The 70,662-nt window shown below is 47.3% G+C and overlaps 2 protein-coding genes, 1 non-coding gene and 1 pseudogene across 5 annotated transcripts in view; 3 read left to right on the top strand and 1 right to left on the bottom strand.

The window, feature by feature from the left end:
- SH2B2 (SH2B adaptor protein 2) overlaps window positions 1-9,887 on the top strand; it is a 23,014-nt gene extending 13,127 nt beyond the window's left edge. For 2 of the 3 annotated variants that reach the window (XM_060033156.1, XM_060033155.1), the window contains exons 3-9: window positions 1,393-1,494; window positions 3,169-3,260; window positions 4,545-4,636; window positions 4,744-4,908; window positions 6,034-6,242; window positions 8,705-8,876; window positions 9,377-9,887. In XM_060033156.1, coding sequence (XP_059889139.1) covers window positions 1,393-1,494; window positions 3,169-3,260; window positions 4,545-4,636; window positions 4,744-4,908; window positions 6,034-6,242; window positions 8,705-8,876; window positions 9,377-9,720 — 1,176 coding nt within the window. In that variant the 3' untranslated portion in view covers window positions 9,721-9,887. The remainder of the gene's footprint in view (window positions 1-1,392; window positions 1,495-3,168; window positions 3,261-4,544; window positions 4,637-4,743; window positions 4,909-6,033; window positions 6,243-8,704; window positions 8,877-9,376) is intronic. The other variant, XM_069541456.1, reaches the window with a different exon arrangement.
- A 4,959-nt stretch (window positions 9,888-14,846) lies between these two features.
- LOC132439065 (U6 spliceosomal RNA) lies at window positions 14,847-14,953 on the top strand. The gene has a single exon (XR_009522296.1). It is a non-coding gene; the product is annotated as a U6 spliceosomal RNA (small nuclear RNA).
- Window positions 14,954-32,949: 17,996 nt separating this feature from the next.
- PRKRIP1 (PRKR interacting protein 1) lies at window positions 32,950-57,094 on the top strand. The gene is made up of 6 exons (XM_060032292.1): window positions 32,950-33,104; window positions 33,732-33,810; window positions 34,612-34,712; window positions 38,184-38,269; window positions 39,606-39,673; window positions 55,810-57,094. Exons 1-6 carry the CDS (start codon window positions 32,979-32,981, stop codon window positions 55,902-55,904), a joined length of 555 nt encoding a protein of 184 aa, XP_059888275.1. The 5' UTR covers window positions 32,950-32,978; the 3' UTR covers window positions 55,905-57,094.
- LOC132438863 (small nuclear ribonucleoprotein G pseudogene) lies at window positions 51,702-53,173 on the bottom strand (annotated as a pseudogene).
- Window positions 57,095-70,662: the final 13,568 nt, after the last annotated feature.

Below are 70,662 nucleotides of genomic sequence, written 5' to 3'. Positions count from 1 at the left end.
CCTCTCACTCACCCTGCAGGAAAAGTCTCCTGGACCCCAGGTGCCCTCATAGCCCTAGGCCGGCCAGCCCTGGGGCCCAGGGAGCAATGACGCTGGCCCCCTGCCATTAGGGAACCACCAGACAAGTGATATTTGCTGGACTGGATGGTAAAATAAACCTCAGTGGGGTGAGCACAGGATGCTCTGGGGGCCACAAGGAGGGGAAGCTTCATGAGTGCTCACCAGGTGGCAGGGCCCCAGGACAGGCATTTCTGGAGACTCAAGCTGAGTGAGCCAAGGTCTGGGGTCGTGAAACAGCCTGATGGCTCCGTCCAGGGAAGTGGTAACAGTGAGCTGGAGCCGGGTGAGAGGCAGCTAGGCCAGGACAGACGGGCCTCAAGTGCAAGGCAGAGGAATCACCGCCTGTGGCCAGCGGGAGCCCAGCGGTAGTTCCCAGACCAGCCTTCACTGCAGACCTGTCCGCTCCACCCGCTCCAGGACCGCGGCCCCTGCCCCGCCGGCTGGCTTGATGGCTTGCCATGGTCAGCCGAGCCTCGCAGTCACCGACCCAAGCGCAGCCCTGCTCTGCTGGATGGCAGCCAGTGCTGCCAGGAATTCCCATCCGCCTGCCCATCCAACGTGTGGCCCTTCCCTTTCCTCCTAAGAAAGCCCCTGTCCCAAAGCCCAAGGCCTGCCAGGAATCTCAGTCTCAAGGCAGCCCCGGGGGGCCTTCAGGCCAGGGCCAGGAGCTTTGGGGCAGAGGGCCGTCCCCAGGAGTCCTGCCAGCTCACCTTGGTTAAATCCCACACTGGTCCCTTTGCCTCCACCTAGAGACACGGCCTGCCCGGCTCCAGGAGTCCTGTTCTGAGTTGAGGCTCCAGACCTGTGCTGTGGAAAATCTAGTCTGAAGGGGGAGATGAGCATTTTTTTTTAAATGAACTAGAATAGAATAGAAAATCTCACACTCCATCACACAGTCAGGGTAAATATTGTCTGGTGAAACATGTGTTTCAGAGATATTTTTACCTGTGTGTGTGTACTGGGTCACAACATCAAATGTATTTCTTACTATGGGTCAAGGTGAAAAATGTGAAAACCACAGATCCGGTAGGTGCGCTGGGCGGAAGGGCAGCTGGGGCAGAGTTCACCCCCTCAGGGCTCAGAGGTGGGAGACTTATGTCAGTCCCAGCTCTGTCCCTGACTTGCTGTGTGACTATATGGGGAGGTCCCTCTGTTTCCCAGGAACTCCCTCAACTTACCCATCTGTGAAATGGGGATTGGGACACCTCTGTGCCAGGGCTGCCTGACATCCTAAGCTGAGGGCTGCTCTGACCTCTGGGAGTGGGGACGGGGGAGAGGGCTTCAGGAGGCCCTGGGGCCGCTGTCTCACTGCCCTTTCCTCTGGCCTCCCAGGCCTCCAGGCCCAAAGTCAGCATCCCTCTGTCGGCCATCATTGAGGTCCGCACCACCATGCCCCTGGAGATGCCGGAGAAGGACAACACGTTCGTGCTCAAGGTGAGCCCCACCCCGGGCCCCACAGATCCCTCATGGGTGGCAGAGCTTGAGGGCAGTGTCGGGGGAGGTGAGGGTAAAGGACCAGCAGCAGGGCAGGGGGAGGGAGCCCTGGTTGGGGGTCCCAGGATCCTACGCAGATGTCAAGCACATGGCTAGGATGTGAATCCTGGCCTGGGCTCCAAAGCCAAATGCCCCAGGTGTCGTCCAAGTCCGCCGTGTGCGGCCCCGTTCCCATTTCCTCCTGCGCCTGGGTGAAGGTCCTGAGTTTCACTTCCTCCCCTCCCTTCCCCCACTGGAGTCAGCGAGCACCCACCCCACAAGACAGGAACTGGTAGCCAGCCTGCAGCAGTTATGCAAATGCTCCTGTTGCCAGCACTGGAGTGTGGGAACCTGCCTGGTCCCACAGAGGGCACAAAGGCCCTGAGGGTGGGCAGGGGGGCACCCCAGTGAGTCTGGGGGCCGCTCCTCTTTTTCCCAGGCTCCACATCGCCGGGGTGGCCTGCTTGGGTTGCTGAGGACACGGCTCCGGGCTGCCAGGGCTGTGGCCCTGTGCCTCCTTGGAGGATTAGAGCGTGTTTGTGAGGCCAAGTCCCCAAGGAGGCCTGGTTCTACCCACCCGAAGCTGCACGGAGGCCCCCCGCACCTCCTCCCCAGGCTCCCGGTTGGGTTTATGTTTTTACTGTCCCTGTTTGTTTAGTCATGAACTCTCTTATTCATTTAGCAAACGTTTGCCAACCCCATACCCTGAGCCACCCCAGGCGGGGGACTGAGGACACGGCCCCTCCCTGCCTGGCACTCTCATCTGCTGGATGAGACAGGTCAGAGCCTCGCCCCCGACAGCTGGGTGGCCTCTGTGTCTCTGATTATGCTCAGGAGCCCTGAGGCCAACGGGCTCACCTGCCGGCCCGCTGTGGGCCTCAGTTTCCCCATCCATTCAGAGAGGGGATGAAGGAAGTTCCGAGGACCGTCCCAGCTCTGAGATGCTGGGAGTCCAACTGCTCTTTACTGAGACACGCGACAAGAAGCTCAGAGCCCAGGCCTTGGCCTTAGAGACCTGGGTTCAGGTCCCAACACCTCCACCGAGCGCTAGTGTGACTTTGAGCGAGTTACCTGAACCTCTGAACGTCAGTCTTCTCATCTGTACGACGGGGAAAGCATCACCCCCCTCACGGGGCTGTTGGGAAGAGTTCATCAGACAATGTATGTGCAGGATCACACTCTGGGCCCGGCTTTCTCCTCCTTGTTTCCCTTCTGGAGGCTTCTTATCCCAGGGGTGTGGCCACAGAGGTGGAGTTCCAGGCGCAAAGGCGTGTGGGCCCTCAACTCGCTGCTGGGCCAGCCGGCCCCTCACAGACTTGAGGGTTGTGATGCCCTTCCACCCCACCTCCCCATCCCTTACCCAGCCAGCATGGGCTCCTCCAGGGCTGCATCTCCAGGGCCTGAGGACCTGAGCTCAGCAGGGCTGGACATCATCTCCATGATCCCCAGTGGGGGGCCCAGGAGGAAGGGGCTGCTGAGAGTGTGGGCTCCACCCAGGGCCCCCATTGTCTTTCCTGCTGCCCTCACCAGTGAGCCCCCAGGGAGGAGGGGTGGGATGAGCCATTTGTCCCGGGCTCCGGAGCCTCCTGCCGAGGGTGCTGACTGTGATCTGGACTCTCGCCACCCCCTCCCCAGGTGGAGAACGGAGCAGAGTACATCCTGGAGACCATCGACTCCCTGCAGAAGCACTCGTGGGTAGCTGACATCCAGGGCTGTGTGGACCCTGGGTGAGTGCCCAAGTGCTCCTAGGATGGGAAGACGGGGTGGGGGGCGCCTAGCTCGGCTGTGCCCTTGGTCCAGCCTCCACGGGGAGGGCAGGAGCTGAGCTTGACACATGGGCTTTTCCCATTGCAGTCCAATTCAGGTGGGTGCTGGCCAGAACGCCCACACTCCCATTCCCAGCAGGCCCTGTAGGTTCAGGGTCTGGGGACCTGGAGGGAAGTTAAATCAAGTCTTGTTCTCACTCCAGGGGAGGCTGAAACCACTAGGACAGGGGTAGTGATGGGGTGAGCCCAAAGTGCCAGGGGTGGGGGACCAACCGGGAGGCCCCTAACCCAGTCCTGGGGCTCCGAGAAGCTGTAGTGGTAGAGGTGCCCCCCTTCTCTGCGGCTTAAACAAAGGGCGGGCCTGAGCCTGGCAGAGGGGGCTGGGGGCGGCAGGGAGGAAGAAGAGAGAGAACAGCCCAGCAAAGGCTGTGGAGGTGTGCGAGGACCTGGGACTCGCAGGGAATGTCAGGCCCTCGGGTGACTGGAATTAGAGCCCGTGAGGAGGAGACTTCCGTGAGGGCGCCGGAAGCTGGTAGGTCGGGGCAGTGGGGAGCCATGGCTGGTAATAAGGGCAGCTGTGGTCAGCCGTGTGCAGGAGGAACAGCAGGGAGGCTGGCGGCGCCGCGCGGGAGAGGCCCGAGGCCGGGAGGAGGAGGGGCAGGCAGGCCAGCAGGCTGAGCACTTGGCAGGAGCTCCGGCTACTGGGGTGAGCCAGGCCCCGGGGGAGGGGCTGCTGCCTCCTGATTAAGAGCTTCATTTAAGGAAGCACAATTAAAGTCCTGAGCGCCTCCAGGGCCCCCCCCACCCCGCCACCCCCATCTCCAAAGTGGCCGTTATCCCTCCCCTGCCGCCCTCCCAGCCATCGGCTCCGCAGCCCCCGTGAAGGTGAAAATCACTTTGTGGCACAGATGGGGAGACAAAGGCCCAGGGCAGGGAAGGGAGCTGGCCCCGGCCCCGCCCCCCACCACGCCCTGCCCCTGTATGAGGGCCTCCGTGGGATCCTAGGAGGAGGGCAGCCTGTCGAGGGTTAGGGGGCAGGGGTCATGTGACCTCCAGGAGAGCTGCACCCACCAGGAGACATCTCCATATGGCCCAGTCACTCACATGGCGGCCACAGAGCAAGCTGAGGGTGTGGCAGAGGGACAGGGCTGATGCTGGCCGCGGGACTGTCTGCCACTCCCGGCTCCATGAGCCTGCGGTCCGAGTCCCATGGCAGGACGTGGTTGCGCTTTCTTGCCTTCGCAGGGACAGCGAGGAAGATGCCGATCTCCCCTGTGCCCGGGGAAGCTGTCTGGCCAGCCGTGTGGCCTCTTGCAGCTGTGAGCTCCTGACGGATGGTAGGTGGGGACAGAGCTGGCTGGAGTAGTGGAGGCAGGGTCGGAGGGGACGGTCGCTCAAAGATGGTCAGACAGACAGACGTGCTTCTCACCTGCCATTTCTCCAGCAGCGGACCTGCCCCGGCCCCTAGAGACAACGGCAGCCGTGGTGACAGCCCCACACAGCCGAGCTCGAGATGCCGTCGGGGAGTCCCTGGTCCATGTCCCACTGGAGACCTTCCTGGAGACCCTGGAGTCCCCAGGTGGCAGCGGCAGTGACAGCAATAACACAGGTGCAGTGGGGCTGCACTCTTCCTGCTGCCCCTCCCTGCGCCCCCGCCCGAGGCCACAGGCACCCCCAGGCCTCTCCCAAGCCCTTCCTGAGCCTCAGAAGCAGTGACATTTCATCCCACTGGGTCCTTTGCACAGCTACTCGGTTGTTCCGGCTTTTGCAGGCTAGTCCGGGAATGTGACCCCTCCCACGGGCCCTGGTTTCAGTAGAAAACGCTCACAGAAAGGGGTGCAAAGGGTTGTAACGAGGGCTTGGGGACACAGACACTTGATCTGTTCCCAGGTTTGTTGCCGACTTAGAGAGTGACCCCAGGAAACTAAGTGATCCCACCAAACCAGAGAAAACCGGACGATGACTATGAAATAAGCATGTTCTGATGTTATACATACAAGCAGACACAGCTGGGGTACTGAGGAGTTTTGTTACTGGTTCAGGAGGTGCAAGAACATTTAATGTGTGTTATGTGAGAACAGAAACCATTTGCCAGTTGTTTTTTTTTTTATTAATTTATTTATTTTTGCCTGTGTTGGGTCTTTGTTGCTGCGTGCAGGCTTTCTTTAGTTGCAGCAAGCGGGGGCTACTCTTCGTTGCAGTGGCTTCTCTTGTTGCAGAGCATGGGCTCTAGATGCGTGGGCTTCCGTAGTTGTGGCACGCGGGCTCAGTAGTTGTGGTTCGCGGGCTCTAGAGCGCAGGCTCGGTAGTTGTGGCGCACGGGCTTAGTTGCTCCGCGGCACATGGGATATTCCCGGACCAGGGCTCGAACCTGTGTCTCCTGCATTGGCAGGCGGATTCTTAACCACTGCGCCACCAGGGAAATCCCACCAATTGCTATTAATGGTCTTTCCTTGAGACAAAAGGCACCCATTCCATCATGTGATACATTCTTATCATTAAACTATTTGCTAAACCAGTCTGTAGCTTAAATCTACATTCTCTTATTCTATCATTTTCTCCTCTCCGTGCCTCAGTTTACCTCATATGTTTAGTGGGTGGGTCAGCTCCCTGCCTCGTTCTAAATTACTCAGCAGCATCTTACATGCAAAAACCCAACAAGATGATGCATCCCTTTTCTCGTTTACGTGCCCCCTCTCTCCCCCACGCCTCTCACACTGTCATCCCTCTGCAGTGGAGGACGGAGCAGAGCCGGAGCCCGAGGCTGAGCCCGAGCTGGAGCTCTCTGACTACCCCTGGTTCCACGGGACACTGTCACGGGTCAAGGCAGCTCAGCTGGTTCTGGCAGGCGGGCCCCGGAGCCACGGCCTCTTTGTGATCCGCCAGAGTGAGACTCGGCCTGGCGAGTACGTGCTGACCTTCAACTTCCAGGGCAAGGCCAAGGTAAGTCAGGGAAGGCGGGTGGGGGGCACAGCGGGGAAGTATCCAGCCCAGGGGGAGGCGGGCTGAGGTGGCCCTGGTCCTGAGGCTGCACCTGCGCCCAGGAGGAGGCTCCACGGGTGTAGGGGTGGCATGGCTTCCCACAGGCCAGGCCTACCCCGGCCATGCTCCGAATCACTCGCCTCCCTCCTGCACCTCTCTGCTGGTGGCCGAGCCCCCAGGAGGCTGGGCCCTTCTGAGGGTTTGACTTTGACCCTGTGCATTGGGGATCACGTAGCACTAGGGCTTCTGAGGGTCTCCACCGAGAGCCACCTCCGTACAAGGCTGGGGTCCACCAGTGCTCCAAGCACGCAAGAGCCCCTCTTGTCCCCTGCTCAGCACAGCTCACCAGCCCCTCGTGGTCCCCAGCTGCGGGCCAGGCCTGTGCTCAGACCAGGCCCGGGGTTGTGGAAGGGAACCACATACAGTGGGCCCTAGAGAACCAGGCAGAAGAGGAGGAGCTGGGCCCGGCAGGAGGGCCACAGAGCAGGGGGCGCCAGAGGAGGCTCCTGACCCCACCAGCCAGAGTAGGAGAGGACCTTGACCTGAGACGTGCAATGGACAGAGAATCCTTGAGGTGAAGACAAGTGGAAGGGTGGTCCAGACAGGGCAGGGCAAAGGCGCGGCTGTGAACCCAGAAGGCGGGCTCTCAAGGAAGGGCACTGCGTGCTAATAAAGACCTAAGGCACAAAGGAACAGAAAGTCCAGTGACCGTGGGGGGTTTCAGTGTGACAGAGTGGGGCAGGAACCTCGAACTCCCCTCCCCCATCCCGAGTTTCCGCTAAGGAAACAGACCCAGCCCTGGCTCCGCCCAGGACACAGTTGCCGTCAGTCCTTGCTGGAGGAGGGGGCACCCTAGGACTCCTGCTCCAGGCCTGCACTGGTAGCCAGTGTCCCAGCCCCCGGCTGGCCCCATGGGCAGCGCTTCCCTAGGGACTCCTCCTTGGAAAGCGGCTGCTCTCACCAGCTCCTCTGACAACCAGGCGCTTTACGCTGTCCCCGGCAGCCTGACCCGGAGTTTACTTCACTTCTCAGCCAGCACGGCCCCAGGGCAGCCTCCTCGGAGGGCCCGGGTCTGATGCCTGCCCAAGCCAGAGGCTCGGATGGTGCCCAGCCCACCGTGGGGCATGGGGCAGGCGGGTGGGGTCGGGGGGTGGGGTCAGGATGTTTGGAGGGGAGACAGAGCCGGAGGCTCCACTCTTTCCAGGGCAAAACCCAGCCCTGAGCTTTGTACTCACCACAGCTGGTGCCTCTCAGAGCACGGTGTCTGTCCAGAGTCCCGTGCAGAGCTGGAGAAGTTAGTGGTGGGATAGAGCCGCTTCCTACTCATACACCTCCGGGGAAGGAAGACCTCTGCCTTCCCAGGCCTCACTTTTCACCTTCAGATAAGAAATGTCTGGAATGTTTTTCCAAAGACTGAGAGGCACACGCTCCCTGGGGCCCAGCTCTGCCCCGGGTCTCTGTCCCCAAAGGCCCCACCCCGACTTGAGGCTGTGGTGTGACCCCACTATGCTGGTTTGGGCTGAGCCCCTGCCCTGGGCTGCCATGAGTGCTCCCCGGGTTTGCCCACACTGTTCTGGCAACTTCTGGCCCTGCCGAGTGGCAGAACTCACTCGTGGGAACACTCCCCTCCTCCCCAGGGTTTCTCTCTCCTGTACTAGGAGGCCAGCTCCCCCATCGCATGCACCCTCCTATCATCACCCCTGTTGCCACACACACCCCAGAGACGGCCACTCTTCCCCTTGTGAGATACACATGGAGCAAAAAAGGGCTGAAGCCAGAGACCTGTGGCTCACCACTAGAGACCGCAGGCCTGTGGCTCCTCTCTCCCTGAGGCGCCTGGCCCACGTGGGCACTGTTCCTCCGTGCTGCACGCTCTCCTGCTGCAGCACAGTTGAGCAGCGTCTGCAGCCATTCGTCCCCAGCCACCCTGGGGGTTGTCTGCAGCCTGCTGGGCTTTGCCTGTACGGGGACAGTGGGCAGACCCCTAGCTGCTGGGGTGGGAGGGTCACCCAAACACGAGTTCTCTTCCTAGCTCTGTGCTCTGCGGCTGCGGGCGAGTCTCCCCCTCCCTGGGCCTGGGTTTCCCCATCTCTAATATGGAGGCTGTAATCTCTACCTTCTAGGGCTTTTGGAGACTAGGGATGGAGGGGGTGTGCGAGGGGCCTGATGTGGGTGCTCCCAGCATAGGGACAGATGCATGCTCCCTCCAGTCCCAGCCTGGCTCTGTGGCCCTCATTCCCCATCCCCGCCATAGGCATGACCCCCCCTAAGATGGGCTCGTGTCAGGCGCCCCCACTCTGACACCACCCCTGTGGCCTCTGTGAGACCTGGTCCTCCCCGTGACCTTCCAAGGCACTTGCCAAGCGTGGGGCCAGTCCGAGACCGCCGCACCCCACACTGACCACACCCATCTGTGCCCACAGCACCTGCGCCTGTCCTTGAACGGCCACGGGCAGTGCCACGTGCAGCACCTGTGGTTCCAGTCTGTGCTCGACATGCTCCGCCACTTCCACACCCACCCCATCCCGCTGGAGTCCGGGGGCTCTGCAGACATCACCCTTCGCAGCTATGTGCGGGCCCAGGACCCCCCACCTGGTAAGACGCCCCTACCTGGCCCGTGCAAACAGACAGGTGGGCAGTGGGGGAGGGCGTCACCCTCAGGCTGCCACCCTGCTAGACCCGCGGGATGAGCACCCGGTCTTGGGCGAGTTGTAAGCAACCCGGGCATCAGGACTGGCGGGAGAGTGGCAGCCCTGAGGGAGCCGTGTCCTGAGTAATTCCCGGCAGGTGGAAGGGGGTGGAGTCCCTTAGATCCCTGCACAGGTGGGGCTCAGCGCTGAGCTGTTGAAGGAAGGAAGCCTTGGAGGGGTGAGTGAGGGTGCCTGGCACGCGGGTGTCGCCTATACCCATGACTTTAGTTATCGGGGAGGTGGGCTGGAACTCGGCGCGCTGAATTCGGGTTCCCGGCTCCCTGTGTGATGCCAGGCCATCCCGTTCCTCCGGGGCTCTGGCCCTTGTCTGCACGCCGGGACTGGGGGTCGGGGAGTGGCCAGGGCCCAGGCTTGGCGCTGACGGCCCGCGGTCTCCCGTTGCAGACCCGGGGCCCTCGCCCAGCGCCGCGCCCGGGCCCCCCACCTGCTGGAGCGAGCCGGCCGGCCAGCACTACTTCTCCAGCCTCGCCGCGGCTGCCTGCCCGCCTGCCTCGCCCTCGGAGGCCGGCGGCGCCTCGTCCTCATCCGCCTCGTCGTCCTCGGCAGCGTCTGTGCCCGGCGCCTCGCGCCCGGTCGAGGGCCCGCTGAGCGCGCGCAGCCGCAGCAACAGCGCCGAGCGCCTGCTGGAGGCGGCGGGCGGGGGCGCCGACGAGCCCCCAGAGACCGGGCCGGGAGAGGGCGCCCGGGGCCGCACGCGCGCCGTCGAGAACCAGTACTCCTTCTACTAGGCCGGCGCGGGCGGCGCCAAGGCCCTGGGGCCACCCGGACCCGCCCGGCCGCGGGGCGATGGCCCACGTGGCCGTCCGTCCCACGGACCCTGCCGGCCCCCGCCCGGCGCTGGGTGGGAAAAGCGAAGCTCTTCAGTGAAGACATAATGTTATTAAAGAGCCTGTTTTAGGGACTGCACCTGGCTCTCCGTCGTCCTTTCTCCTGCCTTGGCCTCAGGCACGGCTCCTCCTGGGCCTGCCAGGGAGGAGGGAGAGCCACACACGGGCCCCGTGTAGAGCCCACCGTGGCCTGGCGCCTGCCCGGCCCCCACCCAGGTCTGTCTTAGGGGACCCGGCACCCCGTTGGGCGAGTGAAACCGGGAGACAACCGGCAGTCCTGAAGGAGGTGCAGAGCTAAAGCGCTGGGCCCAAGAGGCCCACAGGGATTGGGGGGGGGCTTTGGCGGAGCTGTGAGAGAGGAAGGGGGGAGGGAGAACTGAGCAGAGGCTTTGGGGGCAAGAATGAGGGGAGGGGAGAGGAAAGCTGAGAAAGGAGGGTTCATTCTGGGACACAGTGAAGGATGGGAGCGAGGCCAGGTATGGGGGGCCTTGAATGCCAGCGTGAGGAGCTGGACTCTGGTGAGGAGAGAATAACTGTGTCCTTGGGCTCGTCATTGAGGTCCTGGCAGTGTGGACAGGATTTTCCCACATGAGCCCACTTGGGGATTGGGCAGTGGAAGAGGCTGGGCTTCTCACCTTTGACCTAGATTCAAACTTGCAAGTGGCCTAGAGGGTCCTCCCACCCCCCACCCCAACCCCTTGCCTCCCTGCAGGTGGAGGTCCAGCTGTGGCTCCTGCCTGGAGACACAGCCTGCTCGAGGTCCCAGCACCCCAGCCCTCAGGCAGTGGTCCTGAGAAGGATCTTGTGCCTGCTGCACCAAGGCACCCTCCCCTCCCCAAGTCCAAACTCTGCCTCGCCGCCTGGGGCCATGGACCCACGGTCCCTCTGCCCAGGAGCGCCCTTGTAGGGCTTGCATCCATGATGTGCATTTCAGAGCCCCAGACAGTTAATCCTCCTGGGACTGCTACTGCAGCACCTGCAAGCCCTTCCCGGTATGAGGGGCACCAGCGCCCCTGGGGGGCTCCCAGAGCTTTTCTGCTTGAGTTACCCAGTCCCGACTCACCAAATGACCAGGAAGTGACCGAGCAGTACTCCTGTTGCCATCACGGTGAGGGAGTACAAGGCTGGTGCTCAGAACAGCCCGTACCTCAGCTTCCGGCATCTCCATCCTTGCGGCTGGAGCTGCTCCATGCCGTTGCCCGTGTGCCGTGGTGGTTTGGGGTCTGTGCCAGGCCAAGTGCAAGCCCCCATCCTCCTCGGGGGTCGTGGGGGTGAGGCTCAGGCTGGGCAGAGGACAGCGGGCTGGTGAGAGCTCTGCTTGGCTGCCTTCTACCTCTCCGGCAGCGGGAGTCTCCCCAGTGGCAAGACGGCCAAGCCCCAGACATCACCCCCAAGCCTGAGGCTTCATCCTTGCTCCCTCAGTGGAAGGGTTCAGTGGCCTCAGGGGTGGCGTTGAGACTCGAACACGGGGTCTGCCGTTCTTCAGCCCTCCTGCCTCTCCCTCCTGACACAGTCAGCCACCTTGGAGGCCGCTTTACCTGCTGAGAGCTCAAGGCAGGAATCGGCCCAGGAGTGAAAGCAAAAGGCACTGAAGGCTGAACCAGGGACCCAGAGCGTGAGAAAGTGGGAAAGGGACTGTGCCCACTCTGAAGATGGCAGTCAGGCACTGTTCCTAAGGTGTTCCCAGGGTAAAGTGGATTCAGGGGAGAATGGTGGAAGAGAGGATGGCCGTCTCCGAGGGCTCTCCAAGGGCTGTGGCACGGAGGCCCGGCCGCAAGGGGTCAAGGGAAAAGAGGCGCTGTCTCCACAGCGTGGCCCCCAGGGTGAGACCCTCAGGGCTGTCACTCAAAGTGGTGCTTCCAGAAAGCCCAGACTTGGCGGGACTCTGGGGAAGCCATAGCAATGGCACAGATGGTGGCGACATTCTCAAGATTTTGCCCCTCAGCAAGCATTTCAGATGCCTGCTTGATGCACGGCCAGGCCCGTGGGGTAGGGGGGTGGGTGGCCAGAGAGAGGAGCCGTGCGCTGGGACCACACAGAGGACGTGCCCTGGTGACTGGGAGGTCATGGCAGCCTTCAGAGGCCGGGGCAGGGAGTGGGAGATGAGACCAGCTGGGTTGAGAGGGCCTTGAGTGCCAGGCCAGAGATGGATGGAGGGTTTGGGGGGACCAGAGCCAGTTTGAAATGGGGGCTGAGATGGGCAGTTTTCTATTTGAGACGGATCACCCTGGGACCCAAGGATGAGGAGAGGATGGATTGGAAGGGGCAAAAATGAGGCCAGGGAGTCTGCAGTGAGGGGTGAGGGGTGATGAGCTGGACCAGGATAGAAGGGAGTGAGGAGGAGACCAGTGATGGAGGAAAGACCATCCCTAGACTGATGGAAGCGGGGAAGGGGGAGGATGGGGGAGGTGCAAGGGAATCTCCGGCTTGAGGCTTCGGAGGACAGTACAGCCCTTACTGGACCCACTTGGATTGCTCCACCTGAAGGGGGCTGTGGAGAACACGAGCTCCAACCCCATGCCTAAAGAGAAGGAAGAGACGTCTGCCGTCTTCACCAAGAAGCTCCAAAGGACTGTCGGTCTCTCTCCAGCCCGGGACTACACCATCCAAACCTTTTCTGTCCTCTCCCAGCTCTCCTTCAGGTAAGAGGTGGGGTTAGATGTCCCCCTACATAAGCCACAGAAGGATGCTTTCAGCTACCCCAAAATCTCCAAGATAAAGCACTCAGAGCCGTGGAGAGGCAAGCCACTACCATCAATGCATTCTTCTGGGAGGGGGCCCTCGACCCAGAGGCAGATCCACACTGAGGCTAGATCTGGGCCCTTGCACTTGACCCAGGGTGACCTGGAAACAGGGTTCCAGGGTAAACCAAGGGTGCAGGGTCTCCCTGGGAGGGCGCCCAGGCCTGACCACATGGGGTGGGTTTTCCCTTCTGCAGCCACCCCCCAGCCAGACCAAGAAGTGGCAAATGCTGTGTCCTGCCTCCAGACATAAGGCTGACCTTGCTCCAAGGAGGTCACTGCCATAGAATTGAGGTATGTATGCTGGGGGAGGACGAGGGTCCACACTTGTGCCTGCCCCATCAAAATGGAAAGCTGGGTATTTTATGGCCCTGAAGGTGTCAGTTTCCTTCGAAATGGAACTGGTGTACCAGTGATGATTCAAATCGTTTTCTTCTGGCAGGCACTTCTAACTCAGCCAAGTGTGAGCCCTTTTGGGGTAGAAGAAGTAAAATTCCTGGCACCAAGAAGTGTTCTTATATGCCTCGTGTTAAGAGACAGCAGCGTAGTGCACTAATGTAAATGTTGAGTAGTGAATCTCAATCATTCCCCCAAAATCCTTTAAAAAGATGCATCTGGGGCTTCCCTGGTGGCGCAGTGGTTGAGAGTCCGCCTGCCAATGCAGGGGACGCGGGTTCGTGCCCCGGTCCGCGGAGGGGCTGGGCCCGTGAGCCATGGCCGCTGAGCCTGTGCGTCCAGAGCCTGTGCTCCGCAATGGGAGAGGCCACAACAGTGAGCAGCCCGCGTACGGCCAAAAAAAAAAAGATGCATCTGGCCCAAACTGCCGTCCTGCAAGTAGGAAGTTTTCTACAGTGACCCCCTCAAAGGCCAGGGGCTGTTAACCTCTTTTGTGCCTCAGACCCCTTGGCAGCCTGGTGAAGCATAGAGACCCCCGCACAGTTTTGAAGCATTTTTTAAAACTCATGAAGTAGGCTTGCAGAGAAAACCAATTATCCTGAAATTCAGTCAAAATACTAAACATAATCAAAAAGTAATCAAAATACATTTTTTTAACTTGTGATGTGATCATATATGTGTTTGTTTACTCACACTTTAAATAGCAAGTTCTGGTGGCGCCTCTATGGATTAAGGTGATTTCAAGGTAGGGTTAGTGTAAATGATACTTCAGAGTTTCTGCAGCAACCAAGATGTACGGCGAAAGTATCGCGGATTTCTATGAGGGCTTCTAAAGTGACAGGTGCTGTTACTACTGCTGTGGTTTCTCCTTAAATGAAGGAAACGTAGTTTTTAGTTAGAGGTTAATTAAAATAAAGATGTCATTTTATTCCCCTTGAAGTAAATGGACTTACTGAATGGTTTATCCACAGAACATCCCAGGACCTCAGGTTAACAGCCCTGCTCTAAAGAATGAAGATACATTGCCTGTATTTGAAATAGAATGTTCAGAAATAGCAGAGAAAAAAACGGTGTGATGAGGAATCAAAAAAGCCCTCAGCTGGTCCCTGATCTAACAGTTGGCTTGGTAGCATAAATTAACCTCCTGGTTCCTACTTTAACATGATCAAGAATCCTGATCTTACAAAACAAATTGGACAAGGAGCCGGTCTTAGAAGGGAGAGGAGGCTTGTGTGTGATCTCGCACTGACCTTGTTCTCCCTGTTTGGGACTGGATGGAGAAAGCTAATCAAAGGGGAAAAAAATTAAAGGTTTTATTTTTAAATTTCTTTATTTATTTTGGTTGTGCCGGGTCTTAGTTGTGGCACGCAGGATCTTTGTTATGGCATGTGGGATCTTCTTTTTTTTCTTTAGTTGCGGCATGCGGGATCTTTTAGTTGTGACATGCAGGCTTCTTAGTTGCGGCATGCATGTGGGATCTAGTTCTCCGACCAGCGATCGAACCCCAGGCCCCCTGCCTTGGGAGCACGGAGTCTTACCCACTGAACCACCAGGGAAGTCCCAAAATTAAAGGTTTTATGCCCATGTCGTTTATGTATTATAATTTTCAACTTGGAGCTTTTTAAGTTGGACAAATGTTTTGGAAACTAATTGAGACTAATATTTGGTGCTCAGGAGCTTTAAAGAACACCATCCAATCCGTAGAGACAGACAGTAGATTAGAGGTTACCAGGGTCTGGGGGAAAGGGAAGCAGAGAGTTATTGCTTAATGGGTACAGAATTTCTGTGTGGGGTGTTGAAAAAGTTCTGAAAATAGCTGTGGTGATGGTTACACAACATTATGAATGTAATTAATGCCACTGAATTGTACACTTAAAAATGGCTAAAATGGTGCTCGCTTCGGAAGCACATATACTAAAATTATAACGATATAGAGAAGATTAGCGTGGCCCCTGCGCAAGGATGACACGCAAATTTGTGAAGCGTTCCATATTTTTTAGTGGGTGAGAGGAAGCATCTCTTTATAAATCTATTCCAGCTAATAAATAAGAAAAAGGGATATAACTTGAATATTATTTTGCAACTCCCAATAAATAAATGAACCTAGGCATTAAGCTTCAACAACTGCTAACATCAAAAAAAAAGAAAGCAATAATCAGACATTGATCTTATATCTAGAAGGGAATGCTGCTCCACTGTTTAAAAAGTTGAAATGTTTTAACCTCACAATAGCAACAATGTACTGCTTTCATTTTGCCTAGTAAGGAGAACCATTTATTAATTTTCATCATGTACTCACAAAAAGGGTTACTTTTTCCAATCTATAAAGAATGGTATCATATACAATTTTTTAAATGGCTTAAAGTGGGAACTTTTATGAGAAATATGTATTCACAATAAAAATAAATAAAATTAAGTAAGATAAGCTGTTTTAAAATGACCAGAGCATCAGTGAAATGTGGGACAACTTCAAGCAGCTAAATATATTGATACATGTAATTGGAGTCCCCAAAGGAGGGAAGAGGAAAGAGATAAGAGGACCCCCCAAAATGAAGAAATAATGGCTAAAATTTTTCAAAAATTGATGCAAACTGGAAACCTACAGATCCAAGAAACTCAACAAATCCTAAGTGTGAGAAACATGAAGAAAATTATATCAAGACATATCATACTCAAATTGCTTAAAGTCAGTGATAAAGAGAAAATCTTAAAAGCAGTCAGAGAAAAAAGACACATTACGTATTAGGATGACAATAGTTTTCTCACTGGAAATAATGCAAGCAGAAAGACAGTAGATTAACATCAGGAACAAGAGAGGTGACATTACTATAGGCTCTACAGATAATTAAAGGATAATAAAGGAATATTGTGAACAACTTTATGCCAATAAATTCGACAGCTTAAATGAAATGGACAAATTCCTTGAAAGATGCAAACTACCAAAGCTCATTCGAGAAAAAATAGATAACAGATACCAGTAGTCCTAATATCTATTAAAGAGTTTGACAGTGTGGCTTAAAACCTCCCCACAAAGAAGACTCCAGACCCAGATGGTTTCACTCCTAAATTCTACCAAACGTTTAATGACACTTCATCCAAGATGTATGGATGGCAAATAAGCACATGCAAGGAGGCTCAACATCATTAGTCCTTAGCGAAATGCAAATTGAAGCACCCATTATAATGTCTAAAATTAAAAAGACTGACATACTCAGTGTTGGTGAGGACTGGAACAACTGGAATTCTCATCATCAGCTGGTGGGAATGTAAAATGTTTAAAATGCTTTGGAAAACAGTTCAGTAGCTTCTTAAAATGTTAAAACTATAAGTACCATACGACCCAGCCATTCCACTCCAAAGTAGTCAACCAAAATAAATGAAAGCATTTGTCCATAGAGAGACTTGCACGTGAGTGTCCATAGCAGCTTTATTTGTTGTGACCAAAAACTGGAAACAGCTCAAAGGTGTATCAGTAGTTGAGGAGATGAATAAATTATGCTGTGACTATACAGTGGAATACTATTCATCAATAGAAGGGAATGAACAATTAATATACATGACAACTTGGATGAATCTCATATTAATTATTCTAAATGGAAGTAGCCAGGGACTTCCCTGCTGGCGCAGTGGTTAAGAAGCCTCCTGCCAATGCAGGAGACACGGGTTCAAGCCCTGGTCCGGGAAGATCCCACATGCCGCGGAGCAACTAACCCATGTGCCACAACTACTGAGCCTTCACTCTAGAGCCACAACTACTGAGCCCGCACACCACAACTACTGAAGCCCACGCACCTAGAGCCCGTGCTCGGCAACAAGAGAAGCCACCACAATGAGAAGCCCACACACCGAAAGGAAGCGTAACCCCCGCTCTCTGCAACTAAAGAAAGCCCGTGTACAGCAACGAAGACCCAACACAGCCAAAAATAAAATAAGTTAATTAAAAAAAAAAAAAGTAGCCAGACAAAAAGAGAGTACATACTGTATGGCTTCATTTCTATAAAATTCTAGAAAAGGCCATCTATAATGACAGAAAGCAGACCAGTGGTTGCCTGGAGATGGGGGGTGGGCAGGGAGGGGAACAAAAAGGAGAGATTACAAAAGGGTATAAACAAACTATTGCAGGTAATGCCCATGTTCATTATCTGGAATGTGCTAATGGTTTCACAGTGTATACATATGTCACAACTTATCAAATTATACACTATAAACATGCAGTTTATTGTGTATCAATTTTACCTCAGTAAAGCTGTTAAAAAATGAAATAGCAAAACAGCTAAGAGATTACGGGTATTCTTTTATAATTCTCTTGGATAAGATCCAATTTTGTTTTAGAAAAGTAAAACCTTCTGAAGTTTTAAATAGCATTATTATTTAAACACATGATTTGGTATAATATTTTAAAGCAAAGTACATAAAATTTGGTAAAAAGATGCTATATGTCACAGAGAGGAGGAAATGTTCTCAGAAAAGAGGAGAAAATTAAAAGTCTTTGATATCAGTATAAGAAAGGGCTTAGTAAAATTGTAATTAAGTTTAAAATATTTACATAAATTGATGATCGTTTTTGTTTTTAAATAAAAGATAATTTTTCTGTTCTGTCATCCTGCATTGCCCCCAGTACTCCTGTGACACCATAAAGTCTGCATTCCTAAGGCCCAAGTTTTGGTCTCTAATACCATGTTTGAATATACAAGACCAAGGCTCCTTGGAAAGAGTAGCTGATTCCATGTTTGAGGCAGAAAACCTCGAACTGGGCCTAAAACGTCTTGCTGTCAGAAAGCAAGAAGGCTTTCAAGGCTAACTGGGGATCCATCACTACAAAGAACAAAGAGCCAGCTTCAAGGGCTATCCACTGGCCAAAAGCAAAAATAAAATTATGGTCAATGGGAGTAAGTTGAGTTTGTGACAGACCGTGAGTCCATGATACTCAAAAGAGACAAATATTTTTGGAGGTCAGTAACGTGATGTTAAAAATTTCCACTGAGGCTCAACATTTCAATAGATGTGAAATTCCAGAGGCAGATCATCAAATGCAGAATTTACAAAGGAAATGGTCATGGGCTGACTCTGGGTCTTCCGAATCCACTCCCCTATTTCAAGCACATGGAAGAGTTGAGAGAAGGAAAAAGGAGGGTGGGAGCTACAGCTGTGCTGAGTTCCTCCCAAGGAGAGAGGTGCTTTCCACTTGCTCCCTTGACGTTGAGAAAGCCTGACCTGTTCTCCATCTCATGTGTGAAAAAGCTAAAGGAGCCTGCGGCTTCAGGATAGAGGAGTCTGTATGTCTGGAGTTTCTCCGGGAAAGCGTTTAGATCACATCACAGGAAGTGCCTCAGAAAGACCCAGTATTTGGTCCTCTGAAGGATACAAGAAGGTGCCCACAAGCGGAGTCCGCTCTAGGCTCTGGCCAGGCTAAGGAAATGCCGAGGCATCCAGCCAGGGAGGAACCATCTCATCCCCTTACCTCCTCTTTTTTTGCCCCTACCAGGATCAAAACAGTAACTAGTAAGTGAGGATGTAAGCAGGGAGAGGGGGCAGAATCCACCCACAATCACCTTCCTGGACTGAAGGCTTTCTCCTGCCACCAGCCTTAGCTGGGGAAGGAAGAGAAATCTTAACTCTGAAAAGGAAAAGAAGTTTCCTCCCTGTTGCCCTGACGACCATGCGCGTCTCTACATGAGCCATGTAGGCAAGACTTAACCACAGCTGACCTGAAGCTTGGCAGGACGCCCTGTGGCCCTCCCAGAACATGAGAACTTAGGAAGCTGCCTCCCCATCTTCCAGGAAGACATTTTCTCATTACCTCCTGGGTTCTAATGAGGTATGAGGTTCCCCGTCTTAGGGTACAGCCGCCAGCTATCAAACTACACAGAACTGACTCCTCAGTATCAGGGTGCCCCGCCCCTCGTGTTGCATTGTGCTCTCTTGTTTTGGTGTCATCCTGTTGAAGAAGGGTCCCAGGGAGCTGCCACCTTGGCTGACCTTGCTTTTGCTCCTGATGTAAATGATGAACTGTCTGAATCTGAAAAGGTTTGTTTCTTTACCAGCCAAATCTGCCAGCCTTGCTCGATACCCCTTAGTGAGTTTGAGGTGGAGTCATAACTCGCACTGAATTGGGCTGTGTCCTGTGACTTAGAGGGACAAGAGGACTTTTTTTTATTGTATCCATAAGGGGTGATGGATGCTAATTAAATTTTGCTGTAATTATTTCACAATATATGTAAGTTCAAACCATTATGCTGTATACCTTAAACTTAAACAGTGATGTATGTCAATTACATCTCCATTAAACTTGAAAAAAATTCAGTGAATCCAAAGAAGACAAAAAAGAAGATAAAGTAAAATAAAATGTTCCCCCTTTTCCAAGGCAATATTATGTGAATTCCCTAAATGAGGTACCCTGTAAGCTGGGAGAGGTACTGTAGGTAGGGAAGGCAAGCCAATATCCTGAATAATTTTCAGTCCTAGTAAAGATGAATTTCTACCTCTTCTAAGGTAGACAAACTCAAGGGCCACCCAATAGTGGCCTGGGGGCTTCCCTGGTGGCGCAGTGGTTAAGAATCCGCCTGCCAGTGCAGGGGACACGGGTTCGAGCCCTGGTCCAGGAAGATCCCACGTGCTGCGGAGCTACAAAGCCCGTGCGCCACAACTACTGAGCCTGCACTCTAGAGCCCGCAAGCCACAACTACTGAAGCCTGCAGGCCTAGAGCCCGTGCTCCACAACAAGAGAAGCCACTGCAGTGAGAAGCCCGCGCACTGCAACGAAGAGTAGCCCCCGCTCGCCGCAACTAGAGAAAGCCTGCGCGCAGCAACAAAGACCCAACGCAGCCAAAAATAAAATAAATTAAATAAATTAAAAAAAAATAGTGGCCTGGTCTCCTCAAGATAAGGTACCATATCAAAGGCTCAGTGTTGGTTTCTGCTACTGATAGTTTTAACACTCAGTGGCTGCAGATCAGCCTTGGGGAGAGGGAACCTGCACCATCGGGTCCATGCATAGCCTACATCTCTGCTACCGTGGCTCTTCTGCTGTGCAAGCACTGGGGTGGCCAAGGACAGAAGCTGGCTGACGTGTACCAGACAAGTCATCCTGTTCTGTTTGTTAGGTGCGCTCTCTGTACTAGGTGTATTCTGATGGGCATTGGCATGAGACATAAGAAACCATACTTATAAAAAATATTTATTTGGCTGCACCGGGTCTTAGTTGCAGCACTTGGGATCTTTGATCTTTGTTGCGGCCTGCGAGATCCTTTAGTTGCGGCATGCGAACTCTTAGTCGCAGCATGTGGGATCTAGTTCCCTGAATGGGAATCAAACCCGGGCCCCCTGCATTGGGAGCATGGAGTCTTAGCCACTGGACCACCAGGGAAGTTCCAAGAAACCATACTTTTTTTTTTTTTTTTTTGGCTGCATTGGGTCGTCGTTGCTGCACGCAGGCCTTCTCTAGTTGCAGTGAGCGGGGGCTACTCTTCGTTGCAGTGCACAGGCTTCTCATTGCGGTGGCTTCTCTTGTTGCCGAGCAGGGGCTCTAGGGCGCGTGGGCTTCAGTAGTTGTGGCACACGGGCTCAGTAGTTATGGCTCACGGGCTCTAGAGCGCAGGCTCAGTAGTTGTGGCACACGGGCTTAGTTGCTCCGTGGCATGTGGGATCTTCCTGGACCAGGGCTCAAACCCGTGTCCCCTGCATTGGCAGGCGGATTCTTAACCACTGCGCCACGAGGGAAGCCCGAAACCATACATTTTTGTATCACTCCCCTATATCATCTACAAATCTTTTTCCCAGCCAAGCTATCCATCACTACCCAAGAGTCTGTGTATAGCCTGGCCTCTGACCACTTCTCCCTGAACACAGAGTTGATGGCAGCTGTAGTGCTCAAAGCTCTGCCCACCGGGAGAATTTCTATTCCATTCTCCACTTGGGATACCCCTGAGCAGGGCAGGTAGTGTAGCAGCCGGCCATTTTTGGCTCACACCAGCGTATCAAGACAACCTACTTTGAACTAGGCCCAGCCTTTTCATCCTCCATCAGCTGGTCTTGGTATTACCCACCCCTTCCTACATAGGTGAACACTAAGAGGTGCTTAGTGCACCAGAAGAGAAGTGAGCTGCCTATTCATTTTGTTTACTTGTGTCCTTCGGACCTGCTTGAATCAGATCCCAAAGGTACCATTTCCATCATACAATGATTGTACTGTGCCCACCTAACCTTATGACGTAGTGGATCTAATAGTATCCAGCTCATGACAGCCACTCCGGTTGCATTGACCATGATTCCCACAGACAGACTCAATTTCTTCCAGAGACTTAGTAGCCTACCAGAAGCTGCTTTACTTAATTTCCAAACAGTTAGGGATTTTTCCAGTTATCCTTCTGTTATTGATTTCTACTTTAATTCCATTGTGGTCAGAAAATATGCTTGGTATGAGTTCACTCTTTTGAAATATGGTGAGACTTGTTTTATGACCCAAGTACCTGGTCTATCTTGCTGGCTGTTCCATGTACACGTGAAAAGAATGTGCATTCTGCTGTTCTTGGGTGAAATGTTCTATAAATGTCAATTAGGTCAAGTTAATTGAGAGTACTGTTCAAATCTTCTGTATACTCATTGATGTTTTTGTCTACTTTTTTTTGAACTAATTGCCAAGGGAGCAGCGTCCAAATACGATTGTGGGTTTGCCTGTTTCTCCTTTTAGTTCTGCCAGGTTTTTCCTCCCCGTACTTTGACGCTCTGTTATTACACTATACACATTTAGGCTTGTTATGTCATTCTGTTGAATTGACCCTTTTATCATTAAGAACTGTCCCTCTTTATCTCTGATAGTATTCTGTCTTACAGTCTACTTTGTTATTAATAGAATCACCCCAGCTTTCTTATAGTTGCTTTTCGTAGAGTATATCTTTTTTTTTTTTTTTTTTTTTTTTGCGGTACGCAGGCCTCTCACTGTTGTGGCCTCTCCCGTTGCAGAGCACAGGCTCCGGACGCGCAGGCTCAGCGGCCATGGCTCATGGGCCCAGCCGCTCCGCGGCATGTGGGATCCTCCCGGACCGGGCCATGAACGCGTGTCCCCTGCATCGGCAGGCAGACTCTCAACCACTGCACCACCAGGGAAGCCCGAGTATATCTTTTTGTATCTTTATATTTTCAATCTCTCTATGTCCTTATACTTGAAACATGTCATTTGTAAAAAGCACACAATTGGTTTGTTGTTGATTTTTTTTAATCCAGTTGGGCAAGCTCTGTCTTTTGGAGACTGCATTATTTACAACACTAAATTTAATGTCTATCATCTTACTACTTGTTTTCCATTTGTTCCATCTGGTTTTTTGTTCTTCCTTTCCTTTATTTAATCTTTTGGATGAATCAAGCATTATTTTTCTTCTTCTATTTTATCTCCTCTATGGCATTTTAGTTCTACCTTTTTATAATTCTTTCAAATGGTTAATCTGGAGATTATAATATGCTTTTTACCTTATTACAATCTACCTTAAAATCGTATTTTGCAACTTCAGGAAAAATGTAAGAACTTGATAGTACAATTCCATTTACACTTCCTTTCCCCAGCTTTCTGTGTTGTCATATAGTTTACTTCTACATGTGTTAGAAACCTCAGTATCCACTGTAATCGTTGTTGCCCTAAACAGTTGGTAGTCTTTTTAATTTTTTTTACTGTGGGAAAATATACAAAACATAAGGTATACCATTTTAACCATTTTTAAGTGTACAGTTTAGTGGCATTAAGCACATTGACATTGTTGTTTAATCAACACGACCATCAATTTCCAAAACTTTCTATCTTCCCAAACTAAAACTCTGTACCCATTAAACACTAACTCCCCATTCCCCACTCCCCCAGCTCCTAGCAGCCACCATTCTACTTTCTGTCTCTAGGAATTTGGCTACTCTAAGTACCTCAGATAAGAGGAACATGCAATATTTGTCTTCTGTGTCTGCCTTATTTCATTTACATAGTGGCTTTAAGGTTTATCCGTGTTGTAGCATGTGTCAGACTTTCCTTCCTTTTTAAGGCTGAATAATATTCCACTGTATGTATATACCACCTTTGTTTTTTTTTGGTTTTTTTTAACATCTTTATTGGGGTATAATTGCTTTACAATGGTGTGTTAGTTTCTGCTTTTATACCACCTTTGTTTATCCATTCATCTGTCGCTGGACATTTAGATGCTTTCCAACTTTTGGCTATTGTGAATAATACCTGCTATGAATATTGGGGTTCAAGTTATCTGTCCAAGTCCCTGCTTTCAGTTCTTTTAAGTATATACCCATTAGTTGAATTGCTGGATCATATGGGAATTCTGTGTTTAATTTTTTGAGGAACTGCCATGCTATTTTCCGTATCTTGAAAAATTTTTTCCATTTACTTACCCATTCCAGGTTTCTTCTTTCCTTCCTGAAGATCCAAGCTAGCTGGGGGTCTCATAGTGTGGGTCTGCTAGAAACAAAGACTCTCAGCTTTTGTTTGTCTAAAACATTTTGCCTTAGTTTTTGAAGAATGTTTTCACTGGGCATAGATGGCTAGGTTAGCAGGGTTTTCTCCTTTCAGCACTTTAAAATGTCATTCCATTCCTTCTGATTTCTATAATTACTCTTAAGGAGTAAGCCATTGTTGTTATTGTTCACCTGAATATAATGTGTCTTTTTTCCTCTGGCTATTTTATTTTATTTATTTATTTTTAAGTATTTATTTATTTGGCTGCTCCGGGTCTTAGTTGCAGCATGTGGGGTCTAGTTCCTTGACCAGGGATCGAATCTGGGCCCCCTGCATTGGGAGCACAGAGTCTTAGCCAGTGGACCACTAGGGAAGTCCCTTTGGCTATTTTAGAATTTTCTCTTTATGTCTTTGGCTTTCAGAAGTTTGACTCTGGGATGCCTAAGTATGGTTTTTTGGTATTTATCCTGCTTAGGGTTTACTGAGCTTCTTGAATGTGTGGATTCATGTCTTTCATTAATTTTAGAAATTTCTCAGCCATTATCTCTTTTTTTAAATTTATTTATTTATTTTTATCTTTGGCTGTGTTGGGTCTTTGTTGCTGCACGTGGGCTTTCTCTAGTTGCAGCCAGTGGGGGCTACTCTTCATTGCAGTGCGCAGGCTTCTCATTGCAATGGCTTCTCATTGTGGAGCACGGGCTCTAGGTGAGCAGGCTTCAGTAGTTGCAGCACATGGGCTCAGTAGTTGTGGTTCACAGGCTCTAGAGCACAGGCTCAGTAGTTGTGGCTCATGGGCTTAGCTGCTCCATGCAATGTGGGATCTTCCGGGACCAGGGCTCAAACCTGTGTCCCCTGCATTGGCAAGTGTATTCTTAACCACTGCGCCACCAGGGAAGTCCCATTATCTCTTCAAATATCACTTTGTTGCCTTCTTTCTATCCTCTCCTGCAGGGTCTGATTTTCAGCATAGACTTTCCTCCAGATACTGGAGATGAGAGTCTCTCTAGGTGTTGCTATGTAGGCAGCCTTTTGGTGCTGGGTTTCATTGGCTGCCCTGAGTCTGTTATTCTCTGTTTTCAAATATTATAGGGCAGTAAAGAAAAACCAGGCAACTCCACAACTCATATAATTGCCATTTCCTTCATATCCTTCATGATCTAAGGCTACAACATAAGTGATCCACCTCAGGTGAGATTCTTAGCAACTGTGATGCTCTATCCAGAGAAGAAAAAGACATGGGCACTTGAGGTGGGCAGCTGTCCGTGTATATAGTAAACTCAAAGGGAAGCCAAAGAGACGTGGGTTGTGGCATCAATAGCATCTTCTAGGGACTTCCCTGGTGGCAAATCCACCTGCCAATGCTGGGGACACAGGTTGAGCCCTAGTCCAGGAAGATCCTACATGCCGCGGAGCAACTAAGCCTATGTGCCACAACTACTGAGCCTGCACTCTAGAGCCCTAGAGCCACAACTACTGAGCCCGCGTGCCACAACTACTGAAGCCCACACACCTAGAGCCCATGCTTCGCAACAAGAGAAACCACTGCAATGAGAAGACCATGCGCCGCAAGGAAGAGTAGCCCCTGCTCACAGCAACTAGAGAAAGCCCGTGCGCAGCAATGAAGACCCAATGCAGCCAAAAAAAGAAAAAAATAGCATCTTCTATACAGGATAATGGGCAATGAGGAAAGTTCTTTAGAGAAAAATACCAGCTTAAAAATGCATAAGGAATGCTGAAATTAGAAGTTCAACATTTTGTAGCACGCAATGAAATAATGGATCCAGGAACAACCATTACAGGCTGCAAAAACCATTAGGTAAGATTTTTGGAGCTTTCTAATGGATAGATTAGACTGCCAATGTCTAACCCCCAATCAATCCTAACATGACTAAAAGCAGGACAAACAGTCACAATGGGGATCCTGAGGTTAGATGATGGAAAGAACACAGCACCTCTTATGAAGCACACAAACAAACAAAAATTGAACCTGAATTTAATCAAGTCTCTAGATCTAATCATGAGTTTACCCCAAAAATAAATAATAATAGGGGCTTCCCTGGTGGCGCAGTGGTTGAGAGTCCGCCTGCCGATGCAGGGGACATGGGTTCGTGCCTGGTCCGGGAGGATCCCACGTGCTGTGGAGCGGCTGGGCCCGTGAGCCATGGCCGCTGAGCCTGCGCGTCCGGAGCCTGTACTCCGCAACAGGAGAGGCCACAACAGTGAGAGGCCAGCGTACTGCAAAAAAAAAAAATAATAATAATAATAAGGGAATAGAAGGACATATGAAAGGATGCCAAAAAAAGCATTTGTCCAAATCCCAAAGTGAGAAATTCTATAGGAAAAAACATTCTGTTTCTTCAACAAATAATTGTCATGAAAAAGAAAGAAGGAGGGGAAATGATATGGGTAAGATAAGACACGGGGAACTAAAGATGATAATCCAACTGTAAAAGAAAATTTTTTGAGACAATTGGGAAATTTTTAAAATTGGCTATTAGTTGATACTAAGAAATTATTGTTAATATTTTTAGGTGTGATAGTAATATACTGGATTTTTAAGGTTTTTATTTGTTATGGATACATCCAGAATCATTTACAGATGAAATAATCTGATCTCTGGAATTTGCTTTACCAGCAGGAAGGGGGAAAGGGCAGGATGGAAAATGTTGATAATTGTTGAAGTTAGGTGATGGGTGCATGGGAATTACTTTGTATTTGCTCTTCTTGCGGCTACTTTTTATCTTCATAATTAAAATTTTTGAAAAGCGGTTTGATGGTAGAGGGAAGGAGAGTATGTAGAGAAGGACGTAGAGTCTGGGGAGATGGAGCATATGCTGAAGGAGAGAGTGAGAACACTGGGAAAAGATGAAATCACTGATGGAGCCAGTTCTGGAAGGTCCTTGGAAATAGGATGCTGGACCCAGGTGGCAGGCTTTTCCTTGTCAAAGGTAACATTATATTCCAGCCTCCATCAGCTGAATTCCAGCTTGTGTCCTGTTCACAAATTTCATCTTCATTGGCCCTTACAACTATTCCATGAAATGAGTGTAATTATTCCCATTTTAGAGATAAGGAATTAAGGCTTATAAAGATTGATGACTCACTCAGGGTCAAATAATCAGTAAATAGCAGATCCAGGATTTAAAACAAAGTTTCTATACTCCAGATCTTCTGGTCTTTATAGCTGTGAGACAGGCTGAAAGGTGGGGGGGTGACATTTCAACCATTGGAGGGGAAAGAGGGAGCAGTACATTCAGCCTTATGGCTGATGGCTGGTGGCCTCTGCTCCTTGAAGCTGGGTGGGAGGCACTTAAGGACAAGGGTGCAGGCCCTACTCATCATTCTGGGGCTGCCAAGGAGCTGAAGAGGAGTGAGTCACATTCCGGTTCCAGGACGATCTGGGCCCACCAGTGAGACAGAGGTATCCCCACAAGGAAATTCAGCAGGGAGAATTATCAGGTCCCTGTCGTGGCCCCTTCCCACTCTGCTGCAGCTTCAAGAAACATGGGTGCAAAAAAAAGAAAGAAATGGTCCCTAATAAATCCCTCAAGTTCTAGACATACTCCTCCACAGCCCCATCATGCAGTAGCCGCCTAGCTCCTCGTGATAATTAAGGTCATTTATTCCCACCCCTTCCTTTGCTGCTATTTCCCCGGGCCAAAAAACCCCAAATGAACAGGTGGTAATCAGAGCTTCAAATCCACTGGAACCCTTACTGTGTCCCCCAGTGTTCCATGACCCCCAGGAATCAGAATTTCTTTTCTTTTTTATTTTAGATTTACTTTTGTATTGAGGTAACATTGGTTTATAGCATTATATAAGTTTCATGTGTACAACATTCTATCCTTTTTTTAAAAATTAGTTTATTTCTTTCTTTTTGGCTGCATTGGGTCTTCGTTGCTGCATGCGGGCTTTCTCTAGTTGCGGCGAGCAGGGGCTATTCTTCATTGCAGTCAACAGGCTTCTCATTGTGGTCGCTTCTCTTTTTTGCGGAGCACAGGCTCTAGGCATGTGGGCTTCAGTAGTTGTGGCACGCAGGCTCAGTAGTTGTGGCTTGTGGGCTGTAAAGCACAGGCTCAGTAGCTGTGTCGCACAGGCTTAGTTGCTCCGTGGCATGTGGGATCTTCCTGGACCGGGGCTCGAACCCGTATCCCCTGCATTGGCAGGCAATTCTCAACCACTGTGCCACCAGGGAAGTCCCAACATTCTGTTTCTACTTCTATGTACCCTACAGTGTTCTCACCACCAAATATTTAGTAGGAATCAGAATTTCTCATCCAGCCGAGACTAAGTTTGAAAAAATGAGAAGTACAGGTTCGCAAGCAGATTTCAGGGGTGGTAGTGAAAGGAACCACTTACTTCTTCCACCTTTTGGTTCCCTAATCCATGAATTCTAACTCTAGGGCATGCAGGGCCGTGTATCAGCTGTAGGTTCCACGCACACTTCACGTCCTGGTGGATATCCCTTCAACCTCTCACACCTCATCTAAGAATATAACAGTCCACTCTATGTTCTATTAGGTCAGCTGCTTTCGGGTATTGTGGTGTGTACAATCCCGTCACCATGTTGCATCTCCTTTACCATAAAATGATCCCCTGGTCTAAAGAGATATTGTGCCGGATCCCTTGCTGGCAAATCCAATACATTCTGCAAGCCCTTGAATGATGGTGCTGGCAGAGGTACTGCAGGTGGGGGAGGCAAACCCTTATATGGCACAGAATAAATTACAGTAAGACAAATGCCTCTAGGGCGAAAGGTGGTCAGTGTAACAAACTTGCCATCAGGAGGTTGACTGGGCTCCTTAAAGGATAATGCTACACGAAGGATCATTCCACTCAGGCATTCAGCAGCAGCAGCAATATATCAGCCGTGGTGAGAGGGAGCCCATCTGTTGTGCCCGTGCATACCCTTCATATGGCTACTCTGTTCATGGACTAATTGCACAATCACTGGAGTGGCTTAGGACAGGGCTGGATGACCTCCACTAAACAAGCCATCTCGTCTACCCGGTGATGAACGCCGCCTCTGTGCAGACTGCCAATCTGGATGCCTTCTGACCTTCATGCCTTGAGTTGATGGTTGGTTAACCTGAACATGCATGTTCTCCTTTCAAGTCTTGTAAAGCAGTTAACAAAAAGCAGCCAACAACACAATACTTACACTTTCCATCGCCCCCATGCCTTTCAAGTGTCATCATTGCACATAAACTAAATCTAGTTTATTGAAGTCTATCATTTTCATACAATTAAATTCACCCTTTTTAAGTATAGAGTTCAATGAGTTGGACAGATTGTGTGTTTGTGTACCTACCACCACAATCCAGATACACAACATGTTCATCACCCCAGAAAGTTCCTTCGGGCCCTTTACAGTCTATCCCCTTCCCGTATCCTTGGCCTGTGGTGACTGCTGATCTGTGTTCTATCATTTTGCCCTTTCCAGGGTGTCAAGTAACGGAATCATTCAGGTTGTAGCCTTTTGGATCAGGCTTTATTCACTAAGCATAATGTTGGGGTTTTTTTAAGATTTTTTTTTTAATGTGGACCATTTTTAAAGTCTCTATTGAATTTGTTACAATATTGCTTCTGTTTTATGTTTTGGTTTTTTTGGCCGCAAGGCATGTGGGATCTCAGCTCCCCAACCAGGGACCGAACCCGCACCCCCTGCCCTGGAAGGCGAAGTCTTTAACCACTGGACTGCCAGGGAAGTCCTTAAGCATAATGCTTTTGAAATCCATCCATGCTGCTGCAAGTACCAACGGTTCCCTCCTTTTTATTGCTGAGGTGTGTGTCACTGAATGGATACATCACAGTTTGATGGACACTTGGGTTGTCTCCAGTTTTGGGGCAGTTTTGAATCAAGCTGCTGTATGTATTCACATACAGGTCTTGGTGGACATATATCTTTATTTCTCTAGGAATGAGATTGCTGGGTTGTGTGGTACTTATCTTTATAGGAAACTGACAAACTCTTTTCTGAAGTGGGTGTATTCTTTGTTTTTATCTCCATTGGTGGAACTGTTCTCTAGTCACTGACAGAGACCATTGTAGAAAGACCGTTGACTCACTAATTCAGTGAGAAGCTGAAACTATGGAATAGTTGTGAACATTTTTGCTGTTTTAGTTCTTTAAGTATCAATCGCAACTCAAAGGATTGAGGTGGGAATTCCCACCCCTGGGTGACCAACTGTGCTGCTTTGCCCGAGACTCTCCCCATTTTAGCACTGGAAGTCCGGCATCCTGGGAAATCTCTCAGTCTTGGAACCAAACTGGGACAGGTGATCACCCTGTTATTGAGTGTCAGGCGCTGTGCTGGGCGCTGCACATCTGTCACATCATCTTATCCGCTGGCCAGTGTCAAGGGTAGGTTTGCTTGTCCCCAGCCTGCACGTAAGGAAACAGCCTTTGAGAGGTTAGGTTGCTTGCCCAGCCCACGCTTCAGAGCAGGTGGAGCCAAACTTTGCCGTCAGATCTGCCAGACTCCACAGCATTGGTGTCTTTCAGGTCGGTAGACGTCATTCCCTAAGTGCCCAGTGCTGGTGCCTCAGGGGCACCAGCTGCTGGCACGTGGGCCTGGGTGGAGCTTTGCTGCCCTCTGGTGGCGGACAGGATGTCACTCAGAGTCTGAGTCCACTCTTGTGGGACAGTTGGTGAGGAGTGGGGGTGGGTAGGCACCCTTTCCTCCCAGGGAGCAGGACCTCAAATCTGGCTTCAGCCCTAGGAGGGTGCCACCTGGATGGCCCCACCATGGTCTGCTTGAGGGCCTTGGTCCATCTATCCATGAGTCATGTGATCACTCAGGCCCTCACAGCCCCAGCCTGCTGGGTTGGAGTCTGGGTGACCCTGAGCCAGTCACTCACCCCTCTGGGGCTCTCAGTTCCTTAACAGGACGACAAACATGTCAACACTCTTATACTAGGCTTAGACATTGAGGTTGCTATTATCAGCTCCTTCACAACTACATGCCTTAACTCTCCCCCATCTTGGTGCACGCATTCATTTCATTCATTCATTTAACTTCCATCCAGCAGCTGTCTGCCAAGTACCAGCTCTGGGCCAGACCCTGAGCTGGGGGTATCATCGAGACGGTTGCCCTGCTAGCTCTGTAACTGTCTGCTCATCCACTGTATTGTGTGCTCTTTCATTCATGGAGTATCCATTTCTTTGTTGAGTGTTCATTCATTCTTTCTCGTAGGCACTGACTTCCTCATTCACTCATTCATCCATCACTAAGTTATCTCATTTGCACATTCACTCATTCTTTATTTTTTCAGACTCTTCCTTCCTCCCTCCCTCCCTCAATCCTCTGTTCTGCAAACATTCTGGAAGCACCACTCTAAGCCAGAATTAGATGCTGGGATTCTGGCACAACCCTCTCCCAGACATGTGGGTAGGCAGATGGTGAAGACACCCTGTAACTACCACATGCCAGCCACTGGGACTCAGAGCAGGGGGAGCACCAAGACGGGAGCAACTGACTGCCTGGAGGAGGAGGCTGGGTGGGGGCAATCAGAGAAGGCTTCATGGAGGAAGTAGCATTTAAGCCAGGCAAAGGAGGGTGTATGGGAGTTCTCCAGGGAGGAAAAGGCACTCCTAGTTTTTGTCTCGTGGTGTGTTTGGGGAAAAGTGAGGTGCCTGGGGTTTGTGATGTAGGGTCATGTGTGCATGACCCAACCCAGACCAAGCCCTCCCTGGGTTCCAGTGACAGACGTGGGTCACTCAAGGACTTCCCCTAATTCAGCAACCTTGGCCCCTGGAAAACCATCCACTATCAAGTGGCCAGGAATGGCCTTAGGGCATTAATAGAGGACCCTCCAAGCAACCACCACCTGTCCATCTGTCCATCCTCTGGGGACTCAGTGGGAGAGCTGTCCTAGGCTGGGCGGGCTGAGCAGGCAACAGCAGCAGTAGTATCTGAGGCGCCTGGCTCCCAAGATCCCATGTTCATCCAGCAACATGAGTGTCTTGCTGTGGGCCAGGACTTGCCCCAGATAACTGGAAATGCAGCAATGAACAGGACAGAACTCCCACTCTCTAGGGGCTGACAAATGATAAACAAGAAAAGCAATTATGAAGACCACCAGGAACACACCTGTAGTTGAACGAATTGGGTTTATTGCCTCTTTTGAGAAGGAAGACAGCATGTACCTCAGTAAGAGGGTGTTTAGGGGATTCCCTGGCAGTCCAGTGGTTGGGTCTCAGAGCTTTCACTGCCTAGGGTCCAGGTTCGATCCCTGGTCAGGGAACTAAGATCCTGCAAGCCCCACTGCGTGACCAAAAAAAAAAAGTGTTTAAAAAGGCTTATTATAGGGACTTGCCAATGCAGAGGACACGGGTTCGAGCCCTGGTGCAGGAAGATGCCACGGAGCACCTAAGCCCATGTGCCACAACTACTGAGCCTACACTCTAGGACCCGAGAGCCGCAACTACTGAGCCCACGTGCCACAACTACTGAAGCCCACGTGCCTAGAGCCCGTGCTCCGCAACGAGAAGCCACTGCAATAAGAAGCCTGCGCACCGCAACGAAGAGTAGCGCCCGCTTGCCACAACTAGAGAAAGCCCATGTGCATCAACGAATACCCAACACAGCCAAAAATAAATAAATAAATAAATAAATCTGGGGGTGGGGGGAAGGCTTTTTATAGAATTTGGGCCCGCGTTAGGTGATTTGGGGGAGGGTTCAAGTAAGTGGGCTTTTACTCTGGAATAGATGTCAGGAAGAGGGGACAATTCTACGACTGCAAGTCTTAAATCTTTAAAGTGAAAGGCTAATGCTGTAAGGAAGCAGCAGTTACTCAAGTCAGAATGGGGAAACGGTTGGTCTTTTTCTGTTTCCAACAATATTCTTGTTTTCATCTGGCTTTGAACATGATTACAGAGCAGTCTTGTTTATGCCTTGCTCCATCATGGTCTCGGAATGGCCTTGCACTACCGTGGTGTTCTGGGAAATTGTTTTATGTCCAACAGGAGAATACCAAGGCCTAGCTGTGAGTGCCAGGCTAGTTCCCAGATGCGAGGAGCAACTGTTCTCTTTCTCATAAGAAAGGCCCATTCACTCGACCGAGGTATATTTGCTGGGAGCCAGGTGCAGAGTAATTCGAGGTGGACAAAAGAGATTCGGCCCCAGTCCTAAGGGAGCTCGCAGTGACGTCTGTGCCGTCTTAAACACGTTGTCAGAAATGGCAAGGGGAGTGGACCAGATCCAAGGAACCACCAGGACAAAGGCCTGGGGGCGGGGGTGGGGGATTCTAAGAGGTCGGGGTTGAGGGCTGGAGAGGTCGCCTGGGGTCGGAGAGGTCGCCTGGGGTCGGACCCTCGGGCACGCAGGGCCAACCTCTCCCCCAGGGACGTGGGCATTCGCTGCGCTGATTTGCTCAGAAACATGAAAAGAAATCAAGCAGCTTTAATCAAAATAACCCACCGGGGCTTCAAGCTCATGAATATTCAGCATCCTGCTTCCGGCTGGCAACTCCGCTCCAGCCCCGCCCAGCTAGGAGACTGCGCTTGCGTCGCTGGCGCGCGGCTTTGTCGTCATACGCACGCGCGCAACCGCTCGCCAGGACGGCTGCAGAGCTCTCATGGCGAGCCCGGCCGCCTCATCCGTGCGACCGCCGAGGCCCAAGAAAGAGCCGCAGGCGCTCGTCATTCCCAAGAATGCGGCGGAGGAGCAGAAGCTCAAGCTGGAACGGCTAATGAAGAACCCGGTGAGACGAGGCGCGGGCTGACGGCCCTTCCGAGTCCTACCCCCTTCCTTTCTGGCGTCTCTGGGCGCTAGCGGGCCCTCTTTCCGCGCTTCCGAACTCTGGAACTCGGTACCCGAACCCCAGGGTCAGACCTTAGGAAGGAGCAGGCGGCCCCGGAGATAGTGAGCTATTTTCTGCTCTCATGTTAGAGCCAAGCCTGGATGAGGGCGCTGCGAAGCGGCTTTTCGTGCTCTAAGACCCTTTAACTTTGTGAACAGAAGCCTTAGACTGGAAAGATATAATCCGTGGGTTAGCACAAGGGTTTATTTTCTTCTAAACAGCACTAATTGTTAGAGAGGCATTGGCCAAGACACCTGGGGTTGGAGGTTTCCAGCCATAAACGATGAGTCGCGTTTCTGAGTTCTGCCCTGAAAAGTGGAGTGTAGCCCTGGCAAGGCTGTGGGCTCTGATAGGACCCAGAGTATACAGGATGAAGTAAAGGCAGAGGGAAGAAAACAAACTCAGCTTTGGGTCCAGGAAGCAAAGCAGCCTTACTTCACTACTTCAGTTAAAGTTTTTTGGTTGAAAAAGATGTCACTTTGTCAGCCGGTTTATACATACAAACGCTTTCGTGTTTAAATGTTGCAGGACAAAGCAGTTCCAATTCCAGAAAAAATGAGTGAATGGGCACCTCGACCTCCCCCAGAATTTGTCCGAGATGTAATGGGTAATGTCTTTTGGATGTGGGTGTGTGTTTAAATACAGTTTTTAAAGTGTAGGTATTAAAAACTCTGCAGTTAGCATTTGTTAATTACACCCCTGATAGGAAGAAAAAAAAGTTCACTTATCCAGTATTTTGCTCTTACAATGAAGGGGTATTGTTGCTTGTGGTCTGGCATTAGAGAACTTTCTTCTGCATTGTTTTTAATACCTTGTTTTTTCAAAATGGAAACAGTTTTTATTTTGTTGGGTTGTAAGTTAACTAACTATAAAGAGAATAAATAACAGGTGTAAAAAATTAGAACCACCTGTTATCTATCATTCTATTTGTAACATTTTGATGTAGTCCTCCAAACCTCTTTATAGTCAAAACCACTCATGCTTAAGAAAAAATGTTTACAAGAATATGGTTGTTCTACACATACTATTTGATAACCTACTTTTTTTCACTTCATATATCATGGACATCTTTTCAACTAAGTAGAAAAGCATGTCAAATGTGAAATCATCTGGTGGGGGAGGGAAAGGTCACAGGCTCTCTTTTAGGTTTCTGGTCTCTGAACGATAGTCTGCTTGTCCTCCTAATACTGCGCTAGAGTGGAATTTTTGGTGACTTCACATTCAGCATTCACACAACAGATATTTACAATATACCAGCCAGTGTGCTAGCTTCTGGGGTACAGTGGGGAATAGGGCAGGCTTGGTCCCTTCCATCACTTCTAGTACCTTTCTTTGGTTCCCTGTGATTAAGAGTAGCCTGTGTTGGTAACTGGATATCATCAAAAGCTCTGGACTGTCCTGGCTTTAGGTTCAAGCGCTGGGGCTGGCAGCGGAGAGTTCCATGTGTACAGGCATCTGCGCCGGAGAGAGTACCAGCGACAGGACTACATGGATGCCATGGCTGAGAAGGTTAGTGAGCCAGGACGCTGGCTGAACCCTTGGGTTTAGACAGTGTGCACTTAAACCTTAGAAAAAAACACTTGAAGAAGAGTAGATACACCTGGTTGTGGCTTGTGTGAGGGCCGCCTTGTAAAGTCAGCAGGAGAAACAGATGTCAGGTGGAGTCCAGGGTACTTCTAGGTCAGATCCAGCACGGCAGGATGCTCACACTAGGAAATGAATGAGGGGAGGGAGTCTTCCAGGTGGTGGAGAGCCCAGCAGAGTCCCCTTTCCCCTCCAGGCCATTTGCCGTGGAATAGAAGCAGGATCTCACACCACTTGAGTTATTATTTCTTTATAGTTTCTGTTTTTGGCTGAATGCCTGTAGTTCCAGTTAGCTGTGTGTTTGGTGCTAGTAGTGGTGTGCTTTCCGGTGTTTTTGCCTCTTTGAGTTTTCTAGCTTTGAGACGGACATTTCTTCACGACAGGTGTCAAATAATAATTGATTAAGAATGGAGAATTGCTGGCAGCTTCCTGCTGGTCTAGTGGTTAGGATTCAGTGCTTTCACTGCTATGGCCCAGGTTCAGTCCCTGGTCAGGGAACTGAGATCTTGCAAGCCATGCAGTGTGGCAAAAATAAATAAATAAAGATAAAAATTAAAATTAAAAAAATTTTTTTAAAGAATTGAGAATTGCTTTTGAAATTGTACTGTAAGAACTGTTAAGCTCTCCATTGATTGATGGAAAGGCCAGAAACCTCTCTCCTATTGCTCTTAAGAAATATTTTTTTGGACATTTCACTTGTCTTCTTTCTGGAATTGAGTTTTGGAGTTATTTTATCCACTCCAAAAGTTTTGTTTGATTTTTTTACTAGATTTAAATTGAATCTGTAATTTAACTTGAATGAGAATGGATGTCATAGTGTTTAGTCATCCCCTCTAACTTTGTCTTCTTTGTCTAATCTTTTTGTATCAGTGATCATATATAGAGATTTTACATATGTCTCACCACGTTTTTTCAAAGATATTTTAAGTGTTTTGATTGCAGTGGTGGTGAGTGGTCCCTTAAAAATTTACTTGAATGGCCAAAATTGAGTTTGAAAAATACCTGTATGATTTTTGAACAGAAGGGATCATTGCCATGGTGGTTTTCACCTGGTATTTGCTTGTCCTGCAGCCCTTACTCGGCCCCCAGGTGTCGGTGGTTCTTCTCCAGCTACTTCTCAATTCCAGTGAGGAGTTTCAGGTGACTTGTCACACAGCTATACCAGATCACTGAAGGATTTGCGCTGTTAGGAATAAACAGAAGTCTGTATGTAGAAACTAACAGAAGCACTTTTTTATTTTTAAACTACTTTAGAGAGGAGGAAATAGAGTAGACGGTTGTTTCAAATGCCATCAGTTACTCTGAAGCTTTTCTGTATTGATTAACGACCCAGAGAAAATACAGAAAAATGTTTCACAAACCTTGAAACCACACAAATGCAAAGGTTTTATTTCACGTGGTGAAAGAGAGGCTCTGAGGTTAGAAGAAAAAAAGAGATGCAAGAGAATCCTTACCTTCCACAGCGACTGATAGGTTGTCACCACTGACAGAGCACATCTGACTCCTGCTTGAGCCCTTGCCGGGGTCAGCAGCCAGCAGGGGGCTCTGTTTTGGTCGCGCTGCAGACATTTCCAGCTCAGCTTCTAAACAGATCAGGTGCTTTTAGTTTGAAGTCATTGCTTTCTAGCTGAACTCTAATTAAAGCTGATTCCTTTCTTGGAAGGAGACCCTTCTTTTTAATTTCATAATTCTGCTCTCAGAGAGAGTTTCTGCATCCGTCTGAGCAGATCCACAGAGCCTGGCAGTGCAGACCAGCAGAGGTGTTGAAGCCACCTCTTTCTCCTCTGCTGGCTCCTTGTTTGCTCCATCAGCCTTTATGGCTGTAGCTAGAAGAAATAGGGATGGCGCTTGTTTTTTATCAGTAGATGTCTTTAGTTTACAAGATCTTTCCTGTAGGTTATTGCAGTTCATTAGATTTCCTAAAGGCTCAGGGAAAGAGAAATTATTGTTTCCCCCATTTTATAGATGAGGAAGCTGAGGCTTAGAAACAGGGAGCTGCTAGGAAGAAATAACACAAGGGATGGATATATATATTTATTTGTACGTATGTACATACTCACATACACATATGTACACGTGTAGGTGTGTTTAGTAGCAGGTGATGGCAATGCATGTTATGCTGCCTTAGAATCGGTCATTTGATAACCGTAGCGAGTTAGGACTTGAAAATTCCATGGTCGCAGCCCTCTGGCCGCTCCACCCAGTGAGCCCCCATCACTGTCTCTGAAGAAGCAACACTCCTGTGTGTCTCCTTACTGTCAGTACTCTACTGCATTTCTGACACTTCTGGGCACCGGATGTGTGGGGCTTTTCCCCACACCAAGCAGTTCTGTGACACCAGGTGAGTACCCTACAATTCAACTCAATTGTGACCCTGTCTACGTGGAGATAGCGCCATATCTCGAAGGTTAAGACTCAGTCCTGCAAGACTGAGCCCCACCCCCAACGTCAGAGGCCAGCCACAAGTCCCCGTTGTCACCTGTGCTTCTGACCCACTGGCTATAAATCAGAGGTTTCCCATGACCCGCTCCTCAGGTTCAAGTAATTGGCTTAGAGGGGCTCACAGAAGTCAGGAAAACAGCTTACTAGTTTTCCGGTGTCGTATAAAAGGATATAGCTCAGAATAGCTGCATGGAAGAAGGGATGCAGAGCTTCCGTTCCTTCTCCCAGCATCTCCAGTGTTCACCAACCCAGGAGCTATCCAAACGCAGCCTTTTGGGGTTTTTGAAGGCTTCATTATGTGGACATGATTAAATCACTGACTGTTGGTGATTAGTTCAACCCTCAGCCCCTCTCCCCTCCCTGGAGGTCAAGGAGGTGGAGCAGAAAGTTCCCTTGGCAACCAGCCCCGTTCCTTAGGTGCTTTCCCAACGTCACTCATAAACTCCTGTGCTTGAAAGGGGCTGGTTATGAATAACAAAAGATACCCATTGCATCTTTATTTCTGGAGTTATTTCAGGAACCGGGAACAAAACTAAATATTATAATAAAAGATCCCCCGGTGGCTCTCATATAGGAAATTTGTAAGAGTTTTAATGTGCCAAAAACAGTAGATGAAGACCAAATATGTATATATTACAAGTCACAGTATCACATTTTCCAAGGCCCTGGCGAAACAGAGCCAGTAGTGCTGCCTCTGCCTTCAGGGAATCCTCAGCGTGCTCCCTCTCATACTTTCTCTCTCTTACATTTACTTGTGCACGAACGGTATCTTAATGAACTGAGTTATTTCACCATCAGAGATCCATATATTGATTTCCTGCCTCACCTGTGAGGCAACTTCTTTAAGTGGCCCTGGAGACCTGGATGTACCTGTAGCACCCCCAGTGGTGCGACTTCTAGAGTTTTCATACCCAGGCAGGCCAGAGTTTGTCTAACTGATGTGGTTTTTTGCAGCAAAAATTGGATGCAGAATTTCAGAAAAGACTGGAAAAGAATAAAATTGCTGCGGAGGAGCAGACTGCAAAGCGTCGGAAAAAGCGGTGAGGGCTTTGTGGCATCCCATAACTACTGAGACTTAGGGCGGGAAATGTAAAAGTAAATAGTTGGTGAACGAGTCCTTCTTGTAGTCAAAAGTTTACCTGTATGGCCTGTATAGATCTTGGGTGTGAAGATCCACAGTGGGGACTTCCCTGGCGGTCCAGTTGTTAAGACTCCATGCTTCCAATGCAGGGGGCGCGGGTTTGATCCCTGGTCGGGGAGCTAAGATCCCGTATGCTGTGCAACGCAGCTAAAAAAAAAAAAAAAAAACCCACAGTGGAGCACCCCCGTAGAGTAATGGCTTTTCTTCCAGTACCTGGGGAGAGATCAAGTCACTTACTGCCCCCTGCCCCCGCCCCCAGCTTGCTACAGATTCTCCAAAGCTTGCTGGTCAGCACTTTGGTGGTGAGCGCATGGATTTCTGTGTCTCCTTCATGTCCGTATTTTTTTTTTTTTTCCTGCGGTACGCAGGCCTCTCACTGCAGTGGCCTCTCCCATTGTGGAGCACAGGCTCCGGACGCGCAGGCTCAGTGGCCATGGCTCACGGGCCCAGCCACTCTGCAGCATGCGGGATCCTCCTGGACCGGGGCACGAACCCGTGCCCCCTGCATCGGCAGGCGGACTCCCAACCACTTGCGCCACCAGGGAAGCCCCATGTCGGTATTTTAACATCAGGTTTAATAAGTTGCTATGAGCAAACTTCCCAATTAGCTTCTCCCTTAAAGGAGGGTCTGTAACCTCCCTAAGTGACTACATGAGTATACAGACTGCACCCGTGCATGTGTATGTGTTGTTTTAATAAATGCTCCTTCAACTTTCAGAGAGCTGAGCAGGATTCTAAAAACAGTCCCTAGGGCTTCCCTGGTGGCACAGTGGTTGAGAGTCTGCCTGCCGTTGCAGGGGACACGGGTTCATGCCCCGGTCCGGGAAGATCCCACATGCCGCGGAGCGGCTGGGCCCGTGAGCCATGGCCGCTGAGCCTGCGCGTCCGGAGCCTGTGCTCCGCAACGGGAGAGGCCGCAACAGTGAGAGGCCCGCGTACCGCAAAAAAGAAAAAAAAAACAAACAGTCCCTAAATATCTCTGAATGAGAAAGTATCTCCAGTATTTCTGGATTGCGCTAATCACCTCAGGACTCCAAAGAATCTGATCTTGATTCATGAAGGAAACAGGTTGATAATGTTGATGATGTTGGAGTAGCAGAGTCATGAGGAAGTATTTCTTTCATTTTATCATAGTATTCGTGTAATTACTAAGTTGCTAAAGGTTCTGTAAGTAGATGTTTATTTTCTAAAATATAAAATAGGTAGTTAAGGAATTAATTATTTTGCATTTGCAGCCAGAAGTTAAAAGAGAAGAAATTATTGGCAAAGAAGATGAAACTTGAACAGAAGAAACAGAAAGAAGGTGAGTGGTACCCACTTTTCTTTCATGACCTTTCTTAGTGCTGATCACAGTGGTTGACCTGTCAAGAATGAGATTTAGAGTTTGGAGTAGGTTGGCTGGCCTCTGAAGAAATGACGGCTTGTTTCTATTAGTTTCGACTCATTTAATTGCAAGTGTCAGGAAGCCAAACTGGTTTAAGCAAAAACGAAAGCTACTGCCTCACGTTTAGTCCAGGACAGACCTCCTCTTGGGCCTGGCTGGTAAAGGAGCTCTGATGTTGGCATTCACTGTCTCCTTCTGTCCCCTGGCTCCCTGTCCTCAGGGAGGCTCGTTTCCTCCTTGTGGTGGTGAGGTACCAGTAGCTGCTCCGGGCCACACCCTGGCTCATTCTTGCCTAGTAGGAAAGACCGAGGGGGTGTCCCTAGCAAAAGAGTTTTTGTGTCTCTTTGGCTCTTATCGAGTCACTTGGCAAATCAGTTAAGAATTCTTTTGGCTACAAGAAATAGAAAACTAGCAGTAGTTAAGCAAAGAGGAATTATTTTTCTCATATAACAAGAAATCTGGTGGTAGGTGGCAGCCCAGTGTGGTTGAGTAGCTCAGCAGTGTCAGGCCCAGTACCCCTGCGGTTCTTTTGGCCTTTATCCTGTGGGCATGAGATGGCTGCTGCAGCTCCTGGCATCATACTTACGTTTAAAGCAGGAAGAAGAGGGGAAAGAAGTGGTACTTGTCTGTTGTGGTTTTTTTTTTTTTAAACTGAAGAGCAAAATGTCCCCCATCGCGTATTACCTTGTATCTCATTGGTCAGTACTAGGTCACTTTGCCATCCCTTGCTGTCATCAGGCTAGACGAAAAGAAGACAGAATTGTCATGACTATCTTTAACGTATCGTGATCCATCACTGGATGCTGGGTACGTTGTCACCCTAGACAGAATTGAGATTTGTTAGAAGGAGGAATAGGGGGTGAGTAATGTGTCAGCATCCCACAGTGCTGCCATTCCTGCCCACTTCCGAACCCATCACAAGGCCAGTGGTGCCAGCCACTCCTTTGGGAACCCCTGGGCTGCAGACCAGGGAGAGAGAGGTCCCAGATGGAAGGGACCAAGGATGCTAAGAGACGGAACAATGACAACTGGTCGCCACATCTCTGAATTGGTGGCTGTTCCCTGATTGACCAGACATGGTTCCTAATTGTGATTTTTGGTCTTAAGATAAAATCAGACCTGCACTGACATACGGAAATATGATTGGCCCCTTCCAGTACCAGTTTGCTTATGAGTTGTAAATGTACTGTGTGACACACTATACATGGTATGGTTTTAGCCTGTTCCCTACCATTTCCGAGAAGAAATTATTTTACAGTACCAAAATGTGACTGCTAAGACATCATCCCTCAAATAAGCCACCTCATCACGTTCCCTGCCCTTCCGCCACCCCCCACACACAGGAATGTGGAAGTACTTGGTCCAAGGGCAGGAGGATTGGGCAGCCCACCAGTCTCATGTTCCGTTGTAGGAGGTACTGTGGCTTGGACCCCATTATATTGGGAAATAGAAAGGACTCCTTGGCTGTTGGTAATCTGACCCTCCCTGCCCAGGGTTTGTTGTTTTTGCTGCTTGTTGTCTTTGTTGCTGTTTATGTGTTTAGTGACTTTCCTGAATTAACTCTGTACAGCTTATATTCTTTGTTGTGTGTGGCAACTGAAGTCTTTGCTTGGTTAGCTTAGTGGTCAGCTGAAGATCAGAGATTTCCTGAAATGCTTTGAACCAGTAAGTCTCCTGATCTTTGCCAAGGGGCTTTCTGTGTGTGGTGGAGCATGCCTTCACCATTCTGGCAGGCGGTTTACAGTTTTGCCTTAGCCTTCACTTCCTTCTTGCACAGAGCCTCAAGTTTAGCCAGAGGTGAGATTAGGGCCATCACTTGTCTGTCTTAGACGTGTGCACAGCTCTACACATGCCTGTGGCCTTCTAGATTACCAGCATTTCCTCTTAAACTGTTGGTCAGTTTCTTGTTTGCTTCCACTGTTATCACTGCCTCAGGCAGCTATGATGATAAACAGTTGCCACTGATTGTTTTTGACAAATACGTTGAGGAAAAGGCTGTTCTCACTGAGTCAGGTTGAATAAAGACAAGACAAGCCTTGCCAGTGGAAGTTTCCGGAGAGCTGCCAGACAGGTCAAATAGGGACAGTGCTCTGGGTGTGGGACTTCTGAGGAAGTCCCAGGGCAGTTTCCTTCCTCCAGTGGCTGCTGGGCTGCTGGTTTTCACAGCTACTGGGAGTAGGAGGCTATTGATTGGGAGGCTACCTTGGATCTGCGGAGAGGGAGTAGGAAATAGGGCAAATTTTTTTTTTAAACAAATTTATTTTATTTATTTATTATTGGCTGTGTTGGACCTTCGTTGCTGTGCGCGGGCTTTCTCTAGTTGTGGCGAGCGGGGGCTACTCTTCGTTGCAGTGTGCGGGCTTCTCATTGCGGTGGCTTCTCTTGTTGCAGAGCACGGGCTCTAGAGCACAGGCTCAGTAGTTGTGGTGCATGGGCTTAGTTGCTCCGCAGCATGTGGGATCTTCCGGGACCAGGGCTCGAACCCATGTCCTCTGCAGTGGCAGGTGGATTCTTAACCGCTGTGCCACCAGGGAAGTCCTGTTCTCTCTGGTTTTTTGTTTCTCTGTTTCTCCTTTCCTGTCTTCTTTTGGATTTATTTGAACATTATTATTATTCTATTTTAATTTATCTATTGTGTTTTTAACTGTTTCCTTTTTTATAGTCTTTTAGTTGTTCCTCTAGAGATTACTATATTTATACCACTTTCACAGTCTATTTGGAATCAGCATTTCACCACTTTAAGTAGAATGTAGAACTTTTCATCACATAGATTTCTTTACTCTGTATGTTATAGTTGTCTTAGGTATTACATCTCCATACATTGAAAACTCCTTCAGATAATTTTACTTTTTTTTAATTGACCTATAGTTGACTCACAATATTATTTCAGTTTCAGGTGTACAGCATAATGACTTGATATTTTCATAGATTGTGCACTGTACAGTTATTATAATATTTTTGGCTATATTCCTGATGCTGTATGGGTTGGCCAAAAAGTGTGTTCGGGGTTTTCATAACACCTTCCCCTTATGGGGAAACGAACGAACTTTTTGGCCAACCCAATACATTACATCCCTGTGACGTATTTACTATATAACTGGTAGTTTGTAACTGTTAATCCCCTTCACCTATCTTGCCCATTCCCCCATCCTCCTCCCCTCTGGCAACCACTAGTTTGTTCTGTCAGTGGAGTCTGTTTCTGGTTTGTTTTTTAGATTCCACATATAAGTGAAAACATGCAGTATTTGTCTTTCTCTGTCTGACTTATTTCACTTAGCATAATATCCTCTAGGTTCATCCATGTTCTTGCAAATGGCAAGACTTCATTCTTTTTTATGGCTGAGTAATATTCGTGTGTGTGTGTGCATCTTCTTTATCCATTCATCTGTCAGTGAACACTTAGGTTGCTTCCATGTCCTGGTTATTGTAGATAATGCTGCACTGAGCGTTGGGATGCACATATCTTTTTGAATTAGTGTTTTCATTTTCTTCAGATAAATACCCAGAAGTGGAACTGCTGGATCATATGGTGGTTCTGTTTTTATGATGTTACTGTTTTTGTTTTCAGTCATCAAATATATTTCAGAAATCTCAAGAGAATAGTCTTGAATAGTAACCAGACAGTTATCATTTCTGTTGCTTTTTCTTTGTTCCTGATGTTCCAGACCTCTATCTGGTATTGTTTCCCGTATGTCTGAAGAACTTCCTTTAGTCATTCAGTTAGAACAGGTCTGCTGGCTATAAACTATCTTAGCTTTTCTTCATATGAGGCTATCTTTATTTCACCTTCATTCCTATAGGACATTCTCACTAGATACAGAATTCTGGGTTGGCAGTTTTATTTCAGCACTTTTGAAATGCTGTTCCATTTCCTCTGGCCTCCATGATTTCTGATTTTTTAAAAATATGTAGTTATTCAAATTGTTCTCCTATCATTGTTTTTCTCTGGCTGCTTTCAAGATCCTTAGACGTCAGGAATTTGAGAATTTGATTATGATATGTCTGCACATGGATTTCCTTGGGTTTATCCTGGAGTTGGGTTTGGAGTTCACTGAGCTAGTTGAATCTGTAAGCATGTATCTTTGTCAAATTGGGGATTTTTTTTTTTAATTTATTTATTTTTGCTGTATTGGGTCTTCGTTTCTGTGCGAGGGCTTTCTCTAGTTGTGGCAAGCGGGAGCCACTCTTCATCGCGGTGCGCGGGCCTCTCACTATCGCGGCCTCTCTTGTTGCGGAGCACAGGCTCCAGACCTGCAGGCTCAGCAGTTGTGGCTCACGGGCCTAGTTGCTCCGCAGCATGTGGGATCTTCCCAGACCAGGGCTCGAACCCGTGTCCCCTGCATTGGCAGGCAGATTCTCAACCACTGTGCCACCAGGGAAGCCCAGGGGATTTTTTTTTCCCATCTTTTTTTGTCTCTGTTGTTCACATTGGATAAGTCCTACTGATCTGACTTTGAGCTGTGTCTTCCCTGTGTCACCTCCATTCTGCTTATCGATTCTATCCAGTGAATTATGTTTTTCAGAAAAGTTTTTCAATTTCCATTCGATTCTTCTTTATACCTTCTATTTCTTTGCTGCAGTCTTCTATCTTTCCATTTGTTTCAAGAGTCTTCACTCTTACTTCCAGGAAAGATATTTAAATAGCTACTTTCAAGTATTTGGTACTTCCGGATCTGGGGCATCTTGACATTGGCATTTGTTGATTGTCTCTCCCCACGCTAGCTGCGATTTCCCTGATTCTTCACGTGTCGAGTAACTGTCTGTGGATCCGGGACATTTTGAATATTATATCGTGAGGCTCTGGTCTTGCTGATATTTGTTTTAGCAGACAGTCAGCCTGGTTGTGTTCGGAGCACAGGTTCTGACCAGCCTTCTGTAGATTGTGGTTCCTGTGTCAGTTTGGCTTTTAAAGCTTTTGCTGTGCTCTCAGGTGTGTCCTGTGTGTGCCACCCAGTGGCCAGTCAGGGTTTAGTTCTTTGAGTTCGGTTCTCAAAGTGTTTGGCGTGACGATTAGGGCCAGATCCATGCATGTGCTGTCAGGGCGGGCCCAGGAGTTTACAAACAACTTTATGATGTCTCTTCTAATCCTCTCTCCATGATCTCCCCTGTAGGTTCTGGTTTCTTGGGGCTCCCCTTTTCAGACCTCCAGCCAGAAAGCTGGGGCTTGGGACTTTCCTGGCGGTCCAGTGGTTAAGACTCCAAGCTCCCAATGCAGGGGGCCTGGGTTCAATCCCTCGTCAGGAAACTGGATCCCACATGATGCAACTAAAACAAAAGATCCTGTATGGAGACTTCCCTGGTGGTCCAGTGGCTAAGACTCCAAGCTCCCAATGCAGGGGGTCCGGGTTTGATCCCTGGTCAGGAAACTAGATCCCACATGCCAAAACTAAAGGTTCCACATGCCACAACTAAGACCTGGCGCAGCCAAATAAATAAATATTTAAGAAAGTTGGGGCTTTAGTTACCGACTCTGCCACATACTTTGTACAGCTGCCCCTGCATCCAGGGCTGAGTGGTGGGAGGACAGAGACGAAAAGCAACAGAGTTTGCCCAGCCATCTTAGGACCACAGCTCCTCTGATCAGAGAGGAAGGTTCCCCTCCTTCAAAGTTTTTGCACATGCAAGCCCCTATTGCACCGCAGTCGCTGTGGCCATCCTGACACTGGCAGGATTGCCTGGGAGCTAGGGTGTGAGAGAATGGAGAGAAAAGAAGAAACACAAGAATTTCCCTTCCTCTGAGCATTAAGAGTCCGCTTTCTCACTCCTTGAATCAGAAGTAGAAGGTTTCTCTTGGAACTGTGTCTGTGCCCAGTTTCCACTTCTGCGTATTGGATCGCCTTGAGTCCAGGCTGGGGGATACTGGAGGGAAAAAAGAAAAAAGCAGGAAACACAATATTGTGGTACTTTGTATTCTGGTCTTTTTCCCCAGTCTGTGTGCTTTTCAGAGTCCATGCATTCTATCCAGGTTCTATAGCTGTGTTCAGTGGAGAAACGGGGTCAAACGTGCTTGCTCTGTCTTACCTGGAACCCACCCTCTATTTGGTTTTTTGAATCCAATTACAGGACTTGATGTTTAGCTCTTGTGCATTTCAGCTTGGTGTTATTGGCTCCATTGATTCAGGTTTCCAAAACCCTTCTGAATTCTGATTCTCGAATTAACCATGTTACCATGTCAGGGGCAGGTTTGATAAACATACCTCCTTTTGTCGTTGGTAAAAATGCTGAGCCAGACAGGGCCAGGGCCAGAGCCCTGCAGCATCCACTAGTGAGCTCCATCTAGGCCAACATGGACCTGTTCACTAAAACTCTGGGTGGAGTTATTCTCCAGCTAAGAATCAGCTAGACTCACTCTTCTTTCCTCTTACCCACAGAGGTGTCATTCTAAACTAAGATAATTTGAGGTCAGGGAGTAAGTACAGTAGGCATAGATTCTAGGCTCAGCTCTCACTCTGGCTCACCCTGACCTTAGCATCTCCTGTTTGAGCAGATGTTTTTTTTTTAATTTTAGTCTGTAAAATGATAAACTCTTTCTAGATCTAAAATTCCACAGCTTGATAACTTTTCCAAACGCCTTGCTGTAATGAAGATATAGCATATTTGGGCAGCAAGAGGGGCGGTTCCCTCACCAGTAAATCTAAGAACCCTTTCAGAACAAGAAACAGGTTAGTTTGCTCTGAATTTGTACTTAAATGAACCTGTAGTGGGTCTTTGGAATCACTTAATAACTTTTTAGTAATCAGTTCTAGAATTGAAGGAGACAGGAGGCAACATCCCAGAGCTGACGTTTCTTTTTTTTTTCTTTTAATATTTATTTGGTTGTGCTGGGTCTTTTGGTTGCGGCAGGCAGGCTCCTTAGTTGCAGCATGCATGTGGGATCTAGTTCCCTGGGATCTAGTTCCCTGACCAGGGATCAAACCCAGGCCCCCTGCAACTGGGAGCACAGAGTCGTAACCACTGCGCCACCAGGGAAGTCCCCAGAGCTGAGGTTTCTTAAATCCCCCTTTTCTAGCCCCTCTTACACATTAGTTGCATGTGATCGTGCAGTTTTCAGTCACTTTTCTTTAATTTGCCCAAGGCTATGAAGAGTATATGAGATGGTAGATTTCATCCAGAACCTCTAACCTGTTTAAAACGGCCTTGTGCCCTCTCACTGGGTCTCCCCCATCCTGAGCTTCAGTTCTATCAGAAAGATAGATGTTTGTGCCCATGTTGCCTCATAGTAGCACAGCGTTTTTTCAAACTGAGGGATGTGATCCTTTATTCACTGGGTCATGAAATCAGCTTAGAGGTTACAGATGTTGGTTTTTTCATGGTTTTTTCAAACATACATAAAATAGACTAGAAAATATCAGAATGCATCACACCCTGAATAACTGTTTTGTGAAATTTTCTTTCAGTTGCTATGTGGGCTGTGGTGCAGTCAAACAGATGTGAAAATCATTGTTATGATTCATGAGCCCTGCTCTTCTACTTGTGAAGTTAGCACCTGTGCCTATTAAAAAAATGATTAGTAATAATACATGGTTGTATATGCTTCGCACCAGATGAGCTGGATGGAGAGTGCTGTAGGGATAACTTCATAAGGATGCTCTGTGTGCCTTTTACCTCACCCTGTCAGTTTCCTTCCTTATTTTTCATTTTGTGAAAGGGAAAGTAGGTTTTCTAGGTGGTTGAAGTGAACAGAAATTTAGTGTGGTGATGATCAGTTGTGCCACAAGGTGGCTTCTGTGCACTTCTGGGTTCTTGAGGGACTTGGAGATAAATTACTCGAGCTTTTTGGCTCTTCTCCTATAAAGTGGTAAGGGGCAGCTGGCTAGGAGTTCCGTTCTGTTGTTGGAGAGGAAATATCCCCACTTATTGTCCGTGCTGGTCCAGCAGTTCAGTGAAGACGCCCTGCAGTGTGGGACTTCTCTGAATGATACCACAGGATGGTGTTAAGCCAGTTTGGATTATTGTGACGCCTTGAACTCCTAAAATGATGTATTCTGATACCAATGTTACTTATCCGGACACAGGCTCACCTACCAGAGAAACCCAGGGTGACCTTAAGGTGATTTGTTACTAAGTACGTCAAGGGCAGTTTCTTGACAGTGGCGGGGAGGAGAGAAATAGGTAAGGGAGATTGAGGTACAGACTTTCAGTTACAAAATAAATGAGTCGGGGCTTCCCTGGTGGCGCAGTGGTTTAGAGTCCGCCTGCCGATGCAGGGGACATGGGTTCGCGCCCCGGTCCGGGAAGATCCCACATACCGCGGAGCGGCTGGGCCCGTGAGCCATGGCCGCTGAGCCTGCGCGTCCGGAGCCTGTGCTCCGCAACGGGAGAGACCACAACAGTGAGAGGCCCGCGTACCGCAAAAAAAAAAAAAAAATTAAAATAAATGAGTCACAGCTATGAAATGTGTAAATGTGGGGAATATTGTCAGTAACTGTGTAATATCTTTGTATGGTGTCAGACGACAACTAGATTTATCGTGGTGATCGTTTTGAAATGTATAGAAATATTGAATCACTGTGTTGTGTACTAGGAACTAATATAATGTTGTAGGTCAATTATACTTCAAAAACAAGCAAACAAACACTCATAGGAAAAGAGATCAGATTTGTGGCTACAGAGGTGGGTGAATGGGAGGAAGGGGAATTAGATGAAGGTAGTCAAAAGGTACAAACTTCTGGTTACAAGATAAATAAGTACCGGAGATGTAATGTACAACATGATAAGGATAATTAATAACTGCTGTACATCATGAATGAAAGTTAAGAGACTTCTCATCAAAAGCAAGAATTTTTTTTCTGTTTCTTTAATGCTGTATCTATATGAGATGATGGATGTTCCCTAAACCTGTTGTAATCATTTCAAAACTGGGGGTGGGGGGAAGCAGTTTCTCAGCCTCAGCACTGTTGACACTTTGGGCCAGATAATTCTTTGTTGTAAGGGACTATATCCTGTTCATTGTAGGATGTTTAAGGGAATCATGGCTTCTACCCACTAGATGCCAGCAGCACCCACCCTCCCCTCAGTTATTGACAATCAAAAATGTCCCCAGACATTGCCAAGTGTTCCCTCGTGGGGGAGGGGGGCAAAATTGTCCCTAGCTAATAAAATTCGTATCTCAGCTGGTATCTGGTGTTTGAAAGGCACTCAATTTATGTGGGTTTTTTTTTAATTAATTAATTTATTTATTTATGGCTGCACTGGGTCTTTGTTGCTGCACTCAGGATTTCTCTAGTTGCGGCGAGAGGGGGGCTACTGTTCATTGCGGTGCGCAGGCTTCTTGTTGCAGTGGCTTCTCTTGTGGAGCACGGGCTCTAGGCACGCGGGCTTCAGTAGTTGTGGCACGCAGGCTCAGTATCTGTGGCTCGCGGGCTCTAGAGCACAGGCTCAGTAGTTGTGGTGCACGTGCCCCGTTGCTCCGCGGTATATGGGGTCTTCCCAGACCAGGGCTCGAACCCGTGTCCCCTGCACTGGCAGGCGGATTCTTAACCACTGCACCACCAGGGAAGCCCCTCAATTTATGTTTTGGATTGAACCATTTGTTTCAGTGCCAAAACTCTTATACATATTATGTTGGAAAACTATCCATAGCCTTTGTGTCTTTTGAGAATAAAGGTAATGTATGATCATTTTAGAAATTTTTAGAATATGCAGAAAATAAAGCCAAAAATAAAAATTATCCATAATTCTTACTAAAAATAATCACTTTAACATTTTCATGATGTTTTTATTTCAATTTTAATATTATATAAACCTATTTATATAATTATCATATTTACAGTTGTCCTACTTTTTCATATAACACTGTATCACAAATATTTTCCCATGTCCTTGCAATTCCATAATACAAAAGGATTTATTTTCCCTAGTGTATTCATTCATCTGTTTGTTTGTTTTTGCTTTGTTATTTTTTTTGTCCAAGTCTCATTTGCGGCATGCGGGATCTTTCAATGTGGTGTGGGCTCTTCATTGTGGTGCGAAGGCTTCTCTAGTTGTGGCGTGTAGGTCTTCTCTTCTGTAGTTGTAGTGCACAGGCTCCAGGATGCATGGGTCTACAGTTGTGGCGCGTGGGCACGAGAGCATATGGGCTCTGTAGTTTGCGGCATATAGGAACCTAGTTTCCTGACCAGGGATCGAACCCACATCCCCTGCATTGGAGGGCAGCTTCTTTACCACTGGACCACCAGGGAAGTCCCCATTCATCTGGTTTTTTTTTTTAAAGTTAACATCAGTTTCAATTACACTCAGTGGCATTTTACCTAGTATTCCTATAGTCTAAATAAAATCTCAGATTCTTAGATTTTAAAATTTTATGTGAACAGTAGCATAAGAGTAATGGAAAAAGCTCAAATATTACCATCCTCATAGATCACCTTTCTTTCTGTCCGTTTTCTTTTAATCTCTCCATATGCACATGTCATTTGTATGTAAGGACAATTGTAGTGTATGAACAGTTTCCCCTTGGCTTGTTTTTATTTAACATTATAAGCATTTCTGGTCCTTCATAATTTTTTAAGTGACTGATAATATCCAGCAATTGACACACCATGATACATCTAACATTTTCCCTTTTGTTAGACATTAGATTGATTCCAGTTTTTCTCTTTAAAAGATATTTTAGTGAATTTATGCACCTGTCTCCCTTCCCCCTTTCTGGGTCATTTTCTTGAGATAAATTTCCAGCAGTGGGAATAATTAGATCACAGAGTGTAAAAAGAGTTCCTGGCCCTTGAAATGTATTGCCAGTTTCTTTCCAGAGGAGTAGTGGCAGTTTCTCACCAAAGGAGTAGTACCAGTTTTTACTGCCATCAGCAGTGTGCAATGGTGTACACTTTTACCATATCCTTGCCGTATTCCTCCACATGGATAAGAATGATTTCAGAGGAAGTCAAGGTCTCATTGAGGACTTAGTAAAAAACCTTACAAAAATATAGATCCAGGGGACTTCCCTGGTGGTCCAGTGGGTAAGACTCCGTGCTCCCAATGCGGGGACCCAGGTTCGATCCCTGGTCGGGGAACTAGATCCCACATGCATGCCGCAGCTAAGAAGTCCACATGCTGCAACTAAGACCCGGCACAGCCAATCAGTCAGTATATGTCTATATCTCCAGATGTGTCAGGACTATGGTAGCAGCCTCCACTCTCTTCCCACCCCCTCCGACGCCGCCCACCTTGAACAGCCTCCAAAGCTCTTTTTAAAACAGAGGTTGGATTGTCATTCATTCTTCTGCTTGTACAATAACAATACTTAGCTTTTATTGAACATTGATTGTGTAGCCCCAGTTCTAAGGTGCTTTGCAGGTATTAATTAACATAATCCTCACAGCGTCCCTGTGAGATAGGCAGTGACGTTATCCCCATTTTACAGTTGACCTTAGGGACCAAGTGGCAATGGCACCCGTAGAGCTAGCGGGAGTGAGTGACAGCCCGGGATTTGATCCCAGATAATGTGTCTCCACGGGCCTTGTGCTTACCTGCGAGGTGATCCTGCTTGAAACCTAGCCAGTAGCTCCTGCATTCCTGCCCTTTCTGGTCTCTCCACTATTTTGTTCTGGCCACTCCCTTGCACGTGTCCTCTACTCTCACCAAGCTTAACATCTCTGTTCTCCCACCTCTCCTCGTGCTCAGGCCTCTGAGCTCTTTTCGTTTTCATGCTACCCGACTCCCCATCTGCTTGGAAAACTTCTCATCTTGCACCCTCCTCTCTTTGTAAAGCCTTTTCTAGCCGCCCTCCCCACCCAGCCTCCACCTTGCTCCACAGGGTTTTGCACATATCTGGTTGCAGAATCTGCTGAATCACATAACGTGCTTATCTATTCAGTTGCAGTCTCAGTTCCATGAGGGTAGGCAGTGTCTTTTTTTAAAATAAACTGTGTTATAGAATGATTTTAGATTTACTGAAATATTACGAAGATAGTATAGTACAAAGAAGTCCCATATACCCAGTTTCCTCTGTAGCTAATGAACCAATGTTGATACATGGAGCAGCTAAAGTCCATACTTTATTTACATTTCCTTAATTTTTAACTAATGCCTTTTTCTTGTTGCAGAATCCCACGTAGGATATCACATTACATTTAGTCATCATGTAGCCTTGGGCTCCTGTTAGCGCTGACAGTTTCTCAGACTTTGTTTTGATGACCTTGAGAGTTTTGAGGGTCAGATGTTCTGTAGAATGTCCCTCAGTTGGGATTTGTCTGACGTTTTTCTCATGAGTTATTTATTTTTGGGAGGAAGACCACAGAGATAAAGTACCATGCTTATGTCAGGGCTGGGTGCTTGTCAGGATGGCTTGTCACAGTTGATGTTGCCCTTGATCACCTGCTCAGGCAGTGCTCTTCAGGGTTCTGTGTGTAAAGTGACTCTTTTCTTCCCCTTACCACGCTGTACTCTTCGGAAAGAATTCACTATGCGTAGCCCATGCTTAAGGCGTGACGGGTTATACAGCCCCTCCATGAGGGCGGAGTAGCTACATAAGCTATTTGAAATTGTTCTGCATGGATTTGTCTTCTCATTTCTTTATATCAGTATGGACTCTGGGCTATTTATTTTATATTTTAGGTTTAATCCAGTACTACTTCATTTTCTTGCCCAAACTCTTCCAGCTTTGGCCATTGGGAGCTCTTTCTGGCCCATGTGCCTTTTACATACTCCCATTATTGGTGTTTTGAGGGGTTTTGTTTTGTTTTTAACAGCACTTCCTTAGTTTCTGGTACTACAAGATAGTCCAGACTTGTCTTGTGTATTTCCTGTTCCTAACCTAGAATCAGCTTTTTCTCTAAGTCCTATTTCTTTTCATTGGAGAATGAAATGATTTTGTTGAATTACCAAGTGACTTGAATGTGCAGCAGATTCCTAGGTTGCTCCTCTTTGAGAGAGATACTTCCAGGCCCCAACATCCGACACACAGGAAACAATTGTTTACTATTAATTGAGGTATTACATTTCCAGGAGCTTTTCAGTCACAAGGAGTGCTTTGAGTCCTCCTCTATCAGTCAGCACTTCAGGCATCCAGAACACCCCATTCCATAAACATCCAGGTTAATGAGTATTTTTCCCCTATTACAAAAGTTTATTTAATAAAAATGTTCAGTAATAAAATGTACACGAGCCAGTTTTTATCATAGTAAAATGTGGAGGGGACATGTGGAAGCAGTTGATTTCTCTGCTGAACACAGCCATTGTTCATACTGGTTCCAGGGCTTCTAACATGATGATACTGTTTCCTCGTGTTACCACCACTCCAGTATTCTGTTGCCCACTAGTTTCCACCTCCACACATTCAACTATCACAAGATTCATAAAGGGATCAGAGCCCCACAATATTCCTTGGACATGTCTGCCACCACTTAATTTTAGTGATAACTTCTCCACAAATTTCTTCCACTCAGGAGGGGGAGCCTTGCTCTTGATGTCTACTCGGTGAGCTCAAAGATGCCTCCTGTTTTACTGTCTCTTTAAGATCAGAATGAAAGATCAAAGCCTATGCTTTTGTCCTGCTGTGTTCAGATCTCTATGGATATGGCAGGTGGTCCTTAGAGAGGCTTCAGGCTGACCAAGTATGACTAAGTTATGGAACAAAACAAGTACGCAGCAGTTTCAGCCTTGGAGCCCAGGTTCTAGAGCAGAGCTCCCCCGCTGGTATATGGGGAATGGACTACACATGGCTCCCCTTGCCTTCAGGGTGGAGACTGAGTGCCCATGGCCTTGGACCGTTGCCCCACATGCCATAGAAATACTGTCCTTTTCCATGAGTGCCATGACATGAGAGCGCTTAGGGAGTTCTGCCCTAGGAGTTCAGGGAGCTCAGAGCTATGTTTTTGATCCATCTATAGTTTTTCACTCAGTCTCTGCATAGCATTCCCTCCCTCCCTCCCTCCCTTCCTCCCTTCCCTCTCTCTCTTCCTCTTTTTCTTTCTTCCCCTCCTTTTTTTAAAATTTTGGTAAAATACACATAACACAGAATTCATCATCTTAACCATTTTTAAGTGTACAGTTCAGTGGCACTAAATACAAATTGTGCAACCATTATCATCATCTATTCCCGTAACGCTTTTCATCTTGTAAAACAAAAACTATATCTTTTAAACAACAACTCCCCACTTCCTGCTCCTCCCAGCACCAGCAATACTTTGTCTCTGAATTTGGGTACTCTAAATACCTCCTATAAGAGAGATCATATAGTATTTGTCATTCTGTGACTGGCCTGTTTCACTCAGCATAATGTTCTCAGGGTTCATCCATGTTGTAGCCTGTGTCAGAATTTTTTTCCTTTTAAAGGCTGAATCATTGCACTGTATGAAGAGACCACATTTTCCTTATCCATTCAGTAGGCCCACCTCATTTTTATATTGGAGTATAGTTGATTTACAACGTTGTTAGTTTCAGGTGTACAGCAAAGTGATTCAGTTATACATATATCTATTCTTTTTCAGATTCGTTTCCCATATAGGTTATTACAGAGGATTGAGTAGAGTTCCCTGTGCTATATAGTAGGTCCTTGTTGATTATCTGTTTTATATATAGTAGTGTGTATATGTTAATCCCAGCCTCCTAACTTATCCCTCCCCCGCTTCCCTTTTGGTAACCATAAGTTTGTTTTTGAAGTCTGTTTGTTTTGTAAATAAGTTCATTTGTATCATATTTTTTAGATTCCACGTATAAGTGATACCATATAGTATTTGTCTTTGTCTGACTTCACTTAGTATGACAATCTCTAGGTCCGTCCATGTTGCTGTGGATGGCATTATTTCGTTCTTTTCTATGGCTGTCATGCCATTTTTCTTTTGCCTCCATTTCCTTATGCATTTCTGCAGGCAAGGTACCAGAGGCTTGAAAGTCAGATAGTCCAGGTTTGAATCCTCGGTCCTGGTTTTACTGGTTATGAGACCTTGGTTAACAAATTACTTAACCTCTCTGAGCTTTATTCCTCATCTGTAAAATGGATATAGAGGAGTGTTACTTATCTCATAGACTGTTGTTTAGAGTTAAGACGGTACGTATATGCAAAGACAATAAGCACAGTGCCTGGCACATAATAGATGTTCAACAAATCTTAGCTACTAAAACGTGCTCCTCATTTGTACTTTCAAAATTTCTCGTTCTTTTTGGCATGAGGTTAAGATGGAGGAAAGTCCTAAATAATTGAATCATAGAGATGATGTCAACCCCTTGCCATGAGTGCTCTTTAGTGTCCCATCCTAGGGTATGCAGGTGACTGTGCTGTGCCCTGGGCACCCCCAGGCCTTGAAGCTCTTCGGCCCTGTGACAACAGCAGTAGCAAAGCTCTGGGTGCCTGTGGGTTTCTGCATGTCTGCAGGAGGAGGCCCACGGTGCCTGCAAGTGGCCTCCTGGCGTGGACGGGGAGCCGGAGGACTGGTGTGGGCTCTGGCTCGTCCCAGCTCTCGCCTGCTGCCCTGCTCCCGAGAAGAGGGGAGGAGAAGTTGGGAACAAGTAGTCTTTGTGCTCTGCTCTTAGCCAGCTCAGCTGCACTGAGGGTAGACTGGCAGACCGCCAGGGAAGACAGTGGGATTCAGAGCTGCACGGGGAGTGTCAGAGAGGCGTTCTGCGTCTGTGGGAAGAGCCGGGAAGCTGACATATCTGTTGTAGGCAGAGCCCTCTGCTACAAGGTTTTTGAGACTCCTTTTGCAGACTGGGGTGAGAGCTGGAGACGTCAGCAGGAGTGTTGTCAGCCTAGCGCTAAATGTTAAAGGGCTGCTGTGGACGTCACCCTGCCAAGGTGACAGACTTTGGGGGGATCATATAAAAAGCAGTGAGGCCTGATTTACTGGGCGTCAGTATCTCATGTGTGCTGGACCTTTTCATAAGGATGAGGCCCATCCTCCAGCAGTGGTAGGTCAGTTCTGTGACTGGCCCTTTATACCCGGGAGTGGCACTGGGGACTGATGGACATGAGGACCTCTCTGGCTCCTCCCTGTACAGTCCAGGAACAGCTGGTTCCTGGGTTTTCCTCAGCAGTCCTTTCTTGGAGTACCCCTTGATTTGCTAATCAGGGGATACTCGAAGATTTGTACCTCTCTAATCCAAATGTCGTGTGATTACAGGATCCAGTCAGTCCCAGGAGCAGTCATCCAGTGGCTCTGAGGCGGCATCTGGAACAGAGGAGGAGGACGAGCCCAGTTTCATCATGGGGCGATGACGAGGTTGGCCACGGCAGCTGTCTGGAGCCTGGCCCGCTCTGTGACCGGGACCCCAGAAAATCCTCCACAGGCCTCAAGGGGAAGGGAGCAATCTCTGTTTCAGCTCAGTTTCCCTCCCAAAGCCTCACTGGATAGAAGCAAGTAGGAGTCCACCCTAAGGGCTCACAGCCCCCGTGTTGGCAGGACTGGGCCTGTGGGAGAGAGGACCGTCTCCTGGACACTCGAGGGCACTGCCAGGCAGGGTTCGTTAATGTTCTCGCTGCAAGGGGGGAAATGTATGACCTGGTCCCCCTGGGGCCTGTTCTCACATAATTGGACACTGATGAGTTTGGGGCTGGTTTCTGTGAAGCGAATGTTTATTTAGTAAAGAACAGAAAAACTCCAGGTTTTGTTCTGACCTGTGAATGTTAATTACAGAAACTGTAGAGAAGGCTGTGAAACGACATGAGAGGGATGGGGGCCTGTTCCCAGACTCGTTGAAGGAAATGGCCTTGGCCGTGGAGCTAACTCACTGCAGGGCACATGACCTCCATTTCCTTCAACGGAGAGTGCAGACTGCACCCCAGAACACATGCTCCCTCCCAGCACACATGTGCAGAGGGAGATGTGGGACTTAACTGAGGCTGAGCCAGAAGAGAGGACCTTAACGTGTGAGAGGAACTTCGGAAAAACAACTGGTGAGTAGAAAATAAGCAGGGAGAGAATCCAGCCTGGGCTGGAGCAGAGGAGATGGCCTGGGGGATCCTAGCTGCACTGCAGGGGAAGCAGATGCATTGGCCAAAAGCTGCATTTTCATCTGGAGTTAAGAGGGGATCTAAACAGAAAATGGGAGGTGACTGAGGGTGTCTTTTTGGGCCAACAGGAGGAACAGGGATGGTCTCTAATTTTAGAGCCTTTGCTCACTTTTTGGATATTTCCAAGTTTCTAGCTCTATTTTGTGCCTTTTATGGAGTTTGATAGAATTAGGAAAATAGTGGTTTTGAGTGAAGGGAAACTAAGAAACATCTTACTTTTCTTGATTTCCTTGGCTCCACCCTGAGCCATGTGACATCTGTGATAACTTCTGTCTTTCCGCAGTTCAAGTCACAGGAATTTTTCTTTCCCAGGAAGCTGAAATGGCAAGTCAGCCATAATAAATTAGCACACACCCTAACTGTACATCTTGAAAGCCGTGTTTGTCTTTCATTGGGGACTGGCTGGTTAGTTTTGTGTCCTCCTCTCTTTTTTTTTTTTTTTGCAGTACGTGGGCCTCTCACTGCTGTGGCCTCTCCCGTTGTGGAGCACAGGCTCCGGACACGCAGGCCCAGCGGCCATGGCTCACGGGCCCAGCCGCTCCACGGCATGTGGGATCCTCCCGGACCGGGGCACGAACCCGTGTCCCCTGCATCAGCACTGCATCAGCAGGCGGACTCCCAACCACTGCGCCACCAGGGAAGCCCTCCTATCTTTGAACTATTGGTTTCTTTCTCTCTCCCCAGATTCAAAGTAAGAGTTACGACACACACTTCAGTGAGTCTCTCACACTGGAGGCACTCCCTGCATCTGCCCAGTGCCCCTGGCCAAGAGCTCAATGAGATACCAAAGCACATATGTGCTGGACAGGTGGGCAAATGACTAGACAGATGAGAGGGTGCCAGACTGGAGAGTTGTTTTTACCTTTACTAGATGTCAGAAGATGATGTTCAGGAGGAAAACGTCCTCCAACGGTTTCTGATGATATTTAGGGGGTTATTAGTACCTTAGGTTGAATGACTCTTAGTATTTCTGTTACCAACCAGAAACTTGGATCAGGTCACCCAACGCTCAGCAACTAACATTGTACTTTCTGTTATCACAACCCAGTTTTTTGCAGGGTGCCAAGCAAGGAGAATGGGCAGCTCGTGCTCAAAAGACCCAAACTCCCCAGCGGCTTTCAGAGAAGGGCTTTTGAAGACTGAGGGAGAGGTCACAGGATGGGCAATCAGCTCATACAGTTCTGATTGGTTAATGGTGAATAATTGGGTGATGTTTTGGGAATCTCAGCCTTTTGGTTCCAACCAGTCTGGGGTCTACACGCTGGTAGTCAGCATGCAGTTGACTTCTTTTACCTGGTGGGGGTCTTGATATCTGCAAAACAACTCAAGGGCATGGCTCAGGATACTAGTTATAGCCCTTGAGGCACTAAAGGTCCTTGACTTTGTTTTATGGCTAAATTATTTTGCCTTAGTTGACTGCTTTCCTTTGTTTCTGCATTTTCTTCTAATTAAATTTGCTCTTTGGAACTCAGGGAAGGCCTGGGAGGCTAAAACAGGGGACATGGCGGGGGTCTTTCTCTAGGAAGGCCCACAGGGTCCTGTTTGGTTTTAGTCAGCCTCTTTCTTTGATACACCTCAAGCCTGAGGGGAAGAGAGGCAACAACCTTTTTCAGGATTAGAGGAGAGAGTCACTGACTTTTTTAATATGTTTATTTGTCTGCACCGGGTCTTAGTCACAGCATGTGTGATCTAGTTCCCTGCATTGGGAGCACGGAGTCTTAGTCAGTGGACCACGAGGGAAGTCCCGAGTCCCTAACTTTTCATTTTTAAAGAATTCTCAAGTTGCTTAGCATCAATATTCTGTATTATAAAACATTACCTCTCTCTCTGACTGCTTTGTCACAGCACCTGGACAAACATTTGAAAATTAGTAGACATATTATAATGAGGATAATGATCGAAATGCACCCGTGTACTACATACCCCAGAAGTCTTCCTGTTACAGATGGCAGCCAGGAAGATAGGTTTCAGAGTGGGTCCTTTTTATGTAAATTCTGTAAGTAGGATTTCGAATTAACTCTATAAGGGTATTAACATATACATAACAGGAGTTATGAAGCACTACCTGTCTTTTTTGTTGTCAAAATATAATTGAAAGCAATTTTAGTATCTAGTACTATTCTGCCTAAAGAATCTAGTGCCTTCTGCTGGAAGGCTATAGCTGGAGCTGTCTTGCTTGTTACCATTCCTAGAGAAAGGTTTCATAGCAGCTGATAGTGTTCTTGAGTCTGATACAGTTCAGAACGTTCAAGTTCTCAGTAATGTAGGAGTGTGTCTGAAACCATGTCCATACTAGGCACCCCGATCCATTTGGGATACCTGAACCACAGTTACTTCATTCTGATTTTTTAAATGCATTCTTTAATGGTTAAAGCAGATGTACAATGTATGTTTGATAAACTAGAACAGCCTTACCTTATAAGCCAGAATGACTTCTCCATACCTCAATACGTGAAAGTTTCCTCCATCATCTTCCCTTTTTTGTTTGCAGACCTGTCAGTAGCAAGCAGTGATACACATCGTGAGTAGTTATTCAGCTTCGCTGGAGAATTTCCTTTCTTTCCTGAACATTGGAGTCAGAAGTATATTAGAAATAAAACAAAAACTTCCCATTTTGATAGGGAGACACATTTGGTGAACAGTTCCATTGAATTAGGATGGATCTTAACAGACCTGCTCCAGATTCTTGGGTCGCTGTCTACCACTGCTGTTGTCTTTTTCTCTTGCGGGTGTTGAGGTCAGCAGTCCTTTCTATCGACCAGTCTAGTACAGAAGGCCTTGAGTGGGAAATATTAATTCAAGAGTCAGTTTCACTGTGCATGAGCTACTTAGTACCTGAGAAAGGGGCTCTTTCATTTAGGTTGGAGCCTTACAAGTGATGTCCTTTCCAGTACGTATAATCTCCTGGTTGTGGGTCATGGGGCATCTGATCTTCATCCAAAGATAAGTTACCATGATCAGTTTCAGAAACAAGCTTAGAATATTCCTTTAGTAACTTAATTAAAATACTTTATAATATAGCAATAAGGTCATCTTGGATGTAGATAATAAACCCTCAGTATATACAAAACCTCAATATCCAAAAGGTATATTATCAAAACATAATCTCTAATTTATCCTCATTTTCTACCAAATTGGGCCAAATTAAGTCTAGTTTCAGTAAACAGCCTGATTTACCTAAGTGTAACTGGTCGTATAGGCTCTTTCAGTTGGCTGTGCTAGACCTTTTCTTAAGGAATATCAATTGAACTTTTAAAAACCTCTTGAGACCAGGAAAATCATCAACAACGTGCCATCGGATTTTGCCTGCAGTATCCGTAGATATGAGAGAATTCCTCCCTTCTCAAGGTTCCTAAAATATCTCAATATTCCTGCTCCTGCCAGGAGGTGACCTTCCTTATTCAGCTGATAAAGCTGTTGGGACTCTGAGTTTCCAACTCCTGGAGGGATCAGGTCAAGAGAAAAGATAAATGTTTTAATTCCACTTACAGAGGTCAAACTTACCAAATTGTTATAAAGGGAAAGGTTTCCTTATGTCTAGAAAACACAGACTAAAAGCCAGCAGTGTTTCAGACAAAAACATAACCATATTCATTAGTTTACTCAGTACTATGTAACTAATCTTGATCTTAATCTTAACAGTTTTATGAAACAATCAGGGTTTCCATTAGAATTTCTTAACTAGTTCAGCAGTATGATCTGGAAGTTATCAATCTTTTACTTGCCAAAAGGTCCTTTCTGTGAATCTTAAGATTTTGCAAAAGCATGAGTGAAATATCTGTGAATGACAGAAGACTTGAAAAGGCACAGTTAAGGATCTGATTACAATGCAATTGACAAAGAAGCTTGCTGTGACATATAATCTTTTACAGATAACTAGAATTAAGACTGATAACAATACCAGGACATCTCCAAATTTTAGGAACTTCATATAATTTTTAGAACACTTGATGATGTTTACCCATACAGTATTACCTAAGAAATTAACTAAGAAGGTTTTTGTTTGTTTGTTTGTTGCAGTACGGCGGGCCTCTCAATGTTGTGGCCTCTCCTGTTGCAGAGCACAAGCTCTGGACGCGCACGCTCAGCGGCCATGGCTCACAGGCCCAGCCGCTCCACGGCATGTGGGATCTTCCCAGACCGGGGCACGAACCTGCGTCCCCCGCATCGGCAGGCGGACTCTCAACCACTGCGCCACCAGGGAAGCCCACCTAAGAAGGTTTTATCACCACTCATTTGATAGTGCTTCTCGTGTAATTTAACATACCAAATAATCTGAATTAGTTTAATATTTTTCTCTCTGAGATGCCTCAGGGGCCTTTGAAAGGTCCCAAATTAGAGGTCAAAAGAACTTCAATTTAGAATTTGATTTGAGGAAGTTTGTCAAAAATAAAGTTTTACTGGGACTCCCCTGGTGGTCCAGTGGTAAAGAATCTGCCTTCCAATGCCGGGGACGCAGGTTCCATCCCTGGTTGGGAAACTAAGATCCCACGTGCTGCAACTATTGAGCTCGCGTGCCTCAATGAGAGAACCCGCGTGCCACATACTACAGAGCCCATGCACTCTGGAGCCCGCGTGCCACAACTAGAGAGAAACCCAAGCAGACCATGGGCCATAACGAAAAAGATCCCATATTCCTCAACAAAGATCCCATGTGCCACAACTAAGACCCAATGCAGCCAAAAAAATAAGGAAAATATTTAAAAAATAAAGCTTTACGAAAAGACAACCTACAGAATGGGAAAAAATATTTGCAAATGATGAGATTGACAAGGGCTTAATTTCCAAAATATACATACAGCCCAATATCCAAAAAACAACCCAATCAAAAAACGGGCAGAAGATTTAAATAGACATTTCTCCAAAGAAGACATACAGGTGGCCGACAGGTACATGAAAAGATGTTCAATATCACTAATTATTAGAGAAATGCAAATCAAAACTATAATGAGGTATCACCTCACACCAGTCAGATTGGCTATCATCAAGAAGTCTACAGGGATTTCCCTGGTGGTCCAGGGTTAAGACTCCATGTGCCCAATGCAGGGGGCCCAGATTCCATCCCTGGTCACTAAGATCCCACATACCACAACTAAGCCCTTGTGGTGCAACTACTGAGCCCACACGCTCTAGAGCCCATGCCCTCTAAAGGCCGCGTGCCACAACTAGAGAAGCCAGTGCACCGCAATGAAGAGCCCGCAGAGCCATAATTAATTAATTTTTAAAAGTCTACAAATAATAAATGCTGGAGAGGGTGTGGAGAAAAAGGAAACGCCTTACACTGTTGGTAGGAACGTAAATTGGTGCAGCCACTATGGAGAACAGTATGGAGGTTCCTTAAAAGAGACTAAATAGAGTTACCATATGATCTGGTGACCTGGAGAAATTAATTCAAAAAGATACACACACTCTAATGTTCATAGGAGCACTATTCACAATAGCCAAGACATGGAAATAACCTAAGTGTCCATGGACAAACGAATGGATAAAGACGAATATGGTATATATATACACAGTGGAATATTAGCCATAAAAAAGAATGAGATAATGCCATTTGCAGCAACATGGATGGACCTAGAGATTATTATACTAAAGTCAGAGAAAGACAAATATATGATATTGCTTATATGTGGAATCTAAAAAAATCCTACAAATGAACTTATTTTACAAACAGACTCAAACATAGAAAACAAACATATGGTTACCAAAGGGGAAATGGAGTGGGGGGGATACATTAGAAGTTTAAAATATATACACTACTATCTATAATATAAAATAGATAACCAACAAGGACCTACTGTATAGTACAGGGAACTGTACTCAATATCTTGTAATGGGGCTTCTCTGGTGGTGCAGTCGTTAAGAATCCACCTGCCAGGGGCTTCCCTGGTGGCGCAGTGGTTGAGAATCTGCCTGCTAATGCAGGGGACACGGGTCCAAGCCCTGGTCTGGGAAGATCCCACATGCCGCGGAGCAACTAGGCCCGTGCGCCACAACTACTGAGCCTGCGCGTCTGGAGCCTGTGCTCCGCAACGAGAGGCCGCGATAGCGAGAGGCCTGCGCACTGTGATGAAGAGTGGCCCCCGCTTGCCACAACTAAAGAAAGCCCTCGCACAGAAACGAAGACCCAACACAGCCAAAAGAAAGAAAAAAAGAAAAAAAAAAGTAAATCCTATTTCAAAGAAAAAAAAGAATCCACCTGCTAATGCAGGGGACGGGGGTTCAAGCCCTGGTCCGGGACAATCCCACATGCCACAGAGCAACTAAGCCCATGCGCCACAACTACTGAGCCTGCACTCTAGAGTCCACGAGCCAAAACTACTGAAGTCCGTGCACCTAGAGCCCATGCTCCACAACAAGAGAAGCCACTGCAATGAGAAGCCTACACACCACAATGAAGAGTAGCTCCCGCTCACCACAAAGAAGACTCAACGCAGCCAAAAATAATTTTTTAAAAATACCTTGTAAGAACTATAATGGAAAAGAGTCTAAAAAAGAATACACGTATTCATACATATATACACACACATATATAACTGAATCACTTTGCTGTACACCTGAAACAGCACTCTAAATCAACTATATTTCAATAAAGTTTTTTTTTAATAAAGTTTTAAAACACTTGGTCAAGTAGAATCGTAAGTATTGTGAAAGTATTCACTTAACTAAAGTGACAGAGAAGATTTCAAAGGCAAATACAGAAGGTTACAACAGATCACGTAAGAAAGTCTTATTGGGAGTTCCATGGTGTTCTAGTGGTTAGGATTCAGCACTGTCACTGTGCTATGGTCCAGGCTCAATCCCTGGTCAGGGAACTGAGATCCCATAAGCCGCATGGTGCGGACAAAATATTAAAAAATAATAAAAGTCTTACTTAAAGTAGCTCAATATTCCAAGAACACTGTCTCATAACAAAAAATCAAACTCCAGTGCTTCCCTGTTGGCACAGTGGTTCAGAGACCACCTGCCAATGCAGGGGACATGGGTTCTTGCCCTGGTCCAGGAAGATCCCACATACCGCGGAGCGGCTACGCCCGTGAGCCATGGCCACTGAGCCTGCGCGTCTGGAGCCTGTGCTCCGCAACGGGAGAGGCCACAACAATGAGAGACCCGTGTACTGCAAAAAAAAAAAAAAAAAAGCTCCAGTCTTGTATCAGCTTAAATAAATAACATACTTTTTAACATAAATTTCTTTTTGGCTGCATTGGGTCGTCGTTGTTGCATGCAGGCTTTCTCTAGTTGCGGCGATGGGGGGCTACTTTTTGATGCAGCGCATCAGCTTCTCATTGCAGTGGCTTCTCGTTGCAGGGCACAGGCTCTAGGCACATGGGCTTCAGGAGTTGTGGCTCACAGGCTCCAGAGCACAGGCTCAGTAGGTGTGGCACACAGGCTTAGTTGCTCCACGGCATGTGGGATCTTCCTGGACCGGGGCTCGAACCAGTGTCCCCTGCATTGGCAGGCGGATTGTTAACCACCACGCCACCAGGGAAGCCCTATCAGCTTACTTTTAATAATAAAATTAATTTACTTAGATTGAATTCAGTCTAATCTTATCCAGTTCTGATCATGAACAAAACTTTTCTCAAGGTTCCTCTTCCACAACTTCCTATATCCATATGAGTTTGTCCCTTATTCTTTCCCCATCCAGAAACAACCAGCTCTAGGACAAATCTACTCTTTAACAAAAATATCTCCATTTTTCATACCTTCTTGCCAACAACATATATCCTACTTCCTTTACATACTGAAATGTTTCCCTTATTTCTAGTACTTTTTAATTACCTATCACAATTTTTAACCCTTAAAAACTTTAATCTCTAGCAAAAACCAAGAAGCAAGCAACTGTGAAATGTTTATCATACCAGCATTTTCTGATTAGCAAACTTAGGAACATCTTCTATAACCTAAAAACATTTTCTCATAGCACAGTTTCTTCAATGTGGTACAAAATATGTTTGGGTTTATTAGACATACCTTTGTCCTCGTTAGAGAAAAACTAAATTAGGTAAACAAACTTGCTGTAAACAGACTTGTTTAGCAAGTGTTCCAGTATTTCATCTTATTTTAAAATGATTTAGACATTCAGTTAATTTTCATCATTTTACCTTCATTTAGGAAAACTCAAGTTACCAAAAATCTGGAAAAACAAACAACTATTCCTAAAGAGTTCACCTAAAAGCTTTTATCCCATTTATCTCTATTACTTATAACAATATCATACCAAGTTAATCTTTTCTTGCTGACAAAATTTGCAACAGGGATAATGAGAATTTGATTTTCAGTAAACCTAAGTACAATAAAAGTATTATACTTAATATTGATGACTCTAGAGACAGGTCTGTATTAAACCAAACTTAATATCTGGTATTAAACTTAGGTTAATACTGAATATTCCCCCAGATCACATGAACTTGAAATTCATTTGGGTTAATTTCTGTTGTATTCCTGAGAATTTATATAAGCACTTAATTCCCTTTGAGCCAATCAATTAGAGCTCATTTACAAATTAATTTTTAAAGACAGAACTAGAGATCCCATAGTTTCATTTTAAAACAGTCATGAATTAGATGTCTAAAACACATTAATTTACAACAGTTGGAATAAGTTTACTTGAGTTTTAAAACGCTTCTTCTCCCATTTCCTCTCAGTTTCAGGTTCTACCAGGTAAGCTGAGACCATAGTCTCAGACAATGTGAGCTGTGTTTGCATTTCAAGGAAATAAGTTATAACTTAACCTTTTACCTAGGAGAACTTTTGCTCTCTCAGGGCCAGAATTTTGAAAAGAATTTTTTTTAATTTTACTTTCTTTATACAGCGGGTTATTAGTTATCTATTGTATACATATTAGTGTATATATGTCAATCCCAATCTCCCAATTCATCCCACCACCATCACCCCCAAAAAAAGAATTTTTTTTTAAATCAAGCCAGACGTCTCTAACTGCATATGCCAAAAAAAAAAAAAAAAAAGTTTTGGGGCTTCCCTGGTGGCGCACTGATTAAGAATCCACCTGCCGACGCAGGAGATATGGGTTCGAGCCCTGGTCTGGGAAGATCCCACATGCCGCAAAACAACTAAGCCTGTGCGCCACAGCTACTGAGCCTGCGTTCTGGAGCCTGCGAGCCACAGCTACTGAGCCCGTGTGCCACAACTACTGAAGCCCATACGCCTAGAGCCCATGCTCCCAACAAGAGAGCCCATCACAATGCAAAGCCATTTTTCTCCAGTTTAAACATTCTGGCCATGTGGTATTAGAACAAAGTCATCTTTCTTAAAAAAAAAAAAAAAAAAAGTCATCTTTCTTTTCATAGAAACATAGCTGAAGATTTCCCAATTTTGTAAAATACACCCCAGAGGACTACAAGATGAAATAGAGCTCTGATTTCCCTTTTTGTCATACAGCTGGTATTACCAGAAACAGATCAGAACCAGGCAACCCAGTGCTGAGAGGCCTCTCAGGATCACAGTTCCCTGGCACAAGAGTGGAAGATTTCCTACCTGTTGTTCCAGATGGGGTACCAACGAGCCCTGGTTTAACAGGGACTTTCCCAGTCACCGCAAGGGCAGTGTGGGATGGCTGAAGCATTCCTCAACCCAGAAGAGAACACTCCAATTAAAGCAGCATTTGGGGGACTCCTCTGGTGGCCCAGTGGGTAAGACTCAGTGCTCCCAGTGCTGGGGCCCTGGGTTCGATCCCTGGTCGGGGAACTAGATCCCACAAGCAGGCTGCAACTAAGAGTCTGTGTGCCACAACTAAAAGATCCCATGCGCCACAACAAAGACCTGGTGCAGCCAAAATAAATATAGTTTTTTAAAAAAAGCATTTTGCTCAGAACCAGACCACCAAGTCCTATGCTTTCTCCCACCCCACCCCCCAAAGGAAAAATTCCATTCAAGGCAACCCAGTAGGGAAGAATATCCTGATGTGGTCACATGAGAGGCCCACGTACCGCAAAAAAAAAAGTGTGATGGGGCTTCCCTGGTGGCACAGTTGTTGGGAGCCCGCCTGCCAATGTGGAGGACGTGGGTTCGTGCCCTGGTCCAGGAGGATCCCACGTACTGCAGAGCGGCTGGGCCCGTGAGCCACAGCTGCTGAGCCTGCGCGTCCGGAGCCTGTGTTCCACAACGGGAGATGCCACAGTGGTGAGAGGCCCACGTACCACAAAAAAAACGGTGTGAGGGAAAGGGTCACAGTTTGGTAATCAGCTCCTGTACAATTCTCTGGTTGATGATGACATAACAGGATGATGTTTCAAGAATCTCAGTTATCAACCTTCTGGTTCCAACTGGTCTGGGGTCTATGTGCTGGTGGTCAGCATGCAGTTAACTTCCTCCACCTGGTGGGGGTTTAGTTTCTGCAAAAGAACTCAAGGGTATAGCTCAGGATATTACCTGTATCCCTGGAGGAGGAACTCAAGGTTCTCGACTTTGTTTTATGGCTAAACTATTATTTTGTCTTGCTTGGCTGGTTTCCTTTGTTTCTGCATTTTCTCAATCTCATTAAATTTGTTCTTTGGAAAAGCGAACACTCCTACACTGTCGGTGGGAAGGTAAGTTGGTGCAGCCACTTTGGAAAACAGTATGGAGGTTCCTCAGAAAACTAAAAATAGAATTACCATATATATGAGGGACTTCCCTGGCAGTCTAGTGGTTAAGACTCTGCACTTCCACTGCAGGGGGCACAGGTTCAATCCCTGGTCGGGGAAATAAGATCCCAAATGCCATGTGGTGCAGCCAAAAAAAAAAAAAAGGAATTACCATATGATCCAGCAATCCTACTCCTGGGAATATATCCACACAAAACTATAATTTTAAAAGATACATTCACCCCTATGTTCATAGCAGCACTATTCACAATAGCCAAGACAATGAAACAACCTAAATGTCCATCAACAGATGAATGCATAAAGATGTTATATACACACACACACACACACACACACACACACACATACACACACGATGGAATACTATTCAGCCACGAAAAAGAATGAAATAATGCCATTTGCAGCAACATGGATGGACCTAGAAATTATCACACTAAGTGAAGTAAGTCAGAAAGCCAAATACAATATGATACCACTTATATCTGGAATCTAAACTATGACACAAAGGAACCTATCTATGAAACAGAATCACGGACATAGAAAACAGATTGGTGGTTGGGCTAGGCGGGGGGTTGGGGGAGGGATGGAGTGGGAGGTTGGGGTTAGCGGATGTATTATATACACGATGGATAAACACCAAGGTCCTACTGTGTAGCACAGGGAACTATATTCAATATCCTATGACAAACCATAATGGAGAGGAGGAACCAAGATGGTGGAGTAGAAGGACGTGCTCTCACTCCCTCTTGCGAGAACACCAGAATCACAACTAGCTGCTGGACAGTCATCAGTAGGAAGACACTGGAACTCACCAGAAAAGATACCCCACTTCCAAAGACAAAGGAAAAGCCACAGTGAGATGGTAGGAGGGGCGCAATGACAGTAAAATCAAATCCCGTAACGACTGGGTGGGTGACTGAGACTGGAGAACACTTATACCACAGAAGTCTACCCACTGGACTGAAGGTTCTGAGCCCCACATCAGGCTTCCCAACCTGGGGGTCCGGCAATGGGAGGAGGAGTTCCTAGAGAATCAGACTTGGAAGCCTAGTGGGAACTGATTGCAGGAATTAACAGGACTGCGGGAAACAGAGACTCCACTCTTGGAGGGCACACACAAAGTAGTGTGCGAATCGGAACCCAGGGGAAGGAGCAGGGGCCCCAGGGGAGACTGACCCAGACCTACCTGCTAGTGTTCAAGGGTCTCCTGCAGAGGCGGGGTGGGGGTGGCTGTGGCTCACTGTGGGGACAAGGACACTGGCAGCAGAAGTTCTGGGAAGTAATCCTTGGTGTGAGGCTTCCCAGAGTCTGTCATTAGCCCCACCAAAGCGACCAGGTAGGTTCCAGTGCTGGGTTGCCTCAGGCCAAACAACCAACAGGGAGGGAACCCAGCCCCACCCATCAACAGTCAAGTGGATTAAAGTTTTACTGAGCTCTGCCCACCAGAGCAACAGTCAGCTCTACCCACCACCAGTCCCTCCCATCAAGCCTCTTAGATAGCCTCATCCACCAGAGGGCAGACAGCAGAAGCAAGAAGAACTACAATCCTGCAGCCTGTGGAACAAAAACCACATTCACAGAAAGATAGACAAGATGAAAAGGCAGAGGGCTATGTACCAGATGAAGGAACAAGATAAAACCCCAGAAAAACAACTAAATGAAGTGGGGATAGGCAACATTCCAGAAAAAGAATTCAGAATATTGATAGTGAAGATGATCCAGGACCTCAGAAAAAGAATGGAGGCAAAGATCGAGAAGAAACAAGAAATGTTTAACAAAGACCTAGAATTAAAGAACAAACAAACAGAGATGAACAATACCATAACTGAAATGAAAACTACACTAGAAGGAATCAATAGCAGAACAACTGAGGCAGAAGAACGGATAAGTGACCTGGAAGACAGAATGGTGGAATTCACTGCTGTGGAACAGAATAAAGAAAAAAGAATGAAAAGAAATGAAGACAGCCTAAGAGACCTCTAGGACAACATTAAACGCAACCAACATTCACATTATAGGAGGTCCCCGAAGGCGAAGAGAGAGAGAAAGGACCAGAGAAAATATATGAAGAGATTATAGTCGAAAACTTCCCTAGCATAGGAAAGGAAAGAGCCACCCAAGTCCAGGAAGCACAGCGAGTCCCATACAGGATAAACCCAAGGAGAAACACGCCGAGACACATAGTAAATCAAACTGGCAAAAATTAAAGAAAAAGAAAAATTATTGAAAGCAGCAAGGGAAAAATGACAAATAACATACAAGGGAACTCCCATAAGGTTAACAGCTGATTTCTCAGCAGAATCTCTACAAGCCAGAAGGGAGTGGCACGATATACTTAAAGTGATGAAAGGGAAGAACCTACAACCAAGATTACTCTACCCGGCAAGGATCTCATTCAGAATCGATGGAGAAATCAAAAGCTTTACAGACAAGCAAAAGCTAAGAGAATTCAGCACCACCAAACCAGCTCTGCAACAAATGCTAAAGGACCTTCTCTAAGTGGGAAACACAAGAGAAGAAAAGGATCTACAAAAACAAACCCAAAACAATTAAGAAAATGGTCATAGGAACATACATATAGATAATTACCTTAAACGTGAATGGATTAAATGCTCCAACCAAGACACAGGCTTCATGAATGGATACAAAAACAAGACCCATATATATGCTTTCTACAAGAGACCCACTTCAGACATAGGGACACATACAGACTGAAAGTGAGGGGATGGAAAAAAGATATTCCATGCAAATGGAAATCAAAAGAAAGCTGGAGTAGCAATACTCATATCAGATAAAATAGACTTCAAAATAAAGAATGTTACAAGAGACAAGGAAGGATATTACATAATGATCAAGGGATCAATCCAAGAAGAAGATATAACAATTATAAATATATATGCACCCAACATAGGAGCACCTCAATACATAAGGCAACTGCTAACAGCTATAAAAGAGGAAATCGACAGTAACACAATAATAGTGGGGGACCTTAACACCTCACTTACATCAATGGACAGATCATCCAAAATTTAAATAAATAAGGAAACAGAAGCTTTAAATGACACAATAGACCAGATAGATTGATATTTATAGGACATTCCATCCAAAAACAGATTACACTTTCTTCTCAAGTGCACATGGAACATTCTCCAGGATAGATCACATCTTGGGTCACAACTCAAGCCTCAGTAAATTTAAGAAAATTGAAATCATATCAAGCATCTTTTCTGACCACAACGCTATGAGATTAGAAATGAATTACAGGGAAAAAAACGTAAAAACACAAACACATGAAGGCTAAACAGTACATTACTAAATAACCAAGAGATCACTGAAGAAATCAAAGAGGAAATCAA

The sequence above is a fragment of the Delphinus delphis genome, chromosome 15 (assembly GCF_949987515.2).
Source record: "Delphinus delphis chromosome 15, mDelDel1.2, whole genome shotgun sequence".
Lineage (NCBI taxonomy): Eukaryota > Metazoa > Chordata > Mammalia > Artiodactyla > Delphinidae > Delphinus > Delphinus delphis.
This window is presented reverse-complemented; position numbering and strand designations above follow the sequence as displayed.

Excerpts from the sequence above, each read along its gene's own strand:
- PRKRIP1 (XM_060032292.1), top strand. The coding sequence starts at position 32,979 with ATGGCGAGCCCGGCCGCCTCATCCGTGCGACCGCCGAGGCCCAAGAAA. Across the intron at positions 34,713-38,183 it reads TGGATGCCATGGCTGAGAAG|CAAAAATTGGATGCAGAATT; the intron begins GTTAGTGAGCCA and ends GGTTTTTTGCAG. Across the intron at positions 39,674-55,809 it reads ACAGAAGAAACAGAAAGAAG|GATCCAGTCAGTCCCAGGAG; the intron begins GTGAGTGGTACC and ends GTGTGATTACAG.